The 72,089-nt window shown below is 37.3% G+C and overlaps 5 protein-coding genes and 1 long non-coding RNA gene across 7 annotated transcripts; 3 read left to right on the top strand and 3 right to left on the bottom strand.

The window, feature by feature from the left end:
- Positions 1–2,048: 2,048 nt before the first annotated feature.
- Positions 2,049–4,211, bottom strand: LOC110918309 (ankyrin repeat-containing protein ITN1). Its single transcript, XM_022162643.2, has 2 exons — positions 3,312–4,211; positions 2,049–2,810 (listed from the first exon to the last, which is right to left on the bottom strand). The coding sequence occupies exons 1-2, from the start codon at positions 3,732–3,734 to the stop codon at positions 2,178–2,180; spliced, it is 1,056 nt and encodes a 351-aa protein (XP_022018335.1). The 5' UTR covers positions 3,735–4,211; the 3' UTR covers positions 2,049–2,177.
- Positions 3,730–12,582, bottom strand: LOC110918308. Of its 2 annotated transcripts, none has more exons than XM_035980290.1 (4): positions 12,360–12,582; positions 11,023–11,529; positions 8,599–8,871; positions 3,730–4,400 (listed from the first exon to the last, which is right to left on the bottom strand). In XM_035980290.1, the coding sequence occupies exons 1-4, from the start codon at positions 12,502–12,504 to the stop codon at positions 4,309–4,311; spliced, it is 1,017 nt and encodes a 338-aa protein (XP_035836183.1). In that variant the 5' UTR covers positions 12,505–12,582; the 3' UTR covers positions 3,730–4,308. The 2 variants fall into 2 exon arrangements, with proteins under 2 accessions (XP_035836183.1, XP_035836182.1); XM_035980289.1 differs by having other exon boundaries at positions 4,307–4,900.
- Positions 12,583–14,417: 1,835 nt separating this feature from the next.
- Positions 14,418–17,930, top strand: LOC110919153 (protein FAR1-RELATED SEQUENCE 5-like). The gene is made up of 8 exons (XM_022163433.1): positions 14,418–14,502; positions 14,622–14,699; positions 14,817–14,912; positions 15,066–15,167; positions 15,257–16,028; positions 16,136–16,397; positions 16,573–17,145; positions 17,238–17,930. Exons 1-8 carry the CDS (start codon positions 14,418–14,420, stop codon positions 17,928–17,930), a joined length of 2,661 nt encoding a protein of 886 aa, XP_022019125.1.
- Positions 17,931–27,329: 9,399 nt separating this feature from the next.
- On the top strand, positions 27,330–28,524 carry LOC110917721. Its single transcript, XM_022162181.1, has 4 exons — positions 27,330–27,455; positions 27,582–27,835; positions 27,982–28,146; positions 28,288–28,524. The coding sequence occupies exons 2-4, from the start codon at positions 27,670–27,672 to the stop codon at positions 28,290–28,292; spliced, it is 336 nt and encodes a 111-aa protein (XP_022017873.1). The 5' UTR covers positions 27,330–27,455; positions 27,582–27,669; the 3' UTR covers positions 28,293–28,524.
- A 21,728-nt stretch (positions 28,525–50,252) lies between these two features.
- LOC118484284 lies at positions 50,253–50,839 on the bottom strand. The gene is made up of 3 exons (XR_004873178.1): positions 50,703–50,839; positions 50,506–50,610; positions 50,253–50,412 (listed from the first exon to the last, which is right to left on the bottom strand). It is a non-coding gene; the product is annotated as an uncharacterized LOC118484284 (long non-coding RNA).
- Positions 50,840–57,683: 6,844 nt separating this feature from the next.
- LOC118484073 (caldesmon-like) lies at positions 57,684–59,000 on the top strand. Its single transcript, XM_035979965.1, has 3 exons — positions 57,684–57,957; positions 58,202–58,438; positions 58,624–59,000. The coding sequence occupies exons 1-3, from the start codon at positions 57,684–57,686 to the stop codon at positions 58,998–59,000; spliced, it is 888 nt and encodes a 295-aa protein (XP_035835858.1).
- The last annotated feature ends 13,089 nt before the right edge of the window (positions 59,001–72,089 follow it).

Here is a 72,089-nt window from a genome sequence, read left to right on the forward strand (position 1 = left end):
GGAGCACTTAGAATGATCAGAGAGGTGTTGTTTGATTTGTGTGAATGTTATGTGCCAAACTTGGCTATTTATAGCCAATGTCAAGCAAGCATGATCATTACAAGCACTACAACAGGTCAAGGGTGATGGGTAGGTGTCCCCTGAAGCTATGGGTCAAGTGTAGGGTGCCCATGCCTCATACATTGGTGTTTGATCATTCAAAAGCTCCAAAAGCCAAGTAGTTACAACCATTCTGCATCTGGGCACTTTACGCGGCCCGCATGGGAGTTCCCATGCATTTTAATGCGGGTCGCCTAAAGGTTAAGAAATCAGGCGAATTAGTGAGGAGGCTCGCGGCCCGCCTCGACTTATGTCTAAACCTTACGCGAGTCGCGTGAGGTTATATTTTCTGAATTTTTCAAATCTTTTATAATGATTACAGAATCGGGCCATTAATAACGAAATCTTTCGTAATGATTCACCTGACCTTTCGGTTCTGAAGGGGTAACTTTGCGGTTTGGCCCTCGGTTATTTACCGATAGGGGCCTCGTGTTAATTACCCGCATTATTAAGTCCCCGGTTTACTTATTAATTATATTGGAAAGCCTTAACTTTCACTGTTGACGCTTTTAACCCTTCTTCTACGAACTCGATCGTAATTTTCTCGTTTCATATCGAAACTTCGCGAAATTCATATATATTATTTTAGTGAGGGTATAATACCGTTACAAAATCTTTGGAATGTTAAAGGGTCACTCAGAGGTATTATTAAACATGTTGACACAGTTAACCCCTGTAGTTTGTAATCTCTCACTTTCTTTCGCGTTTTGTTTTTGTACGATCTATAATTTATTCGTTTGAAGGTTTAAGCTTTATTTAGGGATACTATACAGTATATTTACCCTTGTTGACATTTATAACCCTCGAATTTATATACTTTCAAGGTTTGTCAAAATTAGTCCTTTATTTATTATAGATGCCACGTGTAAACAAATGACACGTGTTAACATATTATTGGACACAAAAATTCGAGGTGTTACAAAAGTTAAGAGTGTTTTTTTTTTGAATTTAATGTAGAAATTGCCCTTGTTCTAAGACCATCCGTAGGGGTTTTTTTTGGCGTTTTTCCCTAACAAACGCCCAACAATGCCCTTTAACCGCCCCTGGGGTGTTTTTGTTTTTCTTGGAAAAAATTGGCGGAGCGTGCTTTTTTAAACGCCCTCACTTGTTTCTTTGGCCAATAGTGGTTTTTGGTTGGTTTTATTTTTCATTTTTTAGTTAATATAATGCCCCACAATGCCCGTTTCCCCACGACACCCCGTTTAATATAATGCTCACAATACCCACATGCTGACTGGACCGCCACATGGCGCAAAATGCCCAAAGGACTTCCTCCTCCCACTGCACATGGTCTAAAAAGCATTATAATTGTTTTAAATAATCATTAAGGGTGAACGGGCTGCATGCGGCAAAGAGGGCGGTGAACACCGCCGCAGCCACTCTTTGCCGCGCGGGGTGTTACATGTGCGGGGAGTAGTCACCGCTTGTAGGGGAGATGAGGGAAGAGGAGAGAGGGGTTCTAAACAATCATGCATTTTTCCTTTTTTTTTTTTTGAAAAAATGGTTTGGGTGAAACCACCTTTGTGATTAAGTGCTTGAGGGGAGTTGGGGAGGGGAGTTGACATAAACGAATTTCATTGGCTCCGGTGAGAGGAGTTGAGGGGAGTGGGGAGCACTCCTCTTACCCGAAGTTAAAGGTATAGGAACTAAGCCATTATAAAGTGCTATTTCCAATAATTTATCATCCATATATGGTTATCATAATGGATGCAGCTTCTTGATTTTGTTTGTTATTCTTCTTGTAAATGTTTCTACAATCTTAAATCTAACTTTTCTAAAATACGTCTTGGTACCATCAGAAATGGTTAATGACTCACACGTGATGTTTCATTTTGCATGCCATCATTTGTGGCAACTATCTTACATAGTACTCAAATATTGCTCGAGTTAATAAATAAATTATGTTGTAGAGTGATGCCCATCTGCCAAACAGTTTGGGAGCATAGAAGTAGACAAAAAGAAAAAAACAACAACTATGCTAACAATACAAATCCATGTTTAGAAAAATACATGATCCTCTATATGAAATATAAAAATTACATCATGAAAAGCACACTACAATTGAAAACCGATAATGGTTAGAACTTGGGGTTTTTATAGTAAAGAACCTGTTTTTTGGGCTTAAATAGGTATCTAGAAATGTAAGTGGATCGAATTACATCAAAAAAGAGGCCAAATTGCAGCACCACATATAGCAAGACCGGCATCACGGCAATGGCACCAATAAGGATTGGCATCCATATCTGACCCTTATGATAAAGTACAAAAAAGCTGACACTAAAAGCGACTGTCATGGTTACTATAGAGAGGAAAAGAGTTGCAAGACCTAACATGAGTTTTTTTGGTAATGATTCCAAAAAATCACGTTGAGCATAACGAGATGTGAGGATAGAAAGGAACATCAGAATTGAAGCAGATGACGCAAATAGGGAAATGGCATCTGCCACAACGAACACCATAAAGGTTGCTTTTGAACGGAAGATTGGGACGCCATTGTCTTGGTTGTATCCACCGGGAACTGTAAAAGCTGCAGCAAAAACTATGGTTGCAATAAGCGCGGCAACAACCATACATTGACTAGCAGTGTCTTTCATCCACTTCTCGCCTTCCGTCACCAATTGTTTGTGTTCCTTTGTAAATAACTCCTCTGGTGTTAAACCATCTTCGTTCTTCCGTTCCTTATAAGAAGAAGGAATCATACCCTCTACTTCCTTCAATGCAACATACAAAATCAAAGACATTACAATCGTTGTTAGAGTGGCGGGCAGTGCGGAACTGGAACTTTTAGTCGAGGTAATCATAAGGTTCTCTTCTCAACTGATTACAACTATGTGGTCCAATTCATGTTTTCCTTAAAAGAAAACTCAAACTTATATAAAAATCTAATAAATTTGTTTTAAATTGTCAAGTAGATGAAAAAATGGCAAAAAAGAAAGCATTCACTCCTCTTTTATATCTTGTGTCTATCGTAGTGAGCGATGATCAACAAATCCTCCTCACCCCTTTGTTCTGCCATTCGAGACGAGGTCAATGGATACATTTGTTTCTTCCTACTTTTACAAATTATTTTATTTTTAAAAACTACCTTTATTAAAAAAAATCAAGACACATCTATAGCAATTCCTAACCCAATTGACTCTCTTAATTGAGCTGATAGTCATTAACTATCATTATAAGAAATAAAAAGATAAAAGGGAAAAAAATATATGTACCTTAAACCATAATAGTTCTCGTTGCATTTGTAAAGCAACTCCTGAAACATCTTCGAGTCGCTTTCGCTTTGCTTGTTTCCCAACGAAATGCAACATATTGTTTTGCTTTTCATCTTTAAGAGGAGTAATCAAATCTTTCATTGAGCCTATCTCATATAATAGGTTGTAGATACCTTCATGGCGATGTTTGACGGCAATGTGAAATATACTTAGCTTGTCATCATTTACTTTCCATATAAGATCAGGATATCGACGGATGAGCTCAACTACAAATTTAGTATTACCAGTTTCCGCAGCAAGAAATAATATTCGAGAAGAGTGTGTTTGCTTTTTTGCAGGTGTTGTGATTATTGTAAAAATGGTATGAACATCCAATACAAACTCAAAGAATAACATAAAACACAAAAGAAGCGACAAAAACATGACGGAAAACTTTATTACTTAACCCAAACCAAAAACTCCCCCCAAACCCTAGATCTTACATAAGTAAGATCTATATCAATCAAGTACAAGATACGGGATCAACAGATAATATATCTGTTGATCATACAAAGAAATAACAAACAACAAGATCCAACACAGGATCAACTATAACCAGGCCATACTAGACTGGTTAACAAAGTATGTAATCAACTGATAACAATCAGTTGATTAACCAACACAATACAACTATAAACGAAACAACACAACCTGATATATGAAGATTCACATGATCAGCAATACAGGCGAAGCAAAGATGAACAAAAATCTTCAATAGATCTTGATTAAATCTCCAGCACACTGAATGAACTCCAATAAGAACGAGAGAGGCTGACGGTATGCGATCCACAGGACCTTCAACAATACTGAATAAATCAACAAGAACAAGAACTTTAACAGTTCTTTAATCTCTCATACGTAACAAAGAGAGAGAGAGTTGTAAAAGTGAAGTTTTGGGAAAAAATTGATGAACTCTCCAGAAGTACAGCTTTTATATCAAGACCTAGTGATATTACACTTAAGTCCCTGAAAAGTTACAACCAAGTCCAAACTTCTTCATCAAGATGATCTCAGTCCCTTGAATATAACATACAGCCCCCTCAACTTGACCTGTTTACATTCTTGGCACATAATCAGTTACAACGATATAAGCCCAACATACAGCTTATAACAATCAACTCTTATAAAGCCCAAAATAATTAGGCAAACAACTACATGGCCCAAGACTGACATTATAACAACTGATGTAATAGTATATGAATTAACTTTATTATTCTTAACAATTATACCATTTGTTTCAACATGCATCTTAGCAATATGTTCAGAAACACGTTTTTGTAGTTGTAGAACTTGATGATCTTTTTCGGTAGCAGGCATTTGCTTAATTATGTTGTGGATATCAATATGCATGTTCACGATACGTTCAGAAATAAGTGACTGTAGCTTCGTCTGTGGTTTGTTGGCTTGGTTCGTATCTGGAGGTCCTCTTAGTGCATCATCAATATCTTTCTTAGATTTTTTTGCTATATCTCCCCAAATGATTCTTAGTAATTCCAATGCGTAATCTTCCTTTTCAAGGTAACCCCCCTTTAAACCAATGCACAAGGAAACTAAAAACAACAAAAATTTAATAAATACAAACTAGAAGTAGAACATAGGGAAGGGATCAAGCACAAGAATTTCTTAGCGCGTGAAGCGCAAGAGAAGTTTTGGGCCTATGATCAAGCAATCAAATGACTGAGATTAGATGGTCCCTTAATGTAGAATTCACATGACATAAAACAAAGGAAACAAGTGGAGAAATAACAAAATAGAAAGATCAAATGTTGGTAAATCATAACCTCAATTCCCTCACAATTTTCAAATGACTATAACTTTTTCATATGATAATAATTTTTTAAAATAAATTACACCGTATTAACGAGCTCCTGATTTTCTTCAATTTAAGTAGGTATTGCTAGTTTTCTTAATTAAAAAATTATTTTACAAGCTCTAACGTTACGTGATTATATACCCATACGTAATTACGTTATACACATTTTATTCTTGAAACAATTATAGGTGCTGTTTGTTTTTGAAGAGGTAAAAGGTCTGCAGTCTGCGGACCACATCTGCAGGCATCTGAAGGAGAAGAGGTGGAAGGTCTGCGGTCTGGAAGGAGAAGAGTGTTTGTTTAATTCTACAAAAACCTCTTCTCTTCTCATTTATCACACAAACACAGACCACTCCTCTCTCTCTCTGCCTTCGGGTATGTTTGGCAAAAGTAGCTGTTGGCTGGTAGCTGGAAGCTAGTAGCTGGTGGCTGGAAGCTGTTAGCTGATAGCTGTAGCTGTTAGTTAGTAGCTGTAGCTTTTTAGATATATATTTGGTGTTTGGCAGAGTAACTGGAGCTTTTAATAAAATGTATAAAATGACCAAAATGGACATAACTAAAAAATTATAAAGTTTTTTCATTAAAAAGTTTATTATCTTTAAAGGTTAAAAAAGTCATTTTTTTCCTAAAAGCTTGTAGCTCCTTCTAAACGCTACTAGTAGGAGCGTTCAACCAAAAGCTTCAAGCTTCTAACCTAAAAGCTTCAAGCTCCTCCAACCAAACAAGGCTTTTTATTGAATATGAGCTTTTTCTTAAAAGCTTAAAGCTAGAAGCTCCTAAAAGCTGCATGCCAAACATACCCTTCATCTACCACCACCACCACAACCACCCGCCACCATCTCATCTACCACCGTCCACCTGCCACCACCACAACCAACAACCACCGTCAAGCACCACCGCCCCCTATCTCATGCCGCGAAGCCAAGCACCACCGCCATAAAAACCCATCACCGCCATCGTCTAGAAGCCACCGATTAGGGTTCCTGCCTCATCGTATTTCTCTCCCTCCACCCACCTTATCAAACCAACGGAGACTTCAATAACAAACCGGTTCGCAAAAATGTTCGAATTCACCAGAATCAACACCAAAGAAGACCACGATGGTGACATCGAGCAGGGAACTCTCTACCCCGGACTTAGCCATGGCGAAAACGTCCTTCGTTGGGGCTTCATCCGCAAGGTTTACGACATTCTCGCCGCTCAGATGGTCCTCACCACCGCCGTTTCATTTCTCACCGTTCTTTATGCTCCCATCAACGACCTTCTTCGTGGAAATTCTGGCCTCTTGATGTTTCTTGTCTTCTTGCCGTTTGTTCGTATGCTTCTAACCCTAAATAGATCTCAGATTTTGTTTGTTTGATATTGTTTTTAAGGCCTTGTTGATGTAGATCTAACCGGTGGAGGTTGAAGAGGAGAGGAGAGAAGAGGTTTGAAGAGGTTAGAAGACATGGGCTGATGTCTACATCAAGAAGAAGTCTCGCAAACCTTTTTTAATGAAAGGTCTGCGAGAAAATAAACAAGCTGCAGGACCCAAAGGCCTGCGCGCGTCTGCGAGACGCAGACGTAAGTGCTCAGAAGAGCTTTTGCCCAAAAAACAAACACCACCATAATGTTACATGATGGGGTATGAATTGTAATTACGTAACAATAGTTGACTATGTACTATTACGTGATTATGCGATTTTGAATACCCATTATGTGATTTAATTAGAATATTGTGAAAACCCACTAAGTGATTACGTAATTACGTACTAACTATAATTGTAATAAAAAACAAAACTGAATGCCTAATATTTAGGGATGACAATCGGACCCAAACCCGATGAGTAAACCCGAAACCCGACATACTTGGGACGGGTTTGCGGTCCGATAATCGGGTTTGGGACTCGTTTTTATTTTTTCACGGGTTTGGGACGGGTTTGGGATTTGGTGATATAACTGTTTACTCGACCCAATTACCCGATAAAGTGTACCTTTTACCCGATTGTATACCCGATATAATTCCTTTTATATTTTTTAATATTTATATATATGATATATCCATTTTTATACATATAGGTATTTTATTTTATTTCATGTACATTGTAGTTATTTGATATATTTTTAATAGTAAATGTAACTGATTAGTAGTTATCCGATAGACACCCATTGGGTTTTGGGTCGGTATATCCAACGGGTTTTTTTAGATTAACGGGTCTACTGAAACCCGTTAGTATACCCGATGGGTTTTGGAACGGGTTTGGGATTACCTAAACCCGTCCCAAACCCGACCCATTGCCATCCCTACTAATATTTTAGGTCTAATCATGTATCATGTATTAGGTATAAATGTATACAAAACATGAACTAATCAACCTATAATAACCACATAATGTCGTATATTACAGATTTACTCACGTAATAAAACATAAATAATTAAGTTCTCATTATTGAATGTGTAATCACGTAATAAACATAACCGTAATAACATCAGTTATAACAAATCATATTAAATGTGTAATCAGGTATCCTGTAAATTTTTTTTATGAAAACTATAGCAATAGACTCAGTGGCGGAGCTTGACCAAAATTTTCGAGGGGGCGTAAAGTGATGGGACCCAAATATTTTTTTGTCCTATCGTTATGTTTTGGGTCAGGTCGGGTTGGTTATTCGATTCAAATCGGGTCAAATAATAATATTTCCAAACAAAACAAAGTGCATATTTAATAAACTAACCATCATTTATATACAAAGTTTATAAATATTTAGAATATACAATTTAGGAAAAATAATCGAGGGGGCGATCCTATATAATTTTAAAATTTTCGGACGAAAAATCGGAACTTATACACTTCTAACCGAAATATTGGGGTGGACGGGTGCACCCCCGTGCACCCATAATACTTCGCCACTGAATAGACTAATCAAGTTCAACAAAATGAAATGCTCGTTAATACAGTGTAATTTAAAAAAAAATATATAATCGAATGAAAAAGTTATAGCCGTTTAAAAATTGTAAAGAAAATAAATTTACGAGTGAATAATATTAATAACCCTTCATACCAATTGTCAATTGAATCTCTTTTGCAATAACCATTCCCCTAGAACATATACCCAGATTCATATATAAAATGAAAAATGATATGTAACCAGTATTTATACATTAATATATAGAAAGAACAAAAATGCATTATTAACGTGTAAAACACTGACTTGATGACTTTCTATTCATGTAAGTATGTAACTAAACATATAATAAAATAAAATGTTACGGAAGGTTAATATATCCAAACAAACCGAAGGTATTTTACTAAAGACATTCTAGACACACAAACATATGCAATTGTGTATAAATTAAATTTAAAATATATTAATAAGTTCTAAAAAAACAAAATGATATTTTGAGGTGTTTAATGAGTAATAATCAGTGACGTGTAATTGTGTAAAGATGTTTACCTGACTTGATGGTTCTTTTGATGAAGTTAGGTTTCGTTTCCGGAAATGGTTCAGACGCTTCTATAGGTCCAGTTCTGCTACCATCGTCCTTATTTTGAGATGATTGGTCATGTGATATAAGAATCTTGGAGTAGAGATGTTTGCACCAATTGATTGTTGCCGGTATGATTTTAAATTTTGTTTCAGGAAATGCTTCAGGCTTGCGAGCCAAAAGTCCAAGTACACTTCCAGTACGAAGTGCTGGATAAGTGTTCACAATCCTTAGAGCGACATCTAAGAAAGATTTTTAAAGTACTTTGTGAGGAGATGAATTAATTTTCTTTGGGAATATAAGTTATGCACAAATACTTATTAATTAAACAGTGTATCTGATATCAGGTTTATAGCAGGGGGTGTGTCTGTGTGTGTATATATATAGGGAGACTTTCAAATAAAAAAACACCATTGAGTTGAGAGAACTTGTGGGAACTCCATTTCTGTGTGAGTTTTTCAACCAAATTTTACACAAAGGTAGCAACACATAACAAAGCCCCATGTGAAGAAAAAAAACCGAAAAAAATTTACGAGCCGGGTTTTTTTTCGACATGCAAGTCTGATTTACAGTGGTGTTAATCACTGTAGCGTAGTGGTAGATAAAAGTGGCTACTGCGCTATCGTACAAAGTGACTTAATTTTTTTACTAAAAAGCTAATTTTTTTTAAAATGATTTTTGGTGAATTTAAAAAAATAAAAATAAATTGTAAGTTCGAGTTCCTGGAAATTCTCACAACTCGATTTGGTTTCTATTTTAATAGTTCTCTCTCTCTCTATATATATATAGAGAGATCTATATAGATCAATAGTTATTATGAGCCGAGATCTTGTATATAATAAAATGGAGTAACATTTTTGATCATGAATATATCTATAGGCAAAAGATCAAATACAAATAATTTTAACATACTAAACATACAAATTGAAGGAAAAACTCAAAAAGACAAGGTGGCAATTTTGTAATTACCATCAACTATCAAAGTTACTAAACAAATGTGAACTCAACAAAAAATATCTAAAAACACAATTTTTTTAACATTTTTTATTAAAAAATCGCTACATTTTGTTAGCAAAAAAAAAAAAATTTTTTTTTGCTGCTACTAAAAGTAGCAATTTTTTAATAAAAAATGTCAAAAAAAATAAAATAATTTGTGTTTTTTTTTCATTTTTTTAAGGTTTTTTTGGGGGTTTAGTTTTTAGCCTTTTAGCTTGGGTGGGGGGGGGAGTTAGGTTTTTTTTAGGTTTTTTTTTTTTTTTTTTGGGGGGGGGGGTTAGGTTTTTTTTGGGGGTGGGGGGGGGGGGTGGGGGGTTAGGTTTTTTGTAGATTTTTTAGATATATTTGTAGAGTAACTTTGATAGTTATTGATAATTACAAAAATGTCACCTTGTCTTTTTGAGTTTTCCTTCAATTTGTATGTTTAGTATGAGGATGGTTCAAATGAAAACCACTTTTATCGCAAAAACTCGAAAACTAACTAAAAAAAAAGCCTAAAAAACACACCAAATTTTTTTTTTTTTATAAAAAATCACAGGTTTTTTTATGTAAAAAATTAAAAAAAAAGTTGTATTACACATGTGTAGTACACATGTGCACTACAAAATTTTTATTATTTTTTTTGAAATTTTTTTATATACTAAAAGTGGCGAAAATTGGTATACAAAAAAAATGGTAGTTTTTTTGGCTTTTTTAGTTAATTTTCTAGTTTTCACGTTAACTAGTGGTTTTCATTTGAACCTTCCCCTAGCTTATATTATTAGTATATGAAAAGTTAGTTTGATGGGCCTTTTTTATGTACGTAACCAATAACCATTCATATTTGTCGGTAAAAAGTGGAGATTTTAAAAAATATGAACAATTGTTACAAAAATCAAACATTTTGGTTTGTTATTTGATTCTTGTAATAATATGTTGTTGTCTAGTGAACCTTATCTAATATTTGTAATTCTTATATATAAATATGTATGTTTATTTGCATAAACAATCAAACTAATCTTTCTCGTATGTTTTTAAGTTTTAAGTGTTACCAGTCAATGTGTAGGTTCACGTGTAAGTAACATAATATACATACGCATGACTTTCACATGTGAAAAAGAGTACTAACAACTCTATGAACAATTGCCCACCGTACCCCCACTTTCACTTGTAGCTAGCTTATATATATAATAAATTTGTTCATATTTTATTTTTCTTTACAAATTTCAGGAGGAGAGACGGATAAACATTACCTTTATATAAATTGTTATTTATTTATTTTTTAATTAAAAAGTGTACATTTTTGTTTTGTGTGTTATTCATAACATTTAGTGTTTTGTATAGATATCTCCATCCATCCATCCACCCACACACACATATATGTATAATGCAAAACAAGTTCTACCTACTATGCTTACCAAACATATCCATCTCGACGCATTTCTCAAGCAACCAACCACGATTCAGAGGTGTCCAACCTTTATCACCCAAGTTGTTGGAATTATTGTACATATATTTTACCACATCCTCATTTCGAAACAAGACCGCTGCGTATAAGGGCATCATTGTTCCATTAGCACCGGCAATTGACAACAAGGCCCTGTTCCTTTCCACCATAATTTTAACGGCTTCAATATTTCCAGCTACAGCTGCTAAATAGAGAGCCGTGTTGTGATTGTCGTTTTGTAGTTCCAAGTCTTCGTCTTGCATCATACCCACCAGATTTTTCACAAACTTTTCAACGTCTTTTGGATTTTTTGCTGACGCAGCAACATGAAGCGCCGTTTCACCATTTTCGGTGATGCTGTACCTTTCCAAGTTCATCTCTTTGTACTTATCAAAAATGGCTTTGGCCGCCTTCCAGTCACATTTTATTGATGCCTCGTACAGAGGGACACCGATCTTGAGAAAATCGTCTCTAGGTCCTTTAAAGTATTTCCAAACAAATATTTAGTACACATGTTGCCGGCTATTTCTTTCAGTTATACACATGATACAAGAAACTATTAGATAGAATACATTTGTTAAAAGATCATTGTAATTATCTTTACCACAATGAAAATGTATGATTGGATTAGTTTCTTGTGTACTTGTATATAATCATTCTAGTTGCATTCCTACATATATATAGCTGGATTAATACATGGGGTTTTCATTCTGTTGTTTCAAAATAACAATTCCCTAACCTTTTACAACACGTAAAACTGCAAAATAATGAAATGCACACCAACACATGATAAAAAATCGGTGTCACGTCACCAATGATATAAATGTTATTGAAGGATCCGTTACAGTATATAGAATAACAGAGTCCTAACAACCTAATGAACCCGTGAGCTCATACTAAACTAATAATTAATAAAATATACTATTTAATAATGAAATGGGCGAAAATAAGTTTTAAGTTGTTAACCAGGAACCCTAAACCGTGTTCCAGAGTTTATTAATGGAAGGAAAGGAAAACAAAACAAAAAAGAAAGTAAAAATATTTTGTGTTCCAGAGTTTTATTTAAGGAAGGAAAAGAAAGGAAAATAAAACATGTCGTGTTCCCGAGTTTCATTTAAGGAAGGAAAAGAAAGGAAATGAAAGGAAAACTAGACTAAATTCTTTAGTTTTTTTATCCTTCCGATTTGGAAGGAAATGGGGGGAAAGAAATCTTTTTTTTTTTCCTTTCTCGGCCTTTCCTTTCTCACTTTTACTTTCTTTTCTTTTCCCACGTTAAGTTAACTCGAGAACAAAGCGTAAATTACTTACCGTTAATGAGATCTGGACAAGCTGGCTTCTCTGGTGGTGATGTCCCTGAATGAGCACCCTGAATGTTAATATGTTGCTGTTGCTGCTGGCTTAAGGGTTTGCGTTCATCTATTGTGGGTAACTGCTCACCTGTTTGGTTCGTCATCTGCACACTTACACAATTAACCTTAAAAATTGATAGTAGTACCTTTGTTTTATATCAATTGATTTTAATGTATGTTATTGGAGGCGGTGTGATTATTTGAAGATGCATTCTGTCATTTATATAGAGTTTCTACAATTGTCAACGACTAAACTTACAGAAAATTAATTGGTATTTTCCTTATTATTAATAACTAGTACAAGACATTTGACATTTTAAATAAGTGTTAAATGTTAAATTCTTTTTATATTATATTACAACTCAGTTCATATATGTAATTTGTATTTTTTTCATTTATAAATTAAAGTAAAAGATTCTTTTAATATAATATTACAAGAGGGAACTATATAATTATAATTTATAATCCAGACTATGTGTACTAGTTGTAACAACCATCCAATATTTTTGAACGACCATTAGTTTTATTAAGTCCATACATAATGGGTATTATAAGAGCGTGAAGAGATATATAATGTCCTTAACACAGTTCCTGTGGGCGTAATAGGGGCATCAAAGGGAGAGACGTTTCTGGTATAACGCCAAATGAGGAGAATACATGGAAAGTAATGAGTAAAAAGTCATTAAGTAGCGTTAACGGTCACACATTTTTTTTAAAAAAGCGTCATTTTTTTTGGTAATAATAGTGATAATAATAATAATAATAATAATAATAATAATAATAATAATAATAATAATAATAATATAATAACAAAATAATAATAACAATAATAAGAGTTAACTTCCATTTTGCTCCCTGTGATTTGGTCATTTTAACAGTTTTGCCCCAATAGTTTAAAAATAGCTATTTTCCTCCCTGATTTTTCTAAGTTACCGTCATTTTGCTCATCGCCTCTAACTCCATCCAAAAAATCCATTAACTAGAAGGGTATTTTGGTAATTTTATAGATAAAAGCAAGGACATGTAAGTCTTTTCACATAAATAAACCTATAACTTGTTTATTTACATATATATAAGTAATTATTTTCTGATCCCCAGTCTTTCCAACCACTCTTTCTACCGGCCACCACCACCACCTGCAACTACCACCTGCAACTACCACCTGCTGACCACGACTACCGCGACTTTTAACTAAACGTTTTAATTGACTTAGAGTCAGGGAGTAAACTACCGATATACCCATACTTTTAACTGAGTTAGAGTCAGGGAGCAAACTGGCGACAAACTCGAAAGAGTAGGGAGGAAAATGACTATTTTTAAACTATTGGAGGAAAATCGTTAAAATGACCAAACCACAGGAAGCAAAACGAAAGTTAACTCTAATAATAATAATAAAAATTATATTTTTGGTAAATGACGTCCGATTGATTACATCACATGCCTACGGTATCAATATTTCTTTTTTTGAGTTTATAACCGTTTTATATCTATCATTTCTTGCTTATAATAATACCATATTGTAATAAGGTAAAACTGAAACAAAATTCTTGGAAGCACATAGGTAGCTTCAGAGTGCTTTCGGACGGCAGAATTTTATTTTATTAATATAACAAACTAGCAACGCGTTAGCAAATGACGTATACTTATACGATCATCAGTTGCAATCTATAATAGATGTATTTTAGTTTTAATTTAATAGGTTTAGGTTCTTTTGTGAACCCTTTATAAATAGTGAACAAAACGAACAAATCTTGGCCCTAGATCTTCTAAATCTAATATAAGGATAGGATCGTCTTTTAACATCTTTAATTTTATATATAATTTTCTTTTTTTAAATTATTCATGGCAGTTATAGATAAAACCACCCACGATTCAACTTGATGGCCAATTTCAAAATTGTATCGATCATAATCTGCGCCAATTTCAAAATTGTATCGATCATATTCCTGTTCGTTCTTCATCACCATCATTCAATTCGTATTCGTTCTTCAAAATATCAACAGGCAATTCAGCAATCATGACACATTCTACCGATCAGAATATTATTTCTGCAAATTTGCTAATTCATGAGACCGCTCAACGACCGGGAGAACAACATCATGGTATGTTATTAAGAAATACGTGTATTCAAGTTTCATTCAAGTGTCGGATAATAGATTACATAGCTGTGTATTTGTTTGGTTTAGTGTCTATAAACCCTAAGATTTATAGTTTTCCACAGATACGAACGATCATATTGATGCCCAAGCCAATTTGTTAGTTCCTCGGAGTAATGATCAAGCAGCAGATCGTCATGAAGGTATAATATTGAAACAACTGTTTATATAATTCTGTAGCAAATGTCGTAATGTTAATACATGACTGTATAGTATATTGATTCGTTTAACTAACATTTAAGTTTTATTATTTTCGATAGAGGGTACCCGTATGTCAGAGACGATCGATCAGCCCAACGTTGCTGACAAGTTGTTAATACCTCAGAGCGCTGAACCAGAACCAGATAATCATCAAGGTATAAGTTTTAAACATTTGTTTATACAAGTTAGTATATGTGTGTCGCTGAATTGAAGATGCGTATTTCTAGTATTCATATTTTTTTGTTGTGTATTTTTTTTTAACAATACTTATGAATTTAAACTCTTGACTGAGGGTACTGTTACTACAGATGCAAACGAGCAGCCCGACGGACCAGCTGATTTGGTAACTCATCTGAGCAACCAACGAGCAGTACCAGATCATGTGTTGGTAGCATCCATTGAGCAACAAGGTATTATTCTAGGACAGAACAATTCATAAGAAATCTGTGGTGTATGCTACTTGTTTTTGCTGACGTTTATTCGTTGTTTGAAATTTTAGAGTCTATTGCTAGCAATGTATATCAAAGTCCTAATGGCACAAAGTATTGGACACCAAATGTTCCTCCTGATTTAAAACCGTATGAAGGAGCCAGATTCCGAACTATCGATGAAGCAGTTGGTATGTATGAGCGTTATGCAGAGAGGGCTGGTTTTTCGACCCGTTTGGGTACGTCAAAGAGAGATAAAGCTAAAGGAGTATTCAAACTCCGGTACATTCTGTGTTCTAGAGCTAATAAGCCCAAGGACCAGGAAGCGGGTAATACTAGTTCTCCGAAACGATGCCGTAGTATAAAAGCTACAGATTGTAAGGCATGTGTTAAAATTAGGCGAGTAAAAAGATCTACGGATTATGTGGTTTACAAATTCATTGAACAACACAACCATGGTCTAACAGCTCCTGAGAACTTAGATTTATCACGCAAGAAAAGGAAGCTAGACTTTGCGGCTAAACAGTTTATCGCTGATTGTCGCAATGCTAACATTGGTCCGACGAAAGCACACAATATATACGTTGTTTTAAAGGGAGGTCACCAAAATGTTCGTGGAACGACTACCGAGTTTAAGAACTTTGGAAGAGATATCCGGGAATTCATTGGCGACAGAGATGCACAAATGGTCGTTGACAAATTCAATGAACGTGTGGAAAACAAGCAAAATTACACGTTTAAAACACATATTGTTGAAAAGGAACTTCAGTTGCTGTTTTGGTGTGATGGAGTTTCAAAAACAAATTATCACGCTTTTGGCGATGTAGTGGCATTTGATGCAACGTATCACACAAACATGTAATGATTTTAAAATATTTTTTTTGCATTTAGTATCTGGCTTTTTTCTACGTCTTTAATGTAAACACTATATTTATGAATCTTTTTTTTAGGTACGATATGATATTTGTCCCCTTTACCGGGGTTGATCATCATAAGAAGTGTACAATATTCGGGGCCGGATTGATTCACAACGAAACCATCGAGTCATACTCATGGCTTTTACAAAAGTTTTTAGAAGCCCACGATGGAAAACAACCTCTTATCATATTAACCGATCAAGATTGCGCCATGAAGCAAGCCGTGAACAATGTTTTTGATAAGTCTGTACACAGACTATGTATGTGGCACATCACCCAGAAAATTCCAGCTAAGGTATGGAAAATGGATTTTAAATACGTGTATGGGTATAGGTTATGTATGTGTCATGTATATGTTTAAAAAATAGCTGACTTTTCTGATATACCCACATGTACAGTTATGTATGTTGTTTGACGGGTGTATTTATTACGATCCTAATGCAATGAATTATCATATATCCTATGTGTAGATAAAGGGCAGTGATGAAACGAATGCTGAGTTAAAGCAACGGATCCACAAACTAGTGTGGAATGTTTACATAGAACCCCACAGGTTTGAAAAGAGATGGAATTTACTCATGACCGAGTATGGTTTGGAAGATCATGCTTGGATGAATGAAATGTACGCTATAAGGGAACAGTGGATTCCATGTTATTTTCGTGATATACCTATGTGTTGCCTTATGAAGACCACTTCTCGATGCGAAAGTGCTAATCATATGTTTAAAGCAAATTCTAGTCCCCATAATACGTTGGTGCAGTTCATGCTTTGCTATGATACATCGGTGGACAAGATACGTAACAAACAACGTAAACTGTCTTATGAGACAGATACAACCAATCCCGAGCGCTACAAAACATCGTTTCCGATAGAACGTCATGCCAATGAAGTATATACACGAACGTTATTTTGGGAAGTTCAAAAGGAGATTGACAAGTCTAACAGTTTGTGTTATGTTGCCGAAAGAGGAATGGTTGATGGAGTTAATACGTATCTTGTTGCTCATCAAGATCACACCAAAGAAATTGTGAATGAGTTTAAGGTTAGTTACACTTTTAGTGTCTACAGTTCTTACAATCTTCACAACTTTGATTTTATTGAACAAATTTTAATTGTCTTTTGTTAATACTGTAGGTAACTTTCAACAAAAGTGATCTTACAGTTTCATGTGTATGCATGGGTTTTACCCGGGTTGGGTATCTTTGTCGACACGTGTTTTGCGTATTCAGGCATCACAACATTTTTCAGATTCCAGCCAAATACATACATCCCAGATGGTGTAGAGATGCTATCCCAGCTAGTGTACACTTACTGGAGAATAGGTTATGTGACGACCAAAGTAGGAGTGGTGTGTTGTGGCGCGGGATTTGTGATAACGTGAACATGTGTAGAGACAGGGTGCGTGGCAATATTGAGAAATTACAAGAGTTAAGTGACCAGATTCAAGCTATTAAGGATAAGATTTTTAGCGAGATACCGTACGATCATTCAATCAATAAAAAGGATGTTGTGATTGAGGATGTAATTGCGCATAAACAACCAGCTGAACTTTCTTGCACGGCCCCGCGGAAAATACGCAACAAAGGATGTGGAAAGCATAAACGAACAGTTGGTCCCGGTGAGAAAGCAATCAAGAGCAGTAAAAAAAAGAGAAGGAAATGCAATTTCTGCGGAAAACTCGTAAGGGGCCATGATAAGAGGAACTGCCCGCTAAAAAAGGAGGGGAAGCCGGTTGAGGATGACTCGTCAACCGACAAAGAAGATGAGATATACGAAGATGAAGAAACCGAAGAATCTGGCTATGAGGATTCTGGTAGTGACGAATAGTTTCATTAAACCGTATCAACATTCGCCTTTTTTTTTCTAAACATTTCGGCTGCTTATTGTATTAGATTATATGTTTAAGCAGTTTGTCTGCTGATGTACCAAGTCTGGGTGTTTTTTTTTTTTTACTTTTTTATGCAGTTACTATTGTGTTTTTTATGCAATTTCTGTGAAAAACGCGTAAGGGGCAATAATCTTTTTGCAAAATAATTGAAGATCAATAATCCATACGATCTATGGTATGACCCCGTTCAGTTACCGGCTTGTTTGCATAACTAGATTTGGTTGACGTTCGACTATCCGACCCACCGAAAAAGGATGACATCCCCGTAGCTTGTGTTTCCAACCTCACCAGTTGGCTGGTCCCTAGCTTGTTTATGCTGATCTGTGGCGACTACATTGCCTTGTCGGCCTATAAATGAGCGTGACTAGATACTTCTTTCAGAGTCTTTGGGCTTTGTCGGTCTGAGATACTCGGAGGAGCAGGAATACACTACATTTTCCAGTCAGTATTCGTAAAGCATTTTGGAGGAGGTTGATCCATGTGAGGACTTGACTGATGATGACCTTCGAACCGCTATACATAATGCAACTGGTCCTACATCCGCGTTATTTGTGCCAGACGTTCCTTTTGAGGTTCTGATTAGAAGCAAAATTGCTCGTTTGTTTATTGGTTATCACGAGGTAATCAAGATGAGTCATCGATGTATGGTACATGAGCTAAAACGGTTTTGCCGTTTCTTAGAAAGTCAATCGTTGATATGGAGATGGACTATACAAACAGCTCGTATCCGAATTTTATTGGTGGAAGTAAGGCTCTCGAAATTGCAATGAAGCAAGTGAAAGTCTTCTAAGGTTGCAACAGTTCAAAAGCATATTTCCCTGTAATACATGTATCTTGTCCACCGATGTATCATAGCACGGTATAAGTAACACTAGGATAATAATACAGTCCACTAATATAGAAAGGTGGCTGTTACAATTACGTTAAACATTATCCCATAGATGAAATTTTGACATAACTTGATTACCACCCGCAAAATTAAACATATTGTTTCAACATGAGCAAATTTAAACTACAAAAAACAAATTCCAGTAGCAGACTTTTTATCTATTTATCCCTGTTAATGCCGGCATATTGGTAGGCTTCTTTTAGAATACGTTCGCGATGTATGTTCGCCTCCGAAGTTATTAGCTTCACTGCATACTTCTTCCTAAGTTGTGCGATCTTCTTCTTTGCTTTCGCCATTTCGGTTGGGAACCCAACGTGCCAGCGATCCTCAGTGATCCCCATCCAGGTTTCCATGTGTCGCATTGCGTATATTCCGCAGTCTTCATAGTTTCCTGTCGTCGCCCAACTTATCTCCAAACGAACAGGCTGACGAGCTGCAATATCATGACAACGTGGATGACGAACACGTTTCAGGTATTTGACGACCACATCTTTCTGCACACAACACAACATGGTTAAGTCAAACTGCAGTACACTTGTGTATTAACTACCGACAGTCACTTACCACTTTCATCGGAGTTGACTTTAAGAAGAAATCGTTACCGTCAAATGTTTTCACTGGACTTTCAGAAGGATCCATATTGTCTATAACTGTAATTGCCAGATTTTTCAGGTCAAAGCAAACTAAATAATAATGTCCACGGTCAAGAATTGGGAAAATAAGGTTCCCGTATTCTTTCAGGTCCATTAACTCCTCCTTTTCCTCCAACACAACCCTCAAGGCACTAGTAAACATATCTAAGCGTTTGTTGTCATCATAACTTGATTTGGTCAGCATTTCCTCAGTCTAGTGTTAGAACCAAACAGGAAAAAATAATATTAAACTAATGTATCCGATATTCTAATTATGTAGAGAACGCTATTCTATGCTATGAGTAGTGTTATAAAATATTCTTACAAAAAGGGTGGTATGACAAAGCAGCCTTGGCATTGTAAACTCTCGTCTTTTGACTTCGTCATGATTAAGCATAGATGCCCAACAGTTAATGATGCCAGTGCTCAGCCAAACATGCGGTAGTAGATCCAATATATGAAAGTGCATCAGATGTGTTCCATAGGCAGTGCAGAATATATCATTCCTGTACACATCCGTGTTCCAAACAAAAAATTAGAATACACATATTCGTATACGTTAAGTGCACCAACCTTTGTACATTTGAGTTAAGCACTTACGCATGTGTTCTTCGGACCTCATTTTCTTCCTGTCTATCCCGGTCAGATTTAGCTTTACTTCTTTTTTCCTTTATCAATTCAGCCAAAGGTCTGCGTGACCCATAAAGAAAGGAAACAACGTGAACATAATTATGTAGTATCCAACGGGTTAATATCTAATTCTCTAAGTCAAAACTGATGCCTTATAATAGATGACGTATTAAATACATACCTTTCATCCTCTTTATCTTCGTCCTTTTTCCTATCTTCCCTTGGCTTTGCCACCCTTCGTGTTGGATATAAAAACTAGTTAACCAAAAGATATTCACATATGTATTGTAAAATAATATTAGAAACTCACTGTGTATCAATTGCACCCTCAAGGACGTATTCCCAAACTATGTTTTCTTCCCTTGTGATAGCCTTGGAGATATTGACTGCTCTCTCCAGCCAAGGCGATCTCCCGAATGGAGCTGTTTTAGGTATTCTCTTTCGTTTCCCTTTGCTGACTTCATTTGTTTGTGGTCGAGTTTTCTTTATATCCCGCATTTCTGGGGACGGGAAATCTTGTGCAGTCCCGCGGTTCGGTGAAGGTCTTTTGTTATCAGTCCGGATATCATTCACCGGCACGCCTTCATCATCTAGCTTTCCAGTTGCAATATCTTCAATAATTTCAGTTAGCTGAACCGCAGTTTGGGTCCACGCTGATGCAACATGCGGGGTTGAGAAGATGCCTGAGTTGTCATCTCCAGGTGTGTTGCACTTTTGGTTTATTTTTAGGCTTACATCTACAAACATACATTTTAAAAAAACAGTGATGTCTACACAGCACTAACCCCAAACAATTTATACGTAATCAGTTAGTGTTATTGGATTACGACATTACATAAATCATACCTGTATCGTTATTTCCCTTTTTGTCAGTACAAACAGCAGATTTCTCCACAGTTGATTTGGCCTCCGCAGCAAAACTCTTGTTGAATAATGCTTTGTATCGTTCCGCAGCTTCTAAAACCTCCGTAGTATCCGGATAACAGCGTGCAAACTTTGATATTGCTCGGTCTAACTTGCCTTTCACAGCTTCTGCTTCATCACACATTGCATTGATACTAGATACGTATGCCTGACATTCGAAAGAATCAATGACATATACTAATTAATCAGGACCATTCTATGTTGATGGGAAAACAACATAGAATCACCAATATGTAACACTTACCTTCATCTCATATCTAACATCATCCTCAGTTGTCATCCCTTCATCATTACGCGTTATATCCACTACCTCTTCCTCACTTTCCGTATCATATTCATTATCACCGTCAAACAGCTCCTTCACAGAAACAGTCCCTAATCCTCCATTCTTTATCTCCATTTGTTGTCTCTGACTTATCCTTTCAGTGTTCCAGTAAGATATTGGTGGCTCCGTTATTTCATCATCAAAACCAATGGACCGGGTTCGGTCCAGGTATAGCAACTACAAAAACAACAACAAAGTAGTTCATCTTAGCTATGCTAGTAACTAGTGGGTTCGCAATAACAATAAAGAAGAAAGTGTGTACAATGATAATAACTGTTGCTCGGGACACGTATATGGGTATACCGTATACACATATGTATTACCGAAAAAATACACATATGTATTGTTGAAGCGCATGCCTTGTTTGCATTGCACCTTCACCCTTAAGCATCGTTATTGATTAAATGTCCTCTTTACATCAAATTCAGAAAGAGAAGGTCTTAGTAACACATACCACTAAAAATGTAAGGGGTCCTCGGAACCATGAGTTTTTATCACACCTCCTCCAATGGTTTTTACACACTTTCACTGCGTCGATTATAAACTGGCACCAATCATGCTCTTTAAAGCTATGATCCATGTCAAACATGTACAACAATGTGTACATTGCTATGCCATTCATCGTGCAGCCCACCATCGTTGATATGAACAACATCACAAAATCCATCTGGAACATCTCTTCGTCCTCGTCTTCGTAATCCGAAATTTTGCCTACCAGGTCTGTGCAGCTAATGATACTCCTACTAAACCTTCCTCTCCACCGGGATATCAACGGATGCTTAGAAGCTTCCTTGTTGTCAATGTTTACCCTAATTCCCCCACATGGTAACCCCAACAGTTTCTGTACCGAATCCTTGTCAACGTTGATCGTTTGTTCGCCTAACCTGATAACCATCTTTTTGGTATCTAGACGATCGACTACAAAATGCCCTAAAGCAGATTTAATTAAATCCACCTTCAGCTTCAGAATCTTACCAAACCCCATCCGTCGAACAATATTCCGTTGCGTCGTTGTCATCTTCTTAATAGCTTCGCACAACTGCTTTGGTGACGTTCGCGTCCTAATCCCGGGCAGCGGATGATATTTTTTCCCCCTTCGACGCTTTACAGATTTCAATTTTTTGCGCTTATCTTCTTTCTTGGAATACCGGGTTTTATACTTAAACAAATCATCCAACACCCGGTTTCCTTTATCACCCTTGTCATCTGTTCAATGTACATGAATCAAATTTTATGTTAACAGATTACACAAAACAACAGATTATTAAATGTAATTTTTTTGACAACACTGAATTACCTCCTTTTCTGTCATCCTTGTTACTCCTCTTTCGTTTTCCTAACCGACCAGATTTTTTGTGCAGAGCTGAACGCGATTCAGCTTCCACTGTTATTAAAAAAATAACAAAACGTAAGGGTTTGCTAAACTAGTACACATACCTTACATATTCAATTATCTCAACGAAAACGTGTACATACCTCTCTTTTCCCCTGCATCAGAAGCTTCTGACCTTTTATTCGTTGTACCACCATCACCAGCACATTTCCCTAAGATAAACCAAAAAATACCCATTGGATTCAAACTACAGATTATATTACACCGTTCCTTTTCTGATAGTCACAACTAAAAACTTAAAACTCATTATACACACGTGTTTTTACCTTTGTTTTGAGTCTCTTCGTTATTGTCACCTAATTAAAAATTCATGAAATTAAAATCAATTTGTAGTTTACTAATCAACTATCTTTTGAATGCCTACCTTCTGATTTCTCCATGAACGGTACCCGAATTGCCTCAACCTTATTTTTTTTCACTCTTTTTGCTCGACTTCCTGTCCGTATCAACGGATGATTGTCCTCTTCATTTGGTAACTTCGTGTTCTGTACAGGTCTATCTTCCGGTTGTTCTCTAGGCTTACCAACTGTTCATGTAATTCACCAAACATTGTAAGTACACATTCCAAACAACAGGTTTTAAAAACTCTAGCTATCTAAAACATGTATCATTTATACACAACCCTATTCTAACTGACTTACCTTCGTTGCTCGTCTCACATTTCTGATTCTTTGTTGTTGAATTACCATCGTCATAACTCTTGTTGAACTCTACATCAACTGATGCGTTGGCACGTTCCCACTCTTTATTCTTATGGCCTGCTACATGTGACCAAAAAAAAACATAATTAAGTGTAACTCTTACATCTTACACACTCAAAGCATGTTAGCTACTCTTACACTCATCTTTACGCCATTTTTCTTTTAGTCGCCGAAAGTACTCAGCTCTCTCTAATATAAACTGCTTTTTTTCTTCTATCCTCTCCGCTGTCAAACAAAAATAACAGTTATTCAACAATATATATCAGTAAACCAGAAATTAAAAACCAAAACAACTTTTAGTGTTGTGTCTCTTTTTACTACTTGTTTCAAAAGGATCATCCGACAACGCATGTGTTGCCTTTTCGTGGTCAATCTTCTGGATGTCACCTTTCTTCATCTTGTCAGCTGATCAAAACAAAAGCCAGTTAGTTGCTGAAGATTGTGTCGTACAAACGTTCACCTTTTTACTACTACCTAACCAAACAAAAAACATATTAAAAGTACAATAACTTTACTTTCTTCATCATCAGAACATATTATTGGGTCTTCTGCTTTGTTTACAAATCTTGATTTCCATTTACCAGCTATACGTTCGCTTTTCCGCCCTACATGTTTATATCAACATCTTTTAAAGCAAGACTTTCTCGTTTAAATATTTTTATTTCATTGGTTACTGATATATGCACTTACTAGTCCTCATATTGATCTTTTTAAATCACCTATAAGAAACCATGGAAAACAATCAAATGACCAAGAATTAGAACCAAAGACGATTAAACAGAGACTATTATCAGAATAAGTATTTAATTCTATGCTAAGGGGTAAAAAACAGGATTCAGATTCTATCCCATTTCCTACGTATATGTATCTATCAGACAGGTTAATACCAAAACACATGGGTATTTACACCCCGTACACATGTGTATTGGTATATCTGATTCAGTATCCAATGCCAACCACATATTCTATGTAATCCTTGAGTTGCAACAACTTGTATACACATGTGTATTTTCCACCCCTTACACATGTGTATTGTTATACCAGATTCAGTATCCAATCCCCAGCCACATTTCCTATGTAATCCTTGAGTTTCAACAACTTGTATACACATGTGTACTACTATCCCATACACATGTGTATAACTAGAATACATAAGTAGACCGTTAACACCAATTAAAACCAACCTCGTTTCAATTGATTTTCTCACAAAACTATGAAACAGAAGTAGACGACTCTACTGTTCTGACCCAAATACATACCAATTTCTACTGTATACTATGTAAAGTGACAAAATACACAACTACTTGTTTGTGAAAAAGACAACAAACCATCCCAATGTGGTAAAAACTAAACAGATTTCGTAATCCCCGATTAGCAAGAAGAACAATAACGTATATACACTTGCTATTCAACATATCTGGATGGTATAGGCTAAAGTTTTAATACCTGCACACCTAATCGGTTACATTTACTCACCAATCTAAGCAAACTAAGCCCTAGCTTATAAATTAAAGGTATTTCGGATCACTAGGGAGGATAACTCATAATCACTCGACACAAATATGTAATCGGCTTAAACATATAACCAAATAACACTTGTACATTAAAAAATCGCTAGAGAAACAGTTCGAGCCGACTGATTACGCAGATCGAACTGAACCCTAGGTTTTGAGTGTGAAGATTAGTGTGTATAAAGACGGAACATTCAAAATCTTTGAACCATTACTACAATATATGTAATCATACCTTGCTTTGATGATGCTTCTTGAGTTTTCCCAGTTGCATAAATCGCCAATAAAGGAGAGAGGTTGAAGACGGTTGTTCGTTCTTTAATGAAAGAGTTTATGAGTTGAAAGGTGGTTTTGATAGGATGAAGCTATACACGATCTATAACTGTGTAGGCTATTATTACGGGATTCAAATTTCTACATTTAATCATTACAAAGTTTCGCGGGAATCAATGTGATTTCAGAGAAGGCATTTTACATTTATGCCCTATACGGTTATGAAGTGGTATATTATATGTTTTTTATTAATTAAAAAACCATTTAAATACTATAATCAAGATCTCATCATCCAACGGTCAGGATCTGTTCATTTTTGTTCATAATTTAAACATGGTTCACTCTTGATCCCTACCCTAATTTAATATATATATATATATAGGCTAATTATAAGGAGAAAACTAGGGGTGTGCAATAACCGAACCGTTAACCGAAACCGAACCGAAAACCGACAAAACCGAACCGAAATTAACCGAAACCGAATTAACCGAAAGTCGGTTAACGGATATTTTTTTTACCATCGGTTAACCGAAATTAACCGAACCGAACCGAATTATTTATTTTCTTTATATATTTCTAGCTTTTATACCTCTATTTCATGTATTTCATATTTTATACTTTTATTTCATGTAATAATACATCTATTTCATTTATTTATGCCTTCATTTCATTTATTTATACCTTCATTTCGTTTATTTATACCTCCATTTAATGTATTTAAACATCTGTTCATGCATTTATACCTCCATTTAATGTATTTAAATATCTGTTCATGCATTTATACCTCCATTTCATTTATTTATATATTCATTTCATGTATTTATACATCTATTTCATGTACTTATACCTTCATTACATGTATTTCTAAGCAAAAAAACTAGCCCTTGTTTGAATTGGTTATTAACCGAAAATTAACCGAACCGAACCGAAAACCGACAAATTAACCGAATTAACCGAACCGATTAACCGATGACTTCGGTTACGGTTACGGATAATGCTAATAACCGAACCGAACCGAACCGTGCACACCCCTAGAGAAAACTCACTCCAGTTAACTAAACCCAAGAAACCTACATGTGTGGCTAGGATTCAGCCACGTCACATGTGCATAAATATGAAGAGAGGGGTATTTACGTCAATTTACACATGGCCAGAAGATGTAACTAGTCTTCCTTTTTAAAGAATGCTGACAACTTTTCTCTCTCCATAGATCAGAACTCATTCATCTCCATGAAAACTACCTCCCTCCTCATTCATCTCTCTCTTCTAACAAAAAAACTCACAACCACTTTGTTCAGATCAAAGAAATTCGGAACAAATCTAAAGAGGTCGATATGGGGGTTTACCAGATCTATCTCGTTTGCCGATATGGGATGGTTTTGCCGGTGCACTTAGGGTTCGTTTGAGGTTCAGATCTAAACTTTGGTGATGAAGAATCAGATCTCAAATAGAGGCTGAAGGTTTTTGTTCGAACCAGGCAAAGATCCAGTGAAATTACACACTTTTTTTACTTTTTTACGTTTGCCGAAATGTGCTTGTTTATTGTTATTAATTGTAGATTTCTGCTATTTGTGACCAGGGTTTTCTTGTTCATATTTTTGTTTTGCGGTTGATTTATGAAGTGTTTTGTGTTCAGTCCATAGGGTTTTTTCCGCAGATGTAAATTGGGGATGTATGTTGTGTTGTTGTACGTTTGCTAGTTTTGTTTTGGAAGAGATTTTAGCTACCGAGTTTACATGCACACCAGGTGTTTGTTTTAATGCCTCAACGAAAGATGCCCCCTTTTGTTAGCAGATCTCAAGTTGTTAATTTGTTTAGAACATCAGATGATGGCCTTTGGTATTTTGTTCTACATATCTAAATCATAGATTGAAATTGAACACTTGGTAAAATGATTGAACAGATCAAAGTAACACCCTTGGTTTCACAATGTTTTGTTATCTGCTTTTAGAATAGGTTGGTTTGAGATTACGTTCAGATATATTTTTGAATCCTATATTATTACTTTTAGTGTTATTGACTTTTTAAAGTTGTTTTGTTTATTTTTCAGTTTACAGATTGGGAGGAATGGGAATTGAGAAAATATTAAAGGGCCGAATCAAGTCAAGCCACAGGTAGAGGTTGACTTCAAATTGGCAACCAAAGAGCATGAAGACTCAATTTCAGAAGAGGCTCAGATTACAGAGGTTGGTTCTTCATTTTCATGTATTCAAGCTTAAATAAATTTGATGTGTTGTTTGAGAGTAGGGTTGTTGAAGATCCTCATAATATAGTTCCACATAATCTTTCACCTGTTTTTGCATTTAATGAAGATGAAGATGCATTGTTTGAGAGTAGGGTTGTTGAAGATCCTGAACCTAAATATTCTTCCACATAATCTTTCACCTGTTTTTGCATTTAATGAAGATGAAGATGCATTGTTTGAGAGTAGGGTTCTTGAAGATCCTGAACCTAAATATTGTTCGACATAATCTTTCACCTGTTTTTGCATTTAATGAAGATGAAGATGCATTGTTTGAGAGTAGGGTTGTTAAAGATCCTGAACCTATTTCTTCAGAGTTTCCAGGTGAGTGTTTTTTTTTCTGTTTTATTAAATGTACAGCTTTAAATGCATACGAGTACTTTTGTAAATTAAGGATTTCTTGTTTAGTTTTTCATTGGATTGTTCTTGAGTCATTTTCTTTGTTTTTTATTTTTTATGCGTATCATCAGTTCTGAATCAAAATGGCACAAATGATGATGAAGATGGTGTTCAGAATTTTACTTTTACACAGTTCCATACAACATCAGATTCAGATCTGGTTCAAGTGGTGGAGGTGACGGTGGTTCCTCCTACCGGAAAACCACTTAGTAGCTACTTGGCGGTGGTGGTCCATGGTTAGTTACTTGAATTCTCGTTTCCATTTTTCAGGTCTCGATTTATTTTTGGAGATGGTGTTTTTTTTCCTAGTTTTTTTCCTTTCTTAAATCGGCCTTAGATCTAGTGTTTTTAACAGTTAAATTTGTTGATTTTTGTAGAGTGACGTGAAGCATGGTGTGGTTCATATGACGGTTCGATGTTTCAGATTACGAGGTCGATGTTGAACAACTGGTTAAGATCTGAAGCATTTAGTTCTTGTATTCTGGATATTTTGTTTTTTATTACTGATGTTTTCATTTTTTTTGTGTAAAATTTGTTTTCAGATCTGAACAAATGGAAACAATTTAATTTAAGTTCTTATGTATTGGATTCTTGTTAATGAAGTTATATTTTTTATATACATGTACATTTTTTTATGTAACAATTCTCATAACAATTTTTTGCATCTTAGTTACGAAACTCCAAGATCTAGGCATTTTTATGTAACACTATGTAACCGTGTGTTAGAAATGTAACAATCGAAGAAAAAATGCATGTTACATTTTTTTGTGTTACATAAATAATGCCAGGGGCCATAATGCCATATACATTTTTTTGTGTTACATAAATAATGTCTGTTACATTTTTTGTGTTACAAAAATAATGTTGGTGTAGTGATGTAAGTGATTATGAAGATGCGGATCAAGATTCTTGCAAACATTGAATAAAAATGACTATATTGCTTGTAATTATTTACATATAGTTCAAGTTTTTATTATGTATATAAAATAAATGCAATAGGTTTTAAATTTTGAATTAAGTGTTATATTTCTAGATGATTTGAATTTTGTAAGTTACCGACGACTCAATTGTGAAAGATGAATTTTGAAAACAACTATGAGAGAGAAAGAGATTGTTTTTCAGTTCTAGGGAAAGATGAATTTGGACTTTCTACCTTTTTTGATATTATCTTACATTGGGAAATGACAATTTCAAATGAGTCATATAATGATGTAGATTTACTTTATAGGTTATAGGTAGTTTGACTTTATTTTGGCTCTATATATTTTTTGTTTGTTCAAGTACCCAAAGCCACATATAATATTCATTATACATTCAAGATATTTGTAAGTTTCAAATTTTATTCTGATAACTTTTTTTGTATTAATTAGTTTGTGGAAAACATATTAGATATTAGATGTAATTTATTGTTATTCTTTTTTTAATACATATGATATTTGTAACATGTATTATAATATAACAAGCATTTAAGGCATTTTTTTTTAACAAATATGATAGTGTAACGTATATGATAATGGAACATGAAGTGTTACATTATATAACTATGCAATATCAAGATATTTTTTGTGCCATTGTAAGCTACTTTTTTTTTACTTACTAGGATTTCTTAATAACATTATAACAATTTTATAGTATAATACATGTTCATTAAGTTAACAAAAAATAAAAAATTTACCAAAAAAAACACAAGTACATAATATAAAACCCACATGTTACAGGAGTAATCATCATCTATAGGATCATCTTCAGGATCATCGATAGTCTTTGGATCAACTGCCGGGGACGAACGTGTTTTTATTTTAGCCCACTTATGCGTCGTTTTTGCATGTTTGCCACTTCGGGTTTTCACCCGTTCATGTTTTACTTTTTTTTGTTTTTTTACACCAATTGCATCCTGTATTGGCAGAGCTGTATCTGCAGTCATCTCTGAGTCACCATCTGCTGAAACTAAGATAACAACTTTCGGTTACGATTTTCATATTTTATAAAGAAGGAAACTAGTAGTGGGGTGTGTGTACGTACTTATTCGTTTCCTTTTGACATTTTTCTTTTGGTTTGCTATCCGCATGCGATTGCTGAGCTGTAAATATACATTTTTGTAAACAATTAGCATTAAAGTACCGAAGCCAAGTATCGAAACATATATTTATTTAGATTCCCAAAGATCACGTCTAGTACAGTTTTGTACCTCCTCTCGTACGTGTTGCCGGCCCGTCCTGATCGTCGTCACCTTACAAATGTTTTACAAAGTCATGTACACAAATATTAGATTCAAGAAAGATGTAACCAAAAGTTCCATACATTAAAAAATGTACTTGTTTTCCATGGGGGTGTCCAAGTCACTGTCTGGTGAAACTGAGGCACCATGTTTGTTTTATTATTTATATAAAACATAACTATAAGGGCCCTAACTATAAGACAATCAAAAGAATAAAAAATGCTTTTACGTACTTTATAAGCTTTCTTCTGTGTACCTTCTCGTCACAATGCGCTTCCTTAACTACATTTGTACAAGTTTTATATAAATCACGAACTACTAAGAATGAACAGTAGATAACAAATACAGGACCATAATCACCAGTAGATCACTATGGCCCAGATCAATTTATAGCAAGCAGAGGTTTTTTTTACTCAGAATGCACATTCTTCCCACATTTTTATGCTTCTATTTTTTATTATCCCTAAACTTTTCATTTGTTTTACCATTTCTCATTGTGTATAGATAAACAAGTTTACACTATTAGTGTAATTTTTTTTCTCAATCAAAATTAACCCACAAATCAGACCCCCACCCCCACCCCAATTGATCATGTGTTCATCCCAAAAACCCCTAATGCTACCATGTCATTAACAAAAAGCCAGATGTATGAAGAAACCGAGCACTTTGAAAACTGTTTAAAAGTTTATAGTCTTTCTTTTCACACATCCCAAATCTGTATCTCTAAAAGAAAATTCATAACTAGCTAAATTATCAACTTTCTTTTTAACAAGTGAGATTATTTAAAACAAACAAAAAAACCCTAACGGTACCTTTCATTAAGAAAACCCAAATGGGTATAAAGCAATCGAGCATTTTGAAAAGTCTTAAAAAACCTATAATCTCTATTATAAAACTCCCTAATTCTGAATAGCTAAAATAAAGTTGATGATTTTAGTCAACAAAGAAGCGACGCACCTGAAACCCTCTCGTTTTTAGCCTGATTATTTTCTGGCGGTGACCGTTGAATTTCTCCGGTGATTGTTGAATAGCTGCGGCGATCGTTGATATTCTACGGCGATTTTGAAGATCTTTAAGCGATTTTGGCCGGTGATTGAGGGTATAGTTGAATATCTCCGGTGATTTGGTTATAGATGAGAAGGTTTGATGAAGATTTTCGGAAGAGAGAGAATGTGTTTTGATGTTTTGAAGTTTTGAAATGATGAAGAATGAAGTACTGGATCATGCAGACTATTGTCTTCTCTTGTAAGTAAGAGATAAAAAGTGTTCCCCATATTACCCTTAAGTACAATGAGTGTATTAAAAAATACAGAAAAAGAGGAACTAAAGAAACTCATGGCTCAAAGTTAATCTCAGCCATTCATTTAGTTTGATCAATGGTGATTAATGGGTTTTCAGGGTTTAGTCAACTGGAGTGGGTTTTCAATTTATCCTTGCCCTATATATATATATATATATATATATATATATATATGTGTGTGTGTATGTATATATATATATATATGTATATATATAGGGGAAGATTCATTTGAGAAGAAATTTAATGTAAGAAGAAAAAGAAGAAAGAGCATATTAGTAAAATACTATTTCATTTATAACTCATATCATTAATTTTTCTCTCTTTAATTAATTAGTCAACTAATCATTAATTATTCTACATATAATATACAAAACCTACACATATCAAAATTTTCCTACATATACCCTACACATTATAGAATTTTATCCTACACAACCAAAATTTATCCTACACACCTCGAAATATATCCTACATAACTCGTAACTAGTTTAAGAACCCGCGAGGTTCGCGGGTGGACTAAAACACAAATGAATAAGTTTAATTTATTGAACTAATCGTTTGAATTAAATAACCGTTCAAGTAATAATAAATTAGTAAACTACAATGAGACAAATAATTTAATATCTTATAATTGGATAACCTCTTCATACTAACACCACTTTAACGTCCTTTCTACCACGAGTTTTTCTTAACATGTCGCCTTCCTAACGTGACTGCTACGTCACTCTTAATGTCTCCTATTTATACCCTCCCACACTTAATGTTTTATACCCGTGACTTTCACAGGTTATGGGTTGTGTTAAAAAAAAACTATATCTATAAAAGTTCTTTTTATATGATTTATAACCTGATATCTCTTCATGCTAAGATCCATGTTTGACAAATCTTACCAAGAAGAAGAAAAAAACAGAAATTGAATTACTTAGGGCATTTACTTCAATATGGCAATAAATAATAGAAATTTTACTTCAATATGGCAATAAATAATAGAAATTGCAATACTATTAATTCTCCACAAAATACCTATTTCATTTCAGATGGACACGGATACGAATGAATATGGATCAGACCTTTTGATTCGGATCATCCAACTTGTATTAACGGATTATGAGTTCTAACTGTCAAAAGGTGGAAATTGAAGTTATTTAAATTAAATTTTCCAAAATAATTTCATAAATGTAATGTAATGTCATACTAAAAACTAAGCAATGTAATGTCATACTAAAAAAAAATGTAATGTCATACTAAAAACTTCACTGAACAGTTCGTTTGCATATTTATAGACAAGATTAGAAGCCATCTCCTCATTAAAGTAGGAACAGAGATTGCACATGTCCTTGTATGCATCATGGTAAGTTCAAATCACTTAAAGAGTACTAATCAAATATGCAATTTAATCCCCATTTATTTTAGTACTCGTTCCTCCCAGCCCTTTAAAATGTATAACAAAATTCTGGTTCAGAGGTAATAGTTGGATGTACACACCTTACCATATATGAATTGATGCACGGTCACAAATAATACAGCACAAGGATATTACATTAACATAAGCTTAATTATAAACTATAATAGTTTGACCAACTCCTAAAAAACCCCGCTACACACTTCCAGTTGATTACTTATGTTCATTCTTTACAAACAATAACAATAGAATCGAAGTCAGAGTAATTCGAATCCGCCTAGAAAGTTAGCATATAAACAACAAAAACCAAACAATCACATAGCACCACCAAGCGTTTTTTCCATACAACAAACTTTGAGATATGACTTAGCATGGACTACCTACCAATAGATTATGCAGGTCACATGTGCCTGATGAAAATCTGAATTATGTGGATGTGGCACTGGCAATAGCAGCATGCTTTCTCTATCATTTGATCTTAGCAGAAGCTTCACACCGCAATAACTTACTGTCACACCCCGATTTCCACGTGTCTCACCGGTGGGCCCGGTGGGGGATTACCGTGACGATGTTGGCAACAATATAGTCAAACCACACAATTATATAATGCACAGCGGAAGCATAAGATAAATATATAAATTTCAACCTCTGATTGTAATATCAAAATGTATTACAGGGTTGAATATATCCACAGCGGATCGTAAACAAAGGTAAAGTATTGTTCCATTAGATACTGCAATCAAGCTTGCGAGGCTTATCCCGACGCTAGGGAGCTAATACCAGCCAATTACGTTTAGGTACCTGCACTTAATCTTTTTGGGGAAAATACGTCAGTTTACACTGGTAAATACATTCAACTGACACATTTGAAAATGTTTATAAAAATTGATTTGAATGCACAAGGCACAAACTCTTTTTAACTTGGGAAAATTCATAATGATCTTGTGAACGTTTTACATGTTCTTTTATGCGTTCAGTAGCCCGGGTCGTGCCGGGTTAAAGATTTATAGACACACCACGTTTGCGTAAAACCGTAGTACAGAAACCAACGGCTACGTCTTTTAGTTTTAATGTCGACACTTTATACCGGGTGTACGCCTACACCGGGATGTCGATGGTCGTGGCCATTTCGTAAAATGATGCCGAGGATATCCGGGACAACGGTCATTAAACCCCCCAAAGGCTTATAAGCAACAAAACTGTTTAAATGAGCCAATCATATTTAATCAATTAACCACCTAAGCGATGGAAGTATATAATGCTCAATCAAGCGGTATTAATATACCGTAACCCAAGCCCGTATAGGGGAAATAAGTCAAAAGTATTTACCTTTGCAAGTATAAATCCTTAATTTAGATCAAGTCACCGATAGCTTTTACTGGGGCTCTTAATCTGGAACGAAGGTTTTAATTAACCTCTTAGAATCCTAACGGGTCGTTATAATGGCCGTAGCCTAGACCGGTTGGTTCCGATATATAGATATGGTTAATTCGCACGAAAAGGCGAAAACCGAGAATGGAGTATGATTTGGCCCCAACAAGTTCAGAGACTTGTTTTATATGGGTTTATAGTTCATACTCTGGATTTTGGGGTTCAAATAGTATACTTTGACCCATATCGGCTATTGCACGAAAACTAGTTCCGTGGGCCGTACCGTGTGCGCAAATAGGCGAAACGGTTAACCACAAGAGTCGTACGCTTATTTCCTAAGTCAATATGCCTTAAAAGTATTTTGGTATCAGTAGGATACCTTCCGTAATGCCCGTAACGAGTTTAAGTTTATATTATGCCCCGAAGGGGCTTTTCGGTCATTTTAAAGACTTTAAAAAGGGATTTTCGAGTTCTACAGGAAATCTGAGTTTCCCGAACAGCTTATAAAGCTTAAAATACTTTATTTATTATTTAAAACCAGTAGCAACTGGAATCGGGTCAAAAGACCTTGTAGAACTCCCGTTTTGGCCAGAAAGGGCATATTCGGTATTTACCGAACCGTAGCCATAACCGCAGGTTATGAGCAAGGTGAAAATTATTAAAAATCTTTAAAATTCCCAAAATATTATTTTACCACAGTGGGTAAAAGTTTTGGTGACGAAAACTTGGGTTAGATGGGCGTTATGCTAATTGCGCCGTTAATTGTAAAACTTTCTTAAAAGTGCGCCTTTTAGCATAACTCTCATTCTAGACCTCGGATTGACGTGAAACTTTAGGGACATGCTTATAATTTAACAAGCAAGGTTTTGGTCCATTCACGTGTCCGAAATACTTGTTTTTATTTTAAAAGGCCGTTACGGTCAACTTTTAGGCGAATGACGGAAATGCGCTAAAGACTCGGATAACTCATGAACCGACCACAGAGGCTTATACCAACATGTGACCTGGTCCTAAGAGAGTCCTAAGGTATATTTATACCTCACTAAAACGGGTCAGAACTGAAGTCAAAGCAAAAGTCAAACTTTTGCGACTTTCGGCTCCGAACCGGTTCTATATAGTAAATGATCGATTCAAACGAGCGCAAACAGGTTTATATACTTATTATCATGTTTTATGATTGTCAAAACAGGTTCCATAACATATACATTACAGATTATGCATAAATCGCTAAAATAGCTTTCTGTTGACTTTTTAACCGCACGTTTGACTCGATAATTGACATAGTTAGAGTGGTGATCAGGGGGAACCATTTTAGAGGTTTAATACCCACATAAATACCAACTCATAACCATTTTTGATTCGTCATAAGACTGAATCGTTTGCAAGATATTGCAATGACAACCGTTAGTTACGACGGTTGCGTTTATAGGCTATAACTATGGAAATGTGACACCACAAAGGGTGAGATCACTTACAGAGGTTGTGTTCTTGACTATAGAGCAGAAGAAAAGCTAGAGAGCTCCTTAGAATGATCAGATAGTGTGTTTTGAGTGTGATGAAGGTTATGAGCACTAAGGTGCTATTTATAGCCAAGAACAAGCTCCAAGATCATTACAACTCATGCTAGGGATGAATGTGGATCAGTGGCATGTGTCCTAGAGATGTATGGGTCGTGTAGGGGCACCCATGCTGCCATAATTGATCAAATGATCGTTCAAAGGTGCCAAAAGCCAAGTAGTTACAAGGTTTCTGCATCTGGGCACTTTACGCGGCCCGCATGGGAGTTCCATGCCATTTTAACGCGGGTCGCCTAAAGTTCAAAAATCAGACGCGAAATAGAGGAGGCTCGCGGCCCGCCTCAACTTATGTTGAAACCTTACGCGGGTCGCCTAAGGTCATATTTTCTGAATTTTTAAATCTTTTTGTAATTATTACAGAATCTGGCCATTAATAACGAAATCTTTCGTAATGATTCGCCTGACCTTTCGGTTTTGAAGGGGTAACTTTGCGGTTTGGCCCTCGGTTATTTACCGATAGGGGCCTCGTGTTAATTACCCGCATTATTAAGTCCCCGGTTTATTTATTATTTATATTGGAAAGCCTTAACTTTCACTGTTGACGCTTTTAACCCTTCTTCTACGAATTCGATCGTATCTTTCTCGTTTCATATCGAAACTTCGCGAAATTTATATATATTATTTTAGTGAGGGTATAATACCGTTACAAAGTCTTTGGGACGTTAAAGGGTCACTCAGAGGTATTATTAAACATGTTGACACAGTTAACCCCTGTAGTTTGTAATCTCCCACTTTCTTCCGCGTTTTATATTTGTACGATCTATAATTTATTCGATTGAAGGTTTAAGCATTATTTAGGGATACTATACAGTATATTTACCCTTGTTGACATTTATAACCCTCGAATTTATATACTTTCAAGGTTTGTCAAAATTAGTCCTTTATTTATTATAGATGCCACGTGTAAACAAATGACACGTGTTAACACATCATTGGACACAAAAATTCGAGGTGTTACATCCTCACCCCCTTAAAATAAATCTCGACCCGAGATTTACTCAAATAAATAGGGGTATTTTTCTTTCATTGTAGCTTCGACTTCCCACGTATATTCAGGACCTCTACGAGCATCCCATTTGACTTTTACAATCGGTACGTGCTTTCTGCGAAGCTTCTTCACCTGTCGATCTTCAATCGACAAGGGTTTTTCTATGAACTTTAAGCTCTCATCTATATGCACATCTGTGTGTGGAATCACCAACGATTCGTCGGCGAAGCACTTTTTGAGATTGCAGATGTGGAACACATTGTGAATTCCATTGAGCTCTTCAGGCAAGTTCAGTTTATAGGCAACTGATCCGACTCGTTCAATGACCTCAAAAGGTCCTATGTATCTCGGACTCAGCTTGCCTTTCTTGCCGAAACGCATTACCCCCTTCCAGGGTGATACCTTAAGTAATACCTTTTCACCCACTTCGAAGTGAAAATCCTTACGCTTTGGATCAGCGTAGCTTTTCTGCCTATCGCGGGCAGCCTTGAGACGTTCCCGAATTTGGACAATCTTGTCCGTTGTCTGGAAAACAATCTCTGGTCCCGATAATTGGACCTCTCCTACTTCCGCCCAACAAACAGGCGATCTACACTTCCTACCATATAATGCCTCAAAAGGCGCAGCCTTTATGCTGGTGTGGTAGCTATTATTGTAGGAGAATTCGATCAGGGGTAGGTTTTTATCCCAGTTACCACCTAGATCGATCGCACATGCACGAAGCATGTCTTCTAGCGTTTGGATAGTACGCTCACTTTGACCGTCCGTCTGTGGATGGTAAGCCGTACTAAAGTTCAAACGCGTGCCCAAGGATTGCTGGAAACTCTTCCAGAAGTGAGATGTGTATCTAGTATCCCTGTCGGAGATAATAGACACAGGTATGCCGTGTAAGGCTACAATCTTATCAACATATAGTTGGGCTAGCATATCGAAGCTATACGTCTCCTTGATGGGTAGGAAATGAGCTGATTTAGTCAGCCTATCAACTATGACCCATATTGTATCGTTTCCTTTCCTGGTTTTGGGTAACTTGGTTATGAAGTCCATAGTTACGCATTCCCACTTCCACTCGGGAAGCTCAGGCTGTTGTAGCAAGCCAGACGGCTTTTGGTGCTCGGCTTTGACTTGAGCACAAGTCAAGCACTTTGCTACATGGGCGGCTACAGACTTTTTCAAGCCTATCCACCAATAATTTGCCTTTAAGTCTTGGTACATTTTATCAGCACCAGGATGGACTGAGTATTTGGAACTATGGGCTTCCTGGAGAACAACATCACGTAGTCCTCCATATATCGGAACCCATATACGTCCATTCAGCCTAAGAATTCCATCCTTGCTAAGAGTCAACTGCTCCTCAGTTACTCCCAGCTTTTCATTAGGATAATTAGCTTCCAACACAGCCTCTCGCTGTGCAGCCAAAATCCTTTCAATCAAATTATTTCTAACTTCAATGCTCTTGGCATTGATTCGAATGGGTTTTACCCTTTCTTTCCTGCTCAATGCATCGGCGACTACATTCGCCTTGCCGGGATGGTACCTGATTTCACAGTCATAATCATTCAGGGTTTCCATCCAACGGCGCTGTCTCATGTTCAACTCCTTCTGGCTGAACAGGTGCTGAAGGCTTTTGTGATCTGAATAAATCACAAATTTAATACCGTAAAGGTAGTGCCTCCACAACTTGAGTGCAAATACAACGGCACCCAACTCCAAATCATGGGTGGTGTAATTCTTTTCATGCACCTTTAATTGCCTTGAAGCATAGGCAATCACCTTGCCCTTTTGCATAAGAACACACCCCATGCCTGTGTGTGATGCATCGCAGTAAACTACGAATTCATCTGTACCCTCAGGTAAGGTCAACACGGGTGCGTTGCTTAGCTTCTGCTTCAGTATTTCAAAGGACTCTTGCTGCTTCGGGCCCCAAATGTACTTTTCTTTCTTCTTGGTCAAGGAGGTCAAGGGCGCAGCAATCCTTGAAAAATTTTCAATAAATCTCCGGTAATATCCTGCTAATCCCAGGAAACTACGAATCTCGGTAGGCGTCTTTGGCTCTTGCCAGTTCATGACTGCCTCTACCTTAGCGGGATCCACTTGGATACCACGCTCACTCACAACGTGTCCTAAAAATTGAACTTCTCGTAGCCAGAATTCACATTTCGAGAATTTGGCGTAGAGTTTCTCACGTTGTAGTAATTCGAGAATGCAACGAAGGTGCTTCTCGTGGTCAGCTTGGTTCTTGGAATAGATAAGGATATCGTCGATGAAGACTATGACGAATTTATCTAGATACGGCTTGCAAACGCGATTCATGAGATCCATGAACGCGGCCGGTGCATTTGTGAGCCCAAAAGGCATCACTAGGAACTCGTAATGACCATAGCGAGTCCTAAATGCAGTCTTGTGTACATCTTCATCTCTGACCCTTAGTTGATGATAACCCGACCTTAAGTCGATCTTGGAGAAGTAGCTTGCTCCTTGCAGCTGGTCGAATAGATCATCGATCCTTGGTAAAGGATATCTGTTCTTTATGGTAACTTTATTTAGTTCTCGATAGTCGATGCACAACCGCATCGACCCGTCCTTCTTCTTTACAAATAGGACAGGAGCTCCCCAGGGAGATGAACTAGGTCTGATAAAACCTTTCGCCAGTAGTTCATCCAACTGGGTCCTCAGTTCTTTCATTTCTGTTGGCGCTAATCTGTAAGGTGCTCTTGCTATCGGAGCTGCTCCAGGAATGATGTCAATTCTGAACTCCACTTGTCTATCTGGTGGCAAACCAGGTAGTTCTTCAGGAAAAACCTCGGGGTATTCAGAAATGACAGGAAGATCCTCGATCTTCGGTTTTGGTTCTTCAATTATCACTTGAGCCATGTAAATTACACAGCCTCTGTTCAAACACCTTGAAGCTTTCAGCATAGATACGTCTTCGGGCAATCCGTAATGCGTATCCCCTCGAATGGTAAGAGATTCACCACTCGGAGTCTTTAAAACTATTTGCCTCTTGCCACAAATGATTTGGGCCTGGTTATGGGATAACCAGTCCATGCCTAGCACGATGTCAAAACCCGCAAGTTTGAAAGGAAGTAGAGATAAAGGAAAAGAATGGTTCCTAATGGATATTTCACATCCTTCTAGAATAGTAGAGACGGTTTCTATCGTGCCGTCTGCTAACTCTACTTCGTATTTTACGTCAAGGGTTTTGATTGGCATATTTAGTAGTTGGCAAAATTTCTGGTCTACAAAGGACTTGTCAGCGCCAGAATCGAACAGTACTCTTGCAAATATATTATTTACGAGAAAAGTACCTGTAAGCACATTGTCGTCCTTGACCGCTTCCTTTGCATCCAAGCGAAAAACTCTCGCATTTGATTTCTTCGTTTCTTCCGCCTTCTTGGCATACTTCGGGCAATTACTCTTTATGTGCCCCTTTTCATTACAATTATAGCAGGTTGCGTCCTTTATCTTTTTGCACTCCACTGTCTTATGCTCCTTGGACTTGCATAGCCCACAGGGTGGAGTCCTTTGTTGCGACTGTGAACTAGACGCAAACCTACACTTCCCGGAGTGAGGTTTCTTGCAGACCTTGCAGTAAGGTCTTCCATCAGCTTGCCCCTCCTTTCTTGCCTCCGACCCTCTTTTGCCCTCACCGTTTCCACGGTGCTTTTTACCGGACTTTCGTGAGGTATCATCCTCACGTTTTCGCTTTTCAGCCTCCTTGCTCCTTTGTGCCCTCAGACGGACAGCATCAAGTGTAAGAGACAAGGAGAGGTCAGTAACTGACCTGAAGGTCGTTGGCCTAGAGGCCTTTACGCTGGCCTTGATCGCCGGCTCTAAGCCCCCAATGAATCGGGCAATTCTTCGTGGTTCTGGTGTCACAAGATATGGCACCAGGCGTGACATAGTGTTAAAGCTTGTCAGATAAGCTTGACAATCCAGGTTTGTCATCACCAGTGAGACAAAATCCGCCTCAATCTTCTCAACCTCGTGCTGAGGGCAGTAGTTTTCTTTTATGAGGGTAATAAACTCCCCCCATGTCATTTTGTACAAGGCAGACTTACCTGAAGCCTGCACCAGAGCTCTCCACCACGCCAGGGCCTCGCCCTTGAATGACTGGGACACAAACTTAACCACGTCCCTCTCAGCGCACCCGCTGATGTCCACAATCGTGTCCATCTCGTCCAGCCAGGTTATACAGTCAACCGCACCTTTTTCCCCTGTAAATTCACGGGGCTTACATGATACAAAGTATTTGTAGGTGCAACCCTTAGCACTGGACGCATCAGTATATTCTCTATCGCGGTGAACGCTGTGCTCGGTAGACGAATGCTTGTCGTCATCTTTCTTGGGTTCAGAGGGTGGTTTGGAGTGTGTCTTTGGTTTAGAGGGTGGTTTTGACACAGATCTGCCTTGAGACTCAGTATTTTGACGATCAATAGCTGCCTGGACAGCATTGTTGATCAGAGCCTTTAGCTGTGCGCCTGTCAAATGTACTGACGCATTGTCATAGTCATCTTCATTCGTGTGGCTGTTCTCTCCGTTGGGATCCGCCATTGTAACTTGAATCTGTTACAGAAGATAACAAAATTTTAATTTAGGAGATTATTATAAAATTGTCTTTTATGACAATTTGTCAACCATGGTACAGAGACCATATCTGGTTAACTTATTATTTCATTATATATTAGGATCTGAATATCTCCTATTTCAACTATATAAATAGTATTGGCGGCAATAAGCCTAATCATGATGATGTTTTATAATATTAGCCGAGATTTCAGAGAATCAAAGGCATAGAGAATTGAACCGTAGTTCTTTTATCTCCTTCTGACAGAGAGTCATAGACTACCACTGCCTTTTGTCTTTATAAGACAATTGTTATGGCCCATAGGCACTACACCTCTAATGGATGTCTTAATATGGTTGGCCCGTAGGCACTACATCACTAATGGATGTTTTTAATAATATTGGCCCGTAGGCAACGCATCACTAATGGATGTCTTTAATAATTCTGGCCCGTAGGCACTGCATCACTAATGGATGTTTTAATATGTTGGCCCGTAGGCAATGCATCACTAATGGATGTCTTTATAATACTGGCCCGTAGGCACTACATCACTAATGGATGTTTTAATAGTTCTGGCCCGTAGGCACTGCATCACTAATGGATGTTTTAATAGTTCTGGCCCGTAGGCACTGCATCACTAATGGATGTTTTAGTATTGATCACCTTCATTGGTGATTTAACCCATGATTTATAAATCATTTAGTTGGGTTTGAAATCCTTTAAAGGATTATTGTATAAGAATGACGTGCGTGATTTTAACGAATCACATCTGCCATGAATGTTAACATGCGTACAGAGGTTAACAGGGAATCAGAATCTTTTCAGCTAGGTCGTACCATCTTGACTGATCTTAAAGACCCCAAGCTAGGTTTCACCCCCCTTAAGATTCTTTATTTAGGCAGATTAATGTAAAAGGAATGGTTTTGATTTATTTTTATATATATTAAAACAAAACTCATAACATACATTCCAAAATCTCAAATACAATTACATATTGCCCTAAACGGGTCTTTCAAATAATACATACCTCCAGAGAGGTTTTAAAATAAGTGACAAGTCCACGCAGGGACTAATATAAGATAGGTGTCCGTGCAAGGACGAAAGATAAGTCCACATAGGGACTGAAGTACGATAAGTTGTCCACGCAGGGACTTATTTCAAAGTAGAAATTACAGTAGTACTACTATTAAGGGCTAATGGTCACGTTTCTTCTTTTTGCCCTTTAGTAGGTTCGCCAAGCCCTTGAGAAATCCTCGGTGGCTCTTCTTCTCTTCCTCGAACTCTCTCTCCACACGATCTAGTCGATGGAGTATTTCTTCCTGTTCAGGAGGAGAGAATCGTGGTTGCGGCGCTTGTTGCGGAACTGGAGGTCTGGGAGGTATTGGATACCCATGAGCTGAGTAATCCGGTGGTCCCATGTTTCCATGTGCTCCGTCAGGGTAGCGCGCATTATATCTTGCCGACACCACATATGGGTCGCGCTCATAGCCGTAGTTGTATTGGGGTTGTGATGGTTCAAACGGGTTGTAAGCCGTTGGACCTGTGTAAGCTGGTATGGGTTGGTCATACCCAAATGGTGGCGAATTTCGTGCAGTAGGTGCGGAGTTCGCTTCTTGTATAGGACTTGAAGGTCCTTCTTCTTGTAGCGGCGGATAGTGGCTACTACTAGAATGTCGAGGAGTGCTGAAGTGCATACCCCCTCTTTCTTGTGTAGATATACGAGCATTTGTCCTCCTACGCCTCGGCGGATCAGGTATAACTGGTTGTGCCGGTGGCGGAGGTGGTGGCGTAACTGCCTCAAAGCGTGAATCCTCAGAGGGATCCTTTGGATGTCTCGGTTGCGATGTCTGATGAGATGGTGTGTTGTACCACTCATGTCGGTCAAACAAGGCCATAAAGCTGTCTGGGCCTTGATACTGCGGACCATGATATGAAGATCCATCAGATACTTCTATCGGATGCGTGGGCGTACCACGAGCTGGTTCAGTTGGATCCTCATCTTCCTCCATGGGATCTTCAGAAAAATGGTCTTGTGGCCCTAGTGGAACAAAACCTGAAGGTTCCTGTATGTAGTCAGCCGGATTAAACTGAGCTACATAGTATGGACTAGGGTCGTCGTAGTTCCGGTGCGAAACCGAACGTTGTAGAGGTATGAAGGAAGGTTGTGGGTTGTTGGGATTATTTTCTGAATCTGGCCCAAAGGAGTGCCGGTAGGATGGCGTCGAGCTGTGCGAAGTGGAATGCCTCGCTGGTTCGTAAAGATCTCTTCGTCGTTGTGGCTCTTCGCTCCTTGTCATCGAAGGATGTCTTGTACCAGATGGTCCAGCTTCTTGATCGTGATGTGTCACGATTTCTCCTCGGCCTCTTCGTCCCCTTCCTCTTCCTCGGAATATAACAGGTGGCATTTTCCTGCTCCAAAACTTATCAAAAATCAAATCGAAAAATAAAGACAAAAAGGAGTATTAATCCGAATTTGTCCTAAGTTCTTGTCTAGACTCAAGTATGTGCAATTGTGTCACTGAGATTAAACACAATAGGATAGTGTTTAATTCACTCAATGTTGGCTCTGATACCAACCTGTCACACCCCGATTTCCACGTGTCTCACCGGTGGGCCCGGTGGGGGATTACCGTGACGATGTTGGCAACAATATAGTCAAACCACACAATTATATAATGCACAGCGGAAGCATAAGATAAATATATAAATTTCAACCTCTGATTGTAATATCAAAATGTATTACAGGGTTGAATATATCCACAGCGGATCGTAAACAAAGGTAAAGTATTGTTCCATTAGATACTGCAATCAAGCTTGCGAGGCTTATCCCGACGCTAGGGAGCTAATACCAGCCAATTACGTTTAGGTACCTGCACTTAATCTTTTTGGGGAAAATACGTCAGTTTACACTGGTAAATACATTCAACTGACACATTTGAAAATGTTTATAAAAATTGATTTGAATGCACAAGGCACAAACTCTTTTTAACTTGGGAAAATTCATAATGATCTTGTGAACGTTTTACATGTTCTTTTATGCGTTCAGTAGCCCGGGTCGTGCCGGGTTAAAGATTTATAGACACACCACGTTTGCGTAAAACCGTAGTACAGAAACCAACGGCTACGTCTTTTAGTTTTAATGTCGACACTTTATACCGGGTGTACGCCTACACCGGGATGTCGATGGTCGTGGCCATTTCGTAAAATGATGCCGAGGATATCCGGGACAACGGTCATTAAACCCCCCAAAGGCTTATAAGCAACAAAACTGTTTAAATGAGCCAATCATATTTAATCAATTAACCACCTAAGCGATGGAAGTATATAATGCTCAATCAAGCGGTATTAATATACCGTAACCCAAGCCCGTATAGGGGAAATAAGTCAAAAGTATTTACCTTTGCAAGTATAAATCCTTAATTTAGATCAAGTCACCGATAGCTTTTACTGGGGCTCTTAATCTGGAACGAAGGTTTTAATTAACCTCTTAGAATCCTAACGGGTCGTTATAATGGCCGTAGCCTAGACCGGTTGGTTCCGATATATAGATATGGTTAATTCGCACGAAAAGGCGAAAACCGAGAATGGAGTATGATTTGGCCCCAACAAGTTCAGAGACTTGTTTTATATGGGTTTATAGTTCATACTCTGGATTTTGGGGTTCAAATAGTATACTTTGACCCATATCGGCTATTGCACGAAAACTAGTTCCGTGGGCCGTACCGTGTGCGCAAATAGGCGAAACGGTTAACCACAAGAGTCGTACGCTTATTTCCTAAGTCAATATGCCTTAAAAGTATTTTGGTATCAGTAGGATACCTTCCGTAATGCCCGTAACGAGTTTAAGTTTATATTATGCCCCGAAGGGGCTTTTCGGTCATTTTAAAGACTTTAAAAAGGGATTTTCGAGTTCTACAGGAAATCTGAGTTTCCCGAACAGCTTATAAAGCTTAAAATACTTTATTTATTATTTAAAACCAGTAGCAACTGGAATCGGGTCAAAAGACCTTGTAGAACTCCCGTTTTGGCCAGAAAGGGCATATTCGGTATTTACCGAACCGTAGCCATAACCGCAGGTTATGAGCAAGGTGAAAATTATTAAAAATCTTTAAAATTCCCAAAATATTATTTTACCACAGTGGGTAAAAGTTTTGGTGACGAAAACTTGGGTTAGATGGGCGTTATGCTAATTGCGCCGTTAATTGTAAAACTTTCTTAAAAGTGCGCCTTTTAGCATAACTCTCATTCTAGACCTCGGATTGACGTGAAACTTTAGGGACATGCTTATAATTTAACAAGCAAGGTTTTGGTCCATTCACGTGTCCGAAATACTTGTTTTTATTTTAAAAGGCCGTTACGGTCAACTTTTAGGCGAATGACGGAAATGCGCTAAAGACTCGGATAACTCATGAACCGACCACAGAGGCTTATACCAACATGTGACCTGGTCCTAAGAGAGTCCTAAGGTATATTTATACCTCACTAAAACGGGTCAGAACTGAAGTCAAAGCAAAAGTCAAACTTTTGCGACTTTCGGCTCCGAACCGGTTCTATATAGTAAATGATCGATTCAAACGAGCGCAAACAGGTTTATATACTTATTATCATGTTTTATGATTGTCAAAACAGGTTCCATAACATATACATTACAGATTATGCATAAATCGCTAAAATAGCTTTCTGTTGACTTTTTAACCGCACGTTTGACTCGATAATTGACATAGTTAGAGTGGTGATCAGGGGGAACCATTTTAGAGGTTTAATACCCACATAAATACCAACTCATAACCATTTTTGATTCGTCATAAGACTGAATCGTTTGCAAGATATTGCAATGACAACCGTTAGTTACGACGGTTGCGTTTATAGGCTATAACTATGGAAATGTGACACCACAAAGGGTGAGATCACTTACAGAGGTTGTGTTCTTGACTATAGAGCAGAAGAAAAGCTAGAGAGCTCCTTAGAATGATCAGATAGTGTGTTTTGAGTGTGATGAAGGTTATGAGCACTAAGGTGCTATTTATAGCCAAGAACAAGCTCCAAGATCATTACAACTCATGCTAGGGATGAATGTGGATCAGTGGCATGTGTCCTAGAGATGTATGGGTCGTGTAGGGGCACCCATGCTGCCATAATTGATCAAATGATCGTTCAAAGGTGCCAAAAGCCAAGTAGTTACAAGGTTTCTGCATCTGGGCACTTTACGCGGCCCGCATGGGAGTTCCATGCCATTTTAACGCGGGTCGCCTAAAGTTCAAAAATCAGACGCGAAATAGAGGAGGCTCGCGGCCCGCCTCAACTTATGTTGAAACCTTACGCGGGTCGCCTAAGGTCATATTTTCTGAATTTTTAAATCTTTTTGTAATTATTACAGAATCTGGCCATTAATAACGAAATCTTTCGTAATGATTCGCCTGACCTTTCGGTTTTGAAGGGGTAACTTTGCGGTTTGGCCCTCGGTTATTTACCGATAGGGGCCTCGTGTTAATTACCCGCATTATTAAGTCCCCGGTTTATTTATTATTTATATTGGAAAGCCTTAACTTTCACTGTTGACGCTTTTAACCCTTCTTCTACGAATTCGATCGTATCTTTCTCGTTTCATATCGAAACTTCGCGAAATTTATATATATTATTTTAGTGAGGGTATAATACCGTTACAAAGTCTTTGGGACGTTAAAGGGTCACTCAGAGGTATTATTAAACATGTTGACACAGTTAACCCCTGTAGTTTGTAATCTCCCACTTTCTTCCGCGTTTTATATTTGTACGATCTATAATTTATTCGATTGAAGGTTTAAGCATTATTTAGGGATACTATACAGTATATTTACCCTTGTTGACATTTATAACCCTCGAATTTATATACTTTCAAGGTTTGTCAAAATTAGTCCTTTATTTATTATAGATGCCACGTGTAAACAAATGACACGTGTTAACACATCATTGGACACAAAAATTCGAGGTGTTACACTTACCGTTCAAACTGCAAAGCCCAAAACAACATAGAATTAGGTAAAATGCCACACATACATGACATCCATGCACACATAAGCCTCTCTAAACCGGTCATATGGGTGAAACGGGTCAGCTGGTTAAAACGGATCACCTAAGTGGATTTATAATGCATAAGATACGGTATAATCCAAAGATATGTGTTGTCAATTTAACCTAATCCAACATGTTACGGTATAGACTAAAAAGTAAACACTTTTGATCTGTTGTCCAAACCACATGACACGCCATTTTGCCATTTCTGATGGGTATGTATCTTCTTATTAGATATCAAATCCCAAATGAGATCATGCGATATACGTTCCATCATCTTGCTACTTTTAAAATTTTCTTTTATGACATAGAAATGTTTTGTTGGTCCGGACGACCACATTCACACCGAGCATTTGTGGTTTGGGTTCGATTAACCAGAATCGCTACTGTTTCTTTCGTAGCCTCGATCCTCAAGCATCATCTGGTGTAGCCGTCTTCCGGTGTGAATAGTACCATGAGATACCAAACCTAATCACTCGTCCAACCAACCACCAGATGAGTTATGCTCAGAATATTGGTGGTCCGAGCCAGGTGCAAACCCTAAAGAATCTATATAGGACCCCGGTCCATTAACAGGTGGAGCATAACCACCAACACCATGACTTCCCATCAGGTGCTTCAGGTTGTCCCACCCCACTAATCCCCACACTTTTCATCTCCTCAAGTTCAGACCGTTCCAAGTTGTTAAACATGATCAAATGTGTAGGGCACACACACAAACATACTCACATAGAACAAAATGAGAGATTGAAATCAAATCGCAGACATATAATTAAAACATAAGAAAATTGCTGGAAAAAAAATGATTGCTGAAAAAAAAAGAAAATAACCATGATAATGTGAACACAATAATGAAAACTGCATGTAATATAGAAAACTGTATACCTCTCTTATAAGAGCATGTAGACGTTCTCTCTCAGCAATTGATTTCTTGTTGGCAAGCCACTGATCCCTCCAAGCATCTACTGAAGGTAAACAATATGATAAACAAACTTTTGAAACTACTCGATCAAGAACACATCGTATAGAAAACGTACAGGAAATATTGCCGAAAGTACGAAAAGCTCAAGCATGGAAGATCCAGTTAGGTTGCTGACAAATCTGATAACCATTAGGTACATCATCTTCCATCAATCAATTAACTAAACAAAACCACTGAATTTGATAGTTTTTTCAAAGACATGATAAAAATGAGAAGATCCTTACTGTATAATATATATAAGAAAGCAATTTTTAACCAACCCGACCCGACCCGGACCCGTTTCAACCCAAACCTGTTCCGACCCAAACATGTTTCGACCCGAACCAAAATAACCCTTTTTTGTAATTGACCCATTTTGACCCATGACCCGACCTGACCTGACCGAACCGACCCGTTTGCCAGGTCTAACATCAAATGTAAAATATTAACTACCCAATTTGGTAATAAAAATTATTACTAAAACAAATGTTATATTCTCGCTTCACTTTAACAGTTTTGAGAGATGGCTTATAGACAAAATTGAATCCCAACAAATCACAAAGCTATTCTCCTACTCTTTGCATCATCAGGTAGGGATGGTGCTGATTCATAAATAAAAACCTTCTTTCAGAAAGGTGAAATTATACCAAACACATTAAAAAAAGTGTGAGAGCTTTATATAACATAAACGACATCTAAACTTGAGCGCTTTTAACAATTCAGATGAGCAATTGAACTGTAATCAGCAACATTAAACTATTACAATAAATCAATAACAACTAAAACCTAACATTATAACAACAATATTTTAACAGCCATAACCTATCAGTTCTGTATATGCAAATCAATATGTACTGAAATACGAAATTCGGTTCCGGAGACGTCAGAACCCTTTTTCTGCAATTTGAATAGATCAACAGACATCATCACCATCGTCCTCCCATCAGGTTATCTCATCAAAACCGACACACATCAGAAATTATAACATCTGAATTTGTAGAATTAACTATAAAAAATAAATACATAAATACCTTTGAAAACAAAGATGGTAGTGAGGAACAAATAAGAAATACAAAACCATACTTCGAATGAAGATATTGATTACTGAAACAAATAAGGTCCGTGAATCAGAATAAAAAACACAATAACATAAACATACACATCTCACATATACATACCTTTTTGTAGGAAGTTTTGAATACGGTACTCCGGCTCCGCCGGAGCTTGACGACAGCGCGTGTTGATTCATCGGCGTAGCATGATTACTATTCATAACTAATGATGCAAAATATTGATCTTTATTACATTCTCAAACATCTAAACTAAAGCAGCCAGATTATTATATCATATAAGATATAATCCTCCCTTCCAAGTTTTCACTAATTAACATAAAATTTTATATCTTTTTCCACAAAAAATACATAATTAATCACAAAAGATTAGCCATGAATAGATCAAGATTAGTAAATAATGTATAGTTTATCCCCAAACATCCAACTAACATCAGCATCTCTTTTACAAATAAAAGCACTCTAATGGAATCCTCTGTAGTTAATTCACATCATCCAACTGGTATCTTTATTTACCAAACATAAGTGAGTAATCAATCAGTTGATCATCCAACTGGTATCTTTATTTACCAAACTTAAATCTACACTAATACCTAATATTATCATCAAACACACAAACATTACATTATAAGCATTACAAATCAATGGATGATAATACTGTCCATGTCTCTGTGACTCCATCACTAATTCAATATAGGTATTACAAAGCGTAAACAATCAAACAAAAAAATACCTTCCATCATGTGAAGAACCATATCAAAATTGATGCCAGAACGAATGGCAGCATATCATTCCTCGGTTGTCTCATGGCGGTGGCCATTATCACTACGAAGATCAACAATATCGAGTATGAAGATCCCTGTAACATCGCAGTCAATAACAAAAGATGCAGCAGAGCAGATGACAGTAAAATTGATCCGTTTGTGTTCATCTAAGAATAGCAAAACCATATAATCTTCTAGTTTTGAAAGCACCGATATCAAACGATTTAAGAGCTCTGTTATTTGAAATCGAGCAGAGATCACAACAATGATGTGTTGTTACAGGAAAGAGAGGAATTAAGATTAGATAATAGATATACACGACTTACCTGATCACTGCAACTCGTCTTCGGCATTCAATTTGGTTTTCAATCAATTTCTCCATAAAAACTGGTTGCTTTCGATCGCGATTGAAGATGAAGAAATCTTGGGATCTGGAGATTGTAAATAATAGATTAGAGATCGATTAAAGCGAATGAATCAAAAAATTGTCGGATTACAACATCAAAGATAGAGATAAACATACCTGATGATAATTTTTGTGTTTGAGATTTAGGGTTTTCTGAATGGCCTATTACAAAGAGCGTGGTTATTGTGATTGCAATTAAGATTGGAAGGAAACTGATTTCAAAAATATGGAAAGTCCATCAATCTCTTATCAATCACGGTCAAGGAAAAAGAGGGATGAATGGTGTGGTGCAATCCCGCTCAATTTGTTTCAATAATGGTTAAGAGAATGCCAGGTGGCAATGAGTGGATTAAAATTATGCCAAGTGGCACCAAAATGTATTGTTTTAATATACATAATAAATTTATCCTACACAACTAGTAATTTATTCTACACTTTAAATTAAGTTGTTTTTTTTAATTTTGAAAAAGTATATATTTTGAAAAGGAGTTACAAATTTAATTTAGTTAGTTATTAAAGTAGAAGAATACAAACTAATGATTTATATAAGTTTACCAATATACCCTTATATTAAAATTAAATGCAAATATTAAATGAAGTAAAATGAAGCATTCCTATTGGTTGAAACTTCTTCTTTTTTCTTCTTACAAAAAAATTCTTCTCATTTGAACCTTCCACTATATATATATATATATATATATATATATATATATGGGAAGGTTCATTGGGGAACACTAAAAAAATGGGGAACAGCGGGGAACCGACTCAAACGAACTCCGATTGGACTCATTCCAGCGGCGTTGGAACCGGCTCGTCGAACTCTAACTAAGATCTCTTAACCCTAGATCCTAACTCCTAAACTCTAAACCCTAAAGCTAAAAAATAAGGCTAAAACCTAAGCTAAACCATAAAATCTAAACTATAAACATGGTTGTAAAAATCCCGACTAGACGCTGATTAATCCTCGATTAATCACCGTTTAATCTCGGTTAATTTTCGATTAATTACAATTAATGGCGATTATATCTGATTAATCCCCGGTTAATCCCGATTAATCGCTAGTCCCACCCCACCGGCCGACTAGCGACTAGCGATTTCTAAAACCATGACTATAAACCCTAGAAGCTAAACCCTAAAGGCTACACCTAAAGCTAAACCCTAAAGATAAACACTACAGCTAAACCCTAAACCCTAAAGCTAAACCCTAAGGCTAAACCCTAAAATCCAAACCCTAATATATTTAGGGTTTAGGGGTTATGATTTAGGGTTAAGAGATCCTAGTTAGGGTTCGACGAGCCGATTCCAACACCGCTGGAATGAGTCCAATCGGAGTTCGTTTGAGTCGGTTCTCCACTGTTCCCCACTTTTTTAGTGTTCCCCAATGAACCTCACAATATATATATATGGGTTCAAATGAGAAGAAACTATTTGTAAGAAGAAAAAAAGAAGAGATTTCAACCAATAGAAATGCTTTATTTGACTTTATTTAATATTTGTATTTAATGTTACTATAAGGGTAAATTGGTAAACTTACATATATCACTAATTTGTAGTCTTGCTCTTTAATAACTAACTATATTAAATATGTAATTATTTTTGAATATATATTTTCTCAAAAAATAAAAATAAAAATTCATTTATAATGTAGGATAAATTATGAGGTGTGTAGAATAAGTTACGAGTTTTGTAGGATAAATTTCAATATGTGTAGGCTAAATTTTGAAATGTGTAGGATAACTTTTGATGTGTGTAAGTAAAACATTTTAGTGTGGAGGGTGATAGTATTTATGAGTAATTAATTAGTCAAACATAATAATAAATGAAATGAGAGAAAAACTATTTAGTGTTTTACAATTGTACCCTTTGTTCTTTTTCTTCTCATTTAAATTTTCTTCTCAAATGAACCTCCCCATATATATATATATATAGGGTAAGGTTCATGCGAGAACCACCTTTATTGCGAGAATCGCGAGAACCAACGTGAACACAACCTAAAATAGCTAAAAAAACCTAACCCCCAACCCCCCCCCAAAAAAAAAAAAAAAAACCTAACCCCCCCCCCCACCCCCAAGCTAAAATGCTAATAACTAAACCCCCAAAAAACCTAAAAAAATCTAAAAAAATAAAAAAAATCTAATTTTTTTTTAAATATTTTTTTATGTTAAAATCGCTACTTTTAGTAGCAAGAAAAAAAAATCTTTTTGCTACTAAAAGTAGCGATTTTTTTTATAAAAAATATTAATTTTTTTTGTGTGTTTTTAGTTATTTTTAGGCATTTTTGGTTGTGTTCACGTTGGTTCTCGCGGTTCTCGCAATAAAGGGTGGGTCCTAACGGATCTTTGTCCTATATATATATATATATATATATATATATATATATATATATATATATATATATATATATATAGGATTAGGTTTAAGAGTGAACACTAGTGTAGCTTGCGAACTGAGTGAACTAATCCTGGCCACACACGTGTGAAGATCACTTGCCAGGATTTGATGTTGAAATACACTAGTGTATTTTACGATTTGATGATGAGGTCCTAGCCATACATGTGTGTAGATCAATGGCTAGGATTTGTTCACTCAATTCGCAAATATACTAGTGTTCACTTTAGAACCCCACTATATATATATATATATATATATATATATATATATATATATATATATATATATATATATATATATATATATATATATATATATATGGGAAGGTTCTATGCAGAACACTAAAAATTGTGAGAACACGTAGAACAAAATGAATCACCCATTTTTACAATCCTAAAAACCTAAAAAGTAAAGTAAAATGTTACAAATGGAAGATTTATTGTTTTTCATACTAGAATTTAAAACAAAATATGAAAAAAAAATCATTTTTTTATATAACCTACACATATGTGCATTCTGTGTAGGTTAAATTACCTACATGTATGTAGGCTAAGTATAGGTAAAAATATAAGGTTTTCCATGCATATATAATATACATACGAATGTAGGAAATATAAAATTTAAAAAATATGAATTTTAAATCATAAAATCTAGTGATTTAGAGTTGTTCTTTTTGTTCTCGCAATAATTAGTGTTCTGTAATGATCCTCATCCTATATATATATAGGGAGCCGCTAAAATAGAAACCATCCCCAGTTGTAAGAACCGTGAGAACCACTCTCAACCAATCAGAAAAAGGGGTATTTTAGTCATTTACCCCAAATGTCAAATCTACCTTCTCTCTCCTCATTTAAATCACTGACTTTATAACCTCTCTCCTCTCTCATGTTATCTCCTTCAAATTCAGATTCAACCACCATTTACCTCTCTCCTCATTTCCATAACAAGCATCTCCCTTGTTGATTTTCATTTGAAACTGTTCTCTTGCCTTCTTATGACATGAGGTGATATCAACACGGTGAACAATGATCTCGTTGACGGTAGTCCGATCTTACGAAGTTTCCGGCGGAGGATGAGGTTTCCGGTGGAGTCGGATTTGGCTCGCCGGAGTCCGATCATCTTCACGGTAGAAATGGCCCTCTAGTTTCTCCGACGACCCCCAAACGCCGACGACCACCTCTCCGATCAACCCTCTCTCATCATCTCTGATTAATCAGCACCAAATCCTGACCCACCTCTCCCTTACACTCCGGAAGCCCACCTCCACCGATTACCAACAACCACCTCCGATTTGGGGTAGTGAGCTCCGATTTGGAGTTTAGGGTTGGATGTGGTGGTTCTGACGGTGACCGATGGGACCTGTGTTGTTATCTCCGGCGGTGTTTTTAATGTTATGACCTGTGTTGTTATCTTCGGCGGTGGTGGAGTGTCGATGACGGAGGTGGTGGGTGCTCGATGACGGCGGTGGAGTGCCGATGTTGGAGGTGGTGGGTGCTCGATGATGGTGGTGGAGTGTCGTTGTCGGAGGTGGTGGGTGCTCGATGGCAGGTGGTGGGCGCTCGATGTCGGAGGTGGTGGGTGCTCGATTTGATTTTGGGTATGTACATCATTTTGTTATTGTTGATGGGGTTTTCTTTGATTTGATTTTGGGTATCTACATCATGTTTGGTTGTTATTGTTACTGGGTTTTTGTTGGGTTTGAATCTGGGTTTTTGTTGATGAAGTGGGTGCTTTTTTGATGAACTGGGTTTTTGTTGGTTTTGAATCTTGTTGGTTTTGAATCTTGTGGTTTGAATCTGGTTTGTTCTTGTTTGATCAGTGACTGTGGGGTTGATATGTTTTGGATTGGATGGCGATGATGCAAAAAAAAAAAAAAAAAAAAAAAACTAGATTTTGATGACGATGGCGCGGCAAGGACGGCGGAGGGTAGGTTTTTGAACCTGCAACCCCACTTTGCAGCCTTTTTGATTATCGGAAAATCTGAGCCAAACCACGTTTTTTTTAGATACACTTTGTTTTGATGTTGTTGTTTCAAAAAAAAATATGAGGCGTCGATGACGATAACAACCTATCTGAGACACCTACCGAGTTTGCGATTTTCTGGGTGCATTTGTTTTGCGATTTATGGGTGCGTTCGTTTTAACGTAAAACGTAAAAACGTAAAAAGTTTTACGCAAAACGTAAAAAGTTTTACGTAAAAATTTCATGTAAAACGTAAAACATAAAAATTTTACGTAAAACGTAAATTTTTTAACATAAAAAGTAAAACGTAAAAAGTTTTACGTAAAATATTTTGTGTGTTGGGTTTTTTTTAGGCGTCGATGATGAAAACAATATATCCGAGACGCTTCACCGAGTTTGCGATTTCTGGGTGCGTTCGTTTTTTCCTAAAAAAGTTTTTGTAAAAAAAAAAATAAATCGTAAACTTTTTGACGTAAACCGTAAACTTTTTAACGTAAAAAGTAAAAAGTTTTAGGTAAAACGTAAAAAACGTTAATGTAAAAACGTAAAACGAAAAAACGTAAAACGTAAAAATTTAACGTAAATCGGAAAACGTAAAAAGTTTAACGTAAAACGTAAAAAGTTTTACGTAAAACGTAAAAAGTTTAACGTAAAAAAACGCCGCTTGAAAAAATCGAGCGTAAAACGTAAAATGTAAAATTTTTAACGTAAAACGGAAAAACGGCGCGTTGAAAAAACGACGCGTGAAAAAGCCGGGCGTAAAACGTAAAAAACCGACGCGTAAAACGTAAAAAACCGACGCGTAAAACGTAAAAAACCGACGCGTAAAACGTAAAAAACCGGGGCGTAAAACGTAAAAAATCGGGGCGTAAAACGTAAAATAACGTTAACGTAAAAAATTGGCGCGTAAAATGTTAAAAAAACGTTAACGTAAAAAACCGGGGCGTAAAATAACGTTAACGTAAAAAATTGGCGCGTAGAACGTTAAACGTTTTACGTAGAACGTAAAACGTAAAAAGTTTAACGTGAAACGTAAAAAGTTTAACGTGAAACGTAAAAAGTTTACGTAAACCGTAAACTTTTTTATCGTAAAACGTAAACTTTTTTATCGTAAACCGTAAACTTTTTTATCGTAAAACGTAAACTTTTTTGACGTAAATCGTAAAAAAACGGCGCGTTAAAACGTAAAAATTTTAACGTAAAACGTAAAAAAACGGCGCGTTAAAACGTAAAAAATTTAACGTAAAAAAACGGCGATTTTCGGTTGCGTTCGGTTTTGCGTAAAAACGTTTTTTGTAAAAAAAAAATAAACCGTAAACTTGTTAACGTAAACCGTAAACTTTTTATCGTTAAACGTAAAAACGTGAAGCGTAAAAAGTGTTACGTAAATTTTTTCGTAAGTTTTACGTAAAACGTAAAAAGTTTATCGTAAGTTTTACGTAAATTTCGTAAGTTTTTCGTAAATTTTTTTCGTAAGTTTTACGTAAACTTTTTCGTAAGATAAACACTATAGCTAAACCCAATGAACCTCACACTATATATATATATATATATGGGATCCTAAGAGAAGTCCACCCTATATGAGAAACTTGAGAAGCATTCTGGACCACACATTTTTCTAAGCCTTTCGTAATATACACATATGTATAGTTTAAAATTGACTATATGCATATATATGCATATAGTCAATTTTAAACTATACATATGTGTATATTACGAAAGGCTTAGAAAAATGTGTGGTCCAGAATGCTTCTCAAGTTTCTCAACTAGCCTATCACTTCTCACATGATCCTTTTCCTATATATATATATATATATATATATATATATATATATATATATATATATATATATATATATATATATATCAAAGAAAAGTGTTTGCCTTAATCATCTCTAAAAATTTCATCCCAGATGTATTGCCTTTTTGGTTAAGAGAGCTTGTCATTTCTGGCTTTCAAATTAAACCGCAGAGTTACAATATAAATAGATTGCAATATCTTCTTGTGAGTTGTGACTCTCTTTGTAACTAATTAGATTTTGTGTGGACGGACTAAGGGGCTGTTTGGCAGGTTTGAACTAGTAAGTGTTAAACCAGTAAGAGGTCTGAACTATTAAGAGCTTGTATAATGCTTAACTGTTTAGAGGCAAATGTCTGACCAATTCAGATTAGAGGTCTTAACCATTCATACTCTGTATAATGCTAACCTTTCAAAAGCAAACGTCTGAACCATTCAGACATCTGCTCGTGAAACAAACAGTCTGAACTATTAAGTGCTGAACTAGTAAGAGGTCTGAACCATTAAGAGCCTCATTAAGAGGTAAACAAACAACCCCTAATTAAGATAAACTCGATCCTCGGTGAAATCAAATCTTTGATATTCCTTTCGCTGAATAATTGTATTTGTGTTAAAGGGTTGGACTTAACTTGAAAATGTGTTGTTTTGCAAATGTTTTTCCGGCTTTGCTAGAAGGCGTTCGGTGTAGTTAATGAAAGTCACAGTTTAAAAAAAAACTAATTAATACTAACGTGTCATACATTTTATCGGTATGAAACTCTAAGGCTACATGGTAAGGTCCTGTCACCCACCCCCGTCTCGGTGTAGCTAATGTTTTCTCGGTTCCGGGATATTATCCGACGCTAGAACCGAACCAATTCTCGCAATATTCATCAAATGCGTTTGCATCATTCCAACACTCGCCGAACCAATTCGCTCAATTCTCTCAAAATCAAGCCCTTCAACAAATGATGATGCGAGGTGCTTATAATTTCCCACCGAACCCGACACCACCCGTTCAACCCCAACCGATCCCGACGCAACCCTTTCAACAATCCGAACCCGACGACGATGCGGAGGTTGTTCCCGAAACCCAACCGCCTAAAGAAAAAGGAAAACGAAAAAAAGGCAAGCAAGTGGTGGGTGAGCAATCGTCCAAACCGAAGTCGACTAAGTGGACGCCAATCGAAGAAGAAGCCTTAGCCAAGGCTTACATAGGCACGTCTACACACCCGACAAAAGGTTCGTATTTTTTTTAAGGTTTATCTTTTTTTAAAGTTTATATATTTTTTTAAAGTTCATACATTTTTTTAAAGTTTGTTTTTCTAACTTTTTTGTTAACAATTTCTAATTTTTTAAAGTTTGTGTATTTTTTTAAATTTTTAAATTTTGTTAACAGTTTGATTATTTTGTTTAAAGTTTTTTTATTTTGTTAAGAGTTTATATATTTTGTTTAACTTTATATATTTTGTTTGTTTTTTTATAGGTAATAACCAAACGGGTGACGGGTTTTGGTCCAAGGTTTTGGTGAAGTTCCTCGACCTTATGGACCAAGGCCCGTATCGAGATATCGACTCGGTATCATCAAAGTGGCGGAAAATGAACGCGTCCGTCAATAAGTTTTGCGAGGAATATAATAAAATATATACAAGTGGGCGTCGTAGCGGCATGAGCGACGACGATGTGTTCAAACAAGCGTTGGAGAAGTATAAGGCGAACAATGGTAATACCAACTTTGCTCACGTTCGCGCGTGGGAAATTTTGAAAACGAAACCAAAATGGGCGCCGATTCCCAACGAGGTGGAGATGGCGAAACGCCAAAAAACATCGAAACGGGTAGTTTTAGCGCCGATGGATCGGACGCGAGGTGTCACATAAACTTAAATGATGACGCCGACTTTGACGAAGAGGAGTACGCCGTACATGAAGCGGAGCGTCCACCGGGCCGAGGCAAATCAAAGAAGGAGCGGGCCAAGGGGAAAGAAAAGGAAAAGGTGGACCCGAAGATGGAAGAGTTTATGGAACACTTAAAAATGTACAACGACGTCTCGGCCCAAAAGACGAAGGCGAAGGAGCGGGCCGTCGAAGAAAAAAGTCGTGTAGCGGAAGAAAAGTTACGCGAGAAGGTCCGATTGTCGAATGAGAAAATCCGAATTTCCGATGAAAAAATTCGGCTCAAGGAATGGGAAATAATAACGATGGATGTCGATGAGTATCCCGAGCCGAAACGTTCGATGTTGAAAAAACTACAAACCGATATCATGAAGAAGCATAATATTATTTAAGTCTATGTTTTTTTCTTTTATTAAGTCTATGTTTTTTTATTAAGTTTATGTTTTTTTTAAGTTTATGTAATGTGCTTTTAATATTAATGAAAATATTTTGTTAGTTTATTTGTTAAATGTTAAAAAAAAACTAGAAAATTTAAAAAAATATAGAAGATTAAAAAAAAACCATAAAAGTGGTGGGGAGGACTATGACTAGGACCATCCTCCATACCCTCTAGTTTTGAGGGATGTAGCATCCTTGAGAGGACTATGGCGTCTATGTGGCGGATCATCATCCCTTAAAGGACCATCACCATACCCTCTAGCCTAAGGCCATCCGTAGTCATAAAGCCCCTTGTGGGGCGTTATGCGACACGTGTCGTGCCACGTCACACAAGGGCTTTATGGGGCGTTATAACACTAGAGTCTGTAGTCATAAAGCCCCTACCCATCATTACCTAATTATTAATTTTTGTTTTTATTAATTAATTATAAAAAACCATGCTTTATTTTGATTGGTCAAAGGTTGAAAAGGAAAGCCCAAAACGCCGTGATATATATGGCGCCTCTCCCCCTTTTTTCCCCATAACGCCGCCCGTCGCGGTGTGTGGGGCGCTATGGGGGCGCTATCTCTCTCTTTTGTGCGGTATATGGAGCCCACATGCTCTAATAAATTGTATCGGTTTAGTAAGTCAACTACCTAATCCATTATGCCAACTAATGCAAAATATTTGTGATTTTTTAGAGGTGAAATTTTCTTTTCTTTTTTTTAAGATTAATTATAAAATAATTGTGAAAGTGACATACATAAGATTTTTTTTATTAACTTTTATGAAATATTAATTATATCCAGTTGTAAAAAAGGTAAGCATATTATAAATTATAAAATTTTGAGAAATTCAAATAGAGAGTTTATTATCTTGTAATTTTAGAATTTCAATTGGATATAATGCTTAAAGGCCCAACCACCCAAAATCCCAAATCGTTGTATTTCATATCTAAACTTGATAACAATTAACAAGACAAAGAGAATCGAATATGAAATAGAATTGCATACACTATACAAAAACAACCCTTGGTGATTTAAACATTTTAAAACGGTTGAAAAACCGTTTTAAATTCATATGTTTTAAAAGGCTTCCATAAAAAAAATCACGTTTACAAGTCTTTTTCGAGTTTATAACCGTTTTATAAAACAATACAACCGTTTTAAAAAGTGTCTTTTTTGAATTTATAACCGTTTTAAAAATCAATACAAGTGTTTGAAAAAGAGTCTTTTATGAGTTATCAAACGGCTGTTAAAAAAAACAATCGTTTAAAAAAAACGGTCTTTTATGAGTTTACGACTATTTTAAAAAACAAAACAACCGTTTTAAAAAGTGGTCTTTTATGAGTTTGCTAGGTTATTACCTGAGACTGCTTCCTGGGTTGAAGAAAATTATTTAGATAAACATTAAATGTATTAAAAATATATAAACAAAGTGCCATGTTACATAAATTAAGTGAAAAATGGAAATACAATTTAAAGTGTATTAAAAATATATAAACAAAGTGCCATGTTACATAAATTAAGTGAAAAGTGGAAATACAATTTAAAGTGTATTAAAAATATATAAACAAAGTGTCATGTTACATAAATTAAGTGAAAAAGTGGAAATACAATTTAAAGATAGTCGAGTCAATTTGAAGATACATATCCTTCGAATTGCCAAAATATTTCCCTTAGTAAATCGAGTCACCTCTGTTGGAAATTTGATAGTATTTTTCATGTGGGGGATTGTTGGAAAAATAGGTGAAAATAGCATTTTTCACAAATATAGGAAAATGATTTTTTCCTATTTTGGACTAGAAATAAATACAATAAAATGAGCGGGTTTTATGTATTTATTTGTGGGTTTGTGTTCTATGTTGGAAGAGCTTCGCAACGAACTAAACCACGTCCAAAACCGAGCTAAGATGAATGAGATATCGATGCTCAAAGTTGGGTGTTTGAAACATTGAATGTTGATACAAAAGGGAAAATAGCACCTTGTCCCACATCGGTGGAGAGATGGAACTTAAATGGGTATTTAAGGTGGAACTCTCCATCCTTTTTGTTTCATGGAAGCACACACTAGTGTCCTCGCGAAGGGTGCGGAGCACCCTAACTCCCACTCGCACACGCTCGCGCGCGCGCGTGGCTTGGGCGATGAGGCGCAATGTGGCGCTTTGATGGCGCACTTTGCACTTCGCAACGCCGCGAGCCGCTTGAGAGCCGCCTTTGTATTTTTGACCGCGTGCGCGTGGTTGATCACAGGGGCTGCAAGTACCAAGTAGCGTGCGGGTTCGAAGCGCGTGACGTGGCATGGAGGCGCGTGGTTGCGCGCATGGTCTTGATGTGTCGTGCGCGGCGCGACTGTGTGGCGCACTCGTATGGGCTCACAGGTGACGTGGCGCACGCGCGCATGGACTTGAGCCAGTGTGGCGCATGCGCACATGGCAGTGAGCCAAGAGGACGCACCGCGCATGGGCGTGCAGACCTAGGCGCGCGCGCACCAAGGTGACTTGCGCACGCGCGCGCAGAAGCTTCCAGCATTGAATGACAGTGCAGTTTCAGTCCAGCTTCGTAACTGACGAGTTAATAGGCTTTGACTGAGAATTAAATGACGTATTAAATTGCATTGAAGACGTTTAATGCAATTTAAACCTCTCATTTAATTCGTTTTTGGCTGTTTCAAACCGGGAGCTGTATAAATACAGCTCCATACCTTGCTGTAGAGGAGACTATGAAAACCCAGCTACACAACAGCTTATGCAAACAACTCTCTTCCTACTTCTAATCTTTTTCCTGCAGTTATCAAGGTAACCTTCGGGTTGTAGGCGAATTCCGGCAGTACTTCTGCTCCGGCTGTTGTACCCTGGGAAACAAAACGAGTACTCCTGGGAGACTCGGAATTTGTTTTAAGGGAAGTGTGTGATCACGTGCCTCAGCCACTCCACTCTGCTTCTACTCCATTTCTTGTATTTGCTTTTTCAGTTGTAATAGTATTGCTTATTTTCTGCTTTCTTTGTATTGTAATCAGTAATAAAATTTGTTTATTTTATTTTATTACGTGAACGGTTCCTACAATCTTAAAACAAACTTTTAAAACCGTTCGTGTAATCAAAACCATTCTGTTTGTGATTCAAACCAGTTTTGTTTTCACTCAGTTTGTGTTTTAAAAACAGATTTTTTTAGTTTTCATCTTCAAAGGAGCGACTTTGGTTGAAAACTATTTTGGTTTCATTCAGATTGTCCTAAAAAATTTGCTAAAACTTTCTGATTTGGTCTTCAAAGTTGGACTTAGAAGCCAATCAGTAAGTTCTAAAATTAAAATTTTCTATTTTTTGGTCTTCAAAGTTGGACTTAGAAGCCGAAACAGTAAATTGTGGTAAAATTAAAATTTATTAGTTTACTTCTGGTTTTTGCGTAAATTAGAATTTTTTTGACTAAACTTTAAAATTTTAATTTTCAGCATGTCGAACGAAAACGTCAACGTTAACAACACCACAAATGTTGTGACGGGAACCCCTCTCAACGCCACCACTGTGGGAGCGTCCACAGTGGCCAATCACGCTGAACGACCCGAGAAGTTCTCGGGTCTACACTTCAAGCGGTGGCAGCAGAAGATGTTCTTCTACCTGACCACCATGAAACTTGCGAGGTTCTTAACTAAATCCGCTCCCCAACCTGCGGAAGGGGAGACCAGCGCTCAGGCTCTGAGCGCGGTAGAGGCTTGGAAGCACTCGGATTTCATTTGTCGAGGCTATGTGTTAAACGGGCTTTCGGATGCATTGTATAATGTGTACTACAATGTCAAGAGACAAAAAGTACAAAACGGAGGATGCTGGCACAAAGAAATTTGTGGTAGCCCGTTTTTTGGATTTCAAAATGGTTGATTCTAAAACAGTAATGAATCAAGTCCAAGAATTCCAAATTATACTACATGACATCTTTGCGGAAGGCATAACACTTAGCGAGACATTCCAAGTGGCAGCGATGATTGAAAAGTTACCTCCTAGTTGGGTTGATTTTAAGAATTATCTTAAACACAAACGAAAGGAGATGACTATAGAGGACCTTATTGTTTGTCTTCGGATTGAAGAGGACAATAGAATTGCATAAAAAGGCAGCCTTGCGCAGACTAGTGCTAGCGCAAATTTGGTTGAGCATGGGTAATCCTCTAGGGGTGCGAAGGGTAAGGGGAAAAAGGACAAAGGGAAAGCAAAGGCTAGCAAACTTGGACCGAAGAAAGGGGTTGTGAAAAAGAAACCTCAAACGTTCCAAGGGACTTGTTACAACTGTGACGAGCCGGGGCATCGGGCTAACCAATGTAAGAAACCAAAGCGTGAGCGTGCGCACATGGTGGATGAAGACGGAATGCCTTTGGTGGCAATGCTTTCCGACAAAACGCAATGTTGGATGAGGTCAATGCTGTGACCAACACTCCAAAAGGTTGGTGGGTTGATACGGGAGCGACCCGTCATGTGTGCCCAGACAGGAGCCTCTTTACCACCTTCAAGGAGCTTGCGGGAGATGAGAAGCTGTACATGGGAAATGCAGCCACCGCGGACATCAAGGGTGAAGGAACGGTGATCTTGAAGTGGACTTCGGGGAAGGAGCTCACTTTAAGCAACGTGTTGTACGTCCCAGACTTGCGCAAGAGCCTAGTCTCGGGATGATTACTTAATAAGTTTGGATTTCGTTTAGTTTTTGAGAGCGATCAATTTGTACTAACTAAACGAGGAATGTATGTAGGCAAGGGCTATGCCCAAAATGGTATGTTCAAATTGAATGTAATGGCTGTCAAAAAGAACATGAATAAAATTGCTACTACTTCTACTTATATGCTTGAGTTTTCTGAATCGAATAAATGGCATGGTAGATTAGGTCACGTAAATTTTAATTCAATACGCCGTTTAATCAATTTAAATTGTATACCAACATTCCATATTGATTCACACTATAAATGTGAAACATGCGTTGAATCCAAACTTACAAGAACATCATCGAAATCGGTTGAACGAATAACCGAACCCCTTGATTTAATTCACACCGATATTTGTGATTTAAAAGCGGTACCCACAAGAGGTGGAAATAAGTACTTCATCACGTTTATTGACGATAGTACTAAATATTGCTATGTATATTTACTAAAAAGTAAAGATGAAGCAATAATAAATTTATCTTGTATAAGAATGAAGTTGAGAATCAACTTCAAAAGAAGATAAAAGCTTTGCGAAGCGACCGAGGAGGCGAATATGTTGCACCTTTTGTCGATTTGTGCGCAAAAAGTGGCATTATACATGAGTGTACACCTCCTTATTCTCCACAATCAAATGGCGTGGCGGAACGAAAGAACCGCACATTGAAAGAAATGATGAACGCCATGTTGATAAGTTCTGGGGTGAGCTAGGAAATGTGGGGGGGAAGCCATTCTCTCGGCTAATTATCTTTTGAACAAGATACCACTCAAAAAGAGAGACGAAACTCCATATGAGTTATGGAAAAGGAAGAAGCCTTCATACAAATACTTGAAAGTGTGGGGGTGCCTAGCAAAGGTGATTGTACCACCTCCTAAGGCTCTTAGGATAGGACCCAAAACTGTTGATTGCGTATTCATTGGGTATGCGCATCAAAGTAGTGCACATCGCTTTCTTGTACATGAGTCCAAGAATCCTGATGTACACGTAAACACTATCATGGAGGTGAATCCTAACGTTGTGTCTTACTTTGAAAATGTGTTTCCTTTAAGAAGACAAACACATGCAACGTCATCAACACCTAATTTTGAAGTAGGTGAAAGTTCATCTACACCAGTTGATGAGGTAGTTCATGACAAGACACATGAACGACCTGAGGTTGAAGAAAGTGATCGTAGGCGAAGTAAAAGGCCAAGGGTTGAAAAATCCTTTGGTCCAGACTTCGTTAGGTATATGGTTGAGGGCGAGCCCAATACATATCGCGAAGCGGTTTCCTCTTCAGAAGGACCTCAATGGAAAGAAGCAATAAGAAATGAAATAGATTCTATATTGCAAAATCATACTTGGGAGTTAGTAGATCTTCCACCTGGTTGCAAACCACTTGGATATCGTTGGATATTCAAAAGGAAGATGAAAACTGATGGAAGTATTGATAAGTACAAGGCTAGGTTGGTGATTAAAGGCTTTAGACAAAAGGAAGATCTAGATTACTTTGATACCTACTCGCCTGTGACGCGCATAACCTCGATTAGATTGGTTCTTGCTATAGCGGCTTTAAGAAATTTGGAAGTTCACCAAATGGACGTTAAAACCGCATTTCTAAATGGCGATTTAGAAGAAGAGATTTACATGGAGCAACCTGAAGGTTTCTCTGCCCCAGGTCAAGAGGGTAAAGTATGTAAACTAGTTAAGTCTTTGTATGGCTTGAAGCAAGCACCAAAACAATGGCACCAAAAGTTTGATCATGTCATGATTGACAATGGTTTCAAAATAAATGAGTGCGACAAATGTGTTTATTTCAAAGACACAAATGAAGGTTATGTGATCTTATGCCTTTATGTAGATGATATGCTTATCATTGGGAGTAATGATAAAATTATCAAAGCTACTAAAAGCATGTTGAAAGCGAGATTTGACATGAAAGACATGGGTTTAGCGGATGTGATTCTTGGAGTAAAGATCATAAGAACCCAAGATGGTCTTGTGTTAAGTCAATCTCACTATGTGGATAAAATTCTTGAAAAATTCAACTCGGGAGATACGAGTGTAGCTCGAACTCCAGTTGATACCTCCCAACATCTCAAGAAAAATAAAGGTGATGGAGTTGCTCAGTTAGAGTATTCAAGAATTATTGGCAGTCTAATGTATCTAATGACAAGTACTAGACCCGACTTGGCTTACGCGGTGAGTAGGCTAAGTAGATACACCAGCAATCCTTGCGCGGATCATTGGAAGGCTATCACGAGGGTGCTTAGATACATAAGATACACAAGAGATTATGGACTGCATTATACCCGACAACCAGCAGTGATCGAATGATACACTGATGCAAACTGGATATCGGATAATAAAGATTCCAAATCAACAAGTGGTTACGTGTTTACACTTGGAGGAGCTGCTATTGCTTGGAAGTCTTCTAAGCAAACGGTAATAGCAAGATCCACAATGGAATCCGAATTTATCGCCTTGGATAAGTCAGGCGAGGAGGTGGAATGGCTACGTCAATTCGTGGAAGATATTCCAAGATGGCCAAAGCCTTTGCCAGCCATATGTGTACATTGTGATAGCCAATCAGCGATTGGTAGAGCTCAAAGCTTGATGTACAATGGCAGATCAAGGCATAGGCGACGTAGACATAACACGATACGACAACTACTCTCAACGGGTGTTATAACAATTGATTATGTGAGATCAACGGATAACATTGCGGACCCGTTTACAAAAGGCTTAAGCAGAGAGTTAGTAGAAACGTCGTCAAGAGGAATGGGACTAAAGCCCGTGGTAAATGGGAATATGAGGGAAACCTAACTTAGTTGACTGGAGATCCCAAGATCTAAGTTCAATAGGACAACTTAATCATATTACCAAAACGGAGTCACTGTGGGGGAGTACCCCAAACAAAACTAAAAGGGAGTTAAATATACTTCCTAGTCCATTCCAATCAGTGACATTGAAGTGAGGCTAAGCATATTAAGGTTAACGATTTCGGGAAATCAAATAACCATGATGCTTTTAATGATTCAGGGGAATCACCTATGTTAGAGAGAAGTGGGGTCGCTGATGTGCGTTAGGTGTAATATGTTTTTGGTATATATTTTAAGCCCTTTTTTCACTTTAGCCAAGTTTTAAATTTATAAAACACGATATTTACTAACACTAAACACACATATGGGCAAGTGCACCCATCGTGGACGTACTATAGTGTTGGTAAGATACCGAGGTCGTCCAAGGACACAAGAGCTTTTAGTACCGGTTTATCCTCAACGTCTAATCAAATCAAAATGTTAGAAAAAGATTTTTTAAACTAAGAAAATAAAACTAACTAAATGCTGAAAAATAAACTAAAAGTAAAAACAGATAGACAAGATGAATCACTTGAATCCGACTCGTGTGTTAGTATAACCTTTGATTATTTTCGCACTTTGCACTGTTTAAGAGATTATCTTAGTTATTGTAGTAGGCCCCTCTTTTGAAGGCGACGTTACCCTCAACCCAGTAGTTTGAGTCAGCAAGGATACAATCCTAAAGGGTCGGATTATTGAAAGATAATTAATTAAGTTATTAGCAAATTTTGGTAGGCCCCTCTTTTGGAGGTGACGTTACCCTCGACTAAGTAGTCTGAGTCAGCAGGGATACAGTCCTAAATAGCCGGATTATAGTATTAATAGTAGTTAACTTATGAGGGGATCAAAGAGTTTGGACCCCCGCCATCCAATACCTTTGGGTATTGAAGGAGGTCCTACTAAATTTGACCCAGGTCCCTTGCAGGACCTCTAAACGCTGAACAAGGGCAAGACCCTTACCAAACCGTTCCCTTAACCCCCGACCAGGTAGCCAACATACCTCCATATAGACCGTGGAGATATGAATGGTGAAAATCTTTTATTTTATATAGACAGTAAAATAATGCCAAGACACCACGGACAAACGATAAGGAAGAATCACCTTCAACATAAGAAACTAGTTATTAAAGTCATTAATACAAAACCAATTAAGAAGTGCAAAAGATTAAAAATAAAAAGTATTATACTAAACACTTGTCTTCACCAAGTGATGTAAGAGACTTAGGCAAACATGGCCTTGATTGTCAAGAACTCTTACGATCAATCTTGGATCCCGAGACGACTCACACACTCTATGATGGACAATGGATGATGGTGGTCTGGACACGGCCCCGTGGTGACCGGGCACGGCCCCGTGTTCAGGTGCTAGTAACAATAATTCAAGAAAAGAAACAGAAGCCTGGACACGGGGGCGTGTTCGGTGAACACGGCCCGTGTCCAGTTACCTGAACTAGGCATTTGTCTGCAGGATGTTCAGCATGGGACCGTGTTGGCTGGGCACGACCCGTGCTGAGCTTACTGTAATGAAGAAATTGTTGTCGGATGGCCCTGTTTTCGTGCATGGGGCTATGTTTCTCGTTTCCCTTGTTATCCTTGACCACCATGAGTGTGTTTTAGTTATTTCAACATCATCCAAACCTTAAAACCATCATTTCATTAAAAACCATAGAGAGATCTTAAATAACGTTCCTAAAAAAAGTAAAAAGAAATAAAAGAAAAATCTTAACTAATTAGGTCAGGAGGTACACAAAGTTATCATAAAGAGTTCTACTTTTTGTTAAGAAAATTTTGGGAATAGTTTCCCGATGTAGTAGGACTCTGGGCCGATGGTTTTCTTCCTAAATGTTGTTAAAGCCATTCTTCTATCTCCCTTGGAAGGAAGAAGGTGGCTTCATTTTCCTCAACATCTTGCGGAGGAGGGGGAACAACCACCGGGACTCCTTGTACTATCTCTTGCGGAGGCTCCGGGTGTATGGCGTACCATTCGGCGGGTATGATGACTTCGGGGACCACGTTCCATGCCCTTTGGGTTATTATAGGTACCAAAGGAGGAGAGGCGAGTAGGTTTAACCTCTGGTGCAAGAGGTTTACCTCTCGGAGACATCCCTCCAGTCCCACCGTTAGATGGTTGATACGGTCGACCAATGCTTCTTCCACCCCCGTCATTTTATCAATAGCCTCTCTTAGGGCGTAAACATAGTTTACAAGAGAGTCTTCCGCCGTTGATGATATCATCCCCTGTCGGTTATTTCTTACTGAAGACGTTCCGCTTGTCCTGCTTGCCATTTCTAGAAAATAGACCGAAGAGAGCTCAATTTTCATGAAACATAACCTCGGACACGGCCCCGTGCTCGCTGAGCACGGCCCCGTGTCCACTTGTCTGCAGGTTTTTTTAGACTAAGGAATCTTGGAGTTTTAAATTATTTTCATGGTTTTTAGCCGAGTTTTAAGCACAGATAATTTAAAACAAAGTTACACAACTAATTTTGAGTAAAATTCCTTGGATAATAACCTTACAAACTTCACATCAAAGGTTGGAATCATGGAGTTTCCAAGCTTTCATGGAGGAAATGTTTGAAAAATTGAAAGAGGAGGCAATGAATAAAAGTGGAAAAGACAAGATGGTTCTTGGAAACCTTCTTTTAGAACTTACCTAGGATAGTATGAGTGAAGATCCCAGGAATCTCTGTCTTTTGAAGTGGTAAAAAATGAGCAGGAATCAGGCTGCATTTAAAGAAAACGACAGCGCATTGGACACGGCCCCGTGTTGGTTGGACACAGCCCCGTGTTCAGTTAAAATCCTGACACATTTTGTCCGTATTCTGACAAAATCAGCAAAGAATCTTTTAGGTGGGCACGGGGGCGTGCTGACCTGGACACGGCCCCGTGTCTGGAAGCTGTCTTATGGAGTTTCTCCATTTTCTAAGGAACTTTTTTATATCGGGTGGTTCCTTACTGGTTGGAACAACCCCAAAGTGCCTAAGATATCTTAATTGCCCTGGACTAAGACAAGAACGCAAGAGGTTGTCGGTGAGGGTAATTCCTATGTTTATTTTAGGTGGACAAGTCCAACCCTTTTCCGGGCTCTCGTTAAAGAAGGTATATGCCGAATCGCTCAGGTCTATGTATGCACCGAACGAAGTCGATGGAGAGTCCTTCACAGCACAATCGGCACAGGGACGACTATCGTCCATGTCTTCGCTAGAATTGAAGGTATTTTTTGGAGCAACGAGGTTGGTGGAATGCGATCCCAACACTTCTTCATGGTCATCGTCTTGGGATGGATTAATGAAATCCTTCCTAAGCTCTCTTAACCAATTTAGAACTAGATTTTCTAGTTGAAATAACTCGTCAAGGAGCATTTCTCCTAGAATATCTGGTTGGGCGCATTCGAGGGAGAGATAGTGATTATTTTTACTTTCGCCCCACTTAAGGTTATAGGGAGACAGTGGGTCTATATAGTGGGGCTTATAATTTAGAAAGTAACATTCTAATTCTTTATGTTTGCCTCCACATAATTGACACCACGTACCATAAGAGTGCCGAAAGTAAAAAAAATCATTATCACTCATTTTTGTGTCAGAAATTACCAACCGTCGGGATCTTACGGTTCTGTTTTCAGTAACTGAATCTTGGGCACGGGGGCGTGTTGAGTGAACACGGCCCCGTGTTCAGCTTACTGTCTGACTTAAAACAAGATTGCCAGTTCCAATGATTGGGCACGGGGCGTGTTCAGCGGGCACGGCCCGTGCTGAGTTATGCAGAAGCTGAAATTTAAGAAAATCCTAAAAAAAATAAAAAGAAATAAAAAAAAATGATTAGGCCGTTGATTCCTAACTTTCTTAAAATCCTTGTGTCCCCGGCAACGGCGCCAAAAACTTGATATGCGTTAGGTGTAATATGTTTTTGGAATATATTTTAAGCCCTTTTTACACTTTAGCCAAGTTTCAAATTTATAAAACACGATATTTACTAACACTAAACACACATATGGGCAAGTGCACCCATCATGGACGTAGTATAGTGTTGGTAAGATACCGAGGTCGTCCAAGGACACAAGAGCTTTTAGTACCGGTTTATCCTCAACGTCTAATCAAATCAAAATGTTAGAAAAAGATTTTTTAAACTAAGAAAATAAAACTAACTAAATGCTGAAAAATAAAATAAAAGTAAAAACAGATAGACAAGATGAATCACTTGGATCTGACTCGTGTGTTAGTATAACCTTTGATTATTTTCGCACTGTTGCACTTGTTTAAGAGATTATCTTAGTTATTGTAGTAGGCCCCTCTTTTGAAGGCGACGTTACCCTCAACCCAGTAGTTTGAGTCATCAAGGATACAATCCTAAAGGGTCGGATTATTGAAAGATAATTAATTAAGTTATTAATGCAAATTATGGTAGGCCCCTCTTTTGGAGGTGACGTTACCCTCGACTAAGTAGTCTGAGTCAGCAGGGATACAATTCTAAATAGCCGGGTTATAGTATTAATAGTAGTTAACTTATGAGGGGATCAAAGAGTTTGGACCCCCGCCATCCAATACCTTTGGGTATTGAAGGAGGTCCTACTAAATTTGACCCAGGTCCCTTGCAGGACCTCTAAACGATGAACAAGGGCAAGACCCTTACCAAACCGTTCCCTTAACCCCCAACCAGGTAGCCAACATACCTCCATATAGACCGTGGAGATATGAATGGTGAAAATCTTTTATTTTATATAGACTAGTAAAATAATGCCAAGACACCATGGACAAACGATAAGGAAGAATCATCTTCAACATAAGAAACTAGTTATTAAAGTCATTAATACAAAACCAATTAAGAAGTGCAAAAGATTAAAAATAAAAAGTATTATACTAAACACTTGTCTTCACCAAGTGATGTAAGAGACTTAGGCAAACATGGCCTTGATTGTCAAGAACTCTTACGATCAATCTTGGATCCCGAGACGACTCACACACTCTATGATGGACAATGGATGATGGTGGTGGATGATGGATGATGGTGTTGTGATGGTGGTGGATGGTGGATGAAGTGTGAGAGAGGTGGTGTGCCAAGGGATGAGTTGCAATGGCTCCAAGCACTCCTATTTATAGGCTGAACAGAAGCCTGGGCACGGCCCCGTGTCCGCTGGGCACGGCCCCGTGCCCGTCTGACACTATCTCTCTTCATTAATTGTAATTCGCAATTACAATAAATGCGCCTGCAGTACTTTGGGCACGCCCCCGTGTTCACTGGGCACGGCCCCGTGGTGAGCAATAGAAGCTTCTACAGGTTTATCTTTTCTGCTGCTTCTTGACGAACAAGATACAAAAGCAACAGAACACAAAAAAAAAAAAAAACTAAAAGTCTACGGGTTTATATAATCACCCAACAACCAATCCTAACATTCATCGAATTCTATTTCCTAAACAACTAATGCGTATCCGACAAGAAGACAACTAATAAAAGATAAACCTAAAGCCAGTTAGGCTATAACCTTAGTATTCAAAAGAAATTATGTCTTGTGAGGAGATCAAGGTTCAATTCTTGAGGGGTGTAA

Source organism: Helianthus annuus, chromosome 11 (assembly GCF_002127325.2).
Source record: "Helianthus annuus cultivar XRQ/B chromosome 11, HanXRQr2.0-SUNRISE, whole genome shotgun sequence".
Taxonomy (NCBI): Eukaryota; Viridiplantae; Streptophyta; class Magnoliopsida; order Asterales; family Asteraceae; genus Helianthus; species Helianthus annuus.

What these genes read in the sequence shown, in the direction of transcription:
- LOC110917721 (XM_022162181.1), top strand. Translation starts at nt 27,670, where the DNA reads ATGAAGATGAAGATGCATTGTTTGAGAGTAGGGTTCTTGAAGATCCTG. An exon ending in TATTTCTTCAGAGTTTCCAG is followed by an intron (nt 27,836 to 27,981) that starts GTGAGTGTTTTT and finishes GCGTATCATCAG; the next exon opens with TTCTGAATCAAAATGGCACA.
- LOC110918309 (XM_022162643.2), bottom strand. Translation starts at nt 3,734, where the DNA reads ATGTTTTTGTCGCTTCTTTTGTGTTTTATGTTATTCTTTGAGTTTGTA. An exon ending in GAGAACTATTATGGTTTAAG is followed by an intron (nt 2,811 to 3,311) that starts GTACATATATTT and finishes GTTGCATTGAAG; the next exon opens with GAAGTAGAGGGTATGATTCC.
- LOC118484073 (XM_035979965.1), top strand. Translation starts at nt 57,684, where the DNA reads ATGATGATGCGAGGTGCTTATAATTTCCCACCGAACCCGACACCACCC. An exon ending in GTCTACACACCCGACAAAAG is followed by an intron (nt 57,958 to 58,201) that starts GTTCGTATTTTT and finishes GTTTTTTTATAG; the next exon opens with GTAATAACCAAACGGGTGAC. An exon ending in GAAGTATAAGGCGAACAATG is followed by an intron (nt 58,439 to 58,623) that starts GTAATACCAACT and finishes ACTTTGACGAAG; the next exon opens with AGGAGTACGCCGTACATGAA.
- LOC110919153 (XM_022163433.1), top strand. Translation starts at nt 14,418, where the DNA reads ATGACACATTCTACCGATCAGAATATTATTTCTGCAAATTTGCTAATT. An exon ending in AGCATCCATTGAGCAACAAG is followed by an intron (nt 15,168 to 15,256) that starts GTATTATTCTAG and finishes TTGAAATTTTAG; the next exon opens with AGTCTATTGCTAGCAATGTA. An exon ending in CCCAGAAAATTCCAGCTAAG is followed by an intron (nt 16,398 to 16,572) that starts GTATGGAAAATG and finishes TCCTATGTGTAG; the next exon opens with ATAAAGGGCAGTGATGAAAC.
- LOC110918308 (XM_035980289.1), bottom strand. Translation starts at nt 12,504, where the DNA reads ATGACGAACCAAACAGGTGAGCAGTTACCCACAATAGATGAACGCAAA. An exon ending in TTGTCCAGATCTCATTAACG is followed by an intron (nt 11,530 to 12,359) that starts GTAAGTAATTTA and finishes AATACTTTAAAG; the next exon opens with GACCTAGAGACGATTTTCTC. An exon ending in CGTCGAGATGGATATGTTTG is followed by an intron (nt 8,872 to 11,022) that starts GTAAGCATAGTA and finishes AATCTTTCTTAG; the next exon opens with ATGTCGCTCTAAGGATTGTG.